The sequence below is a fragment of the Vanessa cardui genome, chromosome 28 (assembly GCF_905220365.1).
Source record: "Vanessa cardui chromosome 28, ilVanCard2.1, whole genome shotgun sequence".
Lineage (NCBI taxonomy): Eukaryota > Metazoa > Arthropoda > Insecta > Lepidoptera > Nymphalidae > Vanessa > Vanessa cardui.
The window spans coordinates 350,424-406,551 of record NC_061150.1 but is presented as its reverse complement, the minus strand read 5'-3'; the positions used below and the strand labels follow the sequence as shown (position 1 = coordinate 406,551).

The following is a 56,128-nucleotide window of genomic DNA, read 5'->3' as shown; positions in this document are numbered from 1 at the left end:
TGTTTTACTATAATGGTTGATGAAATTGGGACGTAGTAGGATAAAGAGGGTAGTACCCCCTTCTAAATAGTAATGCAAGGCAAAATATAAGAATTAAAATATAGTACGACACAACTTTGATGTATCATCGGCAAAATTCGTAAAACCGATCACATCCGAATTAAGTACGCCATCCCAAATTATCAATATTTATTTCTCATGCGAATATGATCTTTACACAAACGTAACAACTCGTAATATCATATGACCTAATATATTCGTCAATTTGTCACGTCGATTTACACGCACTCGCTGTCTCGGGTCGAACTGACGCGAGAATCTATAGCGACGAATAGCGTCGAGTGGCGCGATAGGGAGCTGTTTCTATTGGTTGTGTGAATCGGCAATGATCGGTTTTATTGAATTTGCCGATGCTACATCTAAGTTGTGTCGTGCTATGCTTATATAATATATTCTACAACCCGTGATGCATTATTTGATAACAAGTTTTATGTATATTGTTTTAGTATATTTTTTCGCTTGTTTCATTTATGTACATACGACCTTTTGTATTAACGGTTAATATATTATTAGTCAAATTATGTTTTAGTCAGTTTTGGTTAGGACGTGATCAGTGTTACACGTGTTTGAATATTTATGTTTAAGTAATATTTTGAAAATTATTCGCTAAACAGGCGTTGTTTATGGGTTCCGTTCGATGGTTGCCGTTTTGTTATAGATTGTCTATGGTGAATGTTTAATTTGATGTATAATAAAGTATAATTTATTCCCTGTTTTGTCTTGTTTTATTGTGTTAATTTCAAAATTAGTCCATTTAAGTGGATTTCAGTTACATATAAACATATAGAAGATTTATATATACTAGCTGTACCCTCGACTTTGTGCATTAGTTATTGTTGTAGAATAAGCTAGTGATAGTTCCCATCAAAATCGATCCAGCCATTCCAGAGATATAGTAACTATAATCTATCGATATACATCGATAACTAGTATCTATAAATACATTTTTAATAAATATTATAAAACTGGAGTGTCTGCTTGTAATTATAAAATAATCGCTTTTTACCAAATGTATACGTTACATACATATACATTTGGTAAAACTCGATTACACGGTACATATACCATAATAACATTTTTTACAATTTTTGTCCGTAAGTCTGTTTGTTCCGGCTAATCTCTGGAACGCCTGGTTCTTCCAATTTTGACGGGACTTTCACTGGCAGATAACTGATTATAATAAGGAGTAACTTAGGCTACAATACTTTCTTTTTGTTAAATTCAATCGCGTACAAAGTCGCGGGCACAGCTAGTTTTGCCATAAAGTTGACCCCTTGTCTCTAGTCGGAATTTATGGCTAAGTTAAAATAAAAAAATAATTTAAAAACCTCGAATATTAAATAAATAAAGGTAATTTTTTTTTATTAATGTATTCTATATTTATCTATAAATGTTTTAAACGAATACATTACTTAAATTGATTGTAATAAATAAATTAATTAATACTTTTTTTTACAATTATATTTATCGGTATATATTTATAAAGCTCAAATATAATTGTATATACAGTAATATATCACACATTTGAATATTTTCCTATTATTCCAAGTTGGACCTCTGCGAGCCGGATATTTTCCTCATATTCTTGTCTTAAAGCTTTTTATTGAGAAAGCTCAGAAATACTATCAAGCAAATCTTGTTAATAATGTTACCTCAACCCTTGGATAACTGTCGCGTGTAGCTTTAATATAATTGTTAAATGACGGTTCAAAAGTGCTTGTAAAAGCCTACTTGAATAAAGTATATTTTGATTTTGTCGCTGTGTTGGTTCTGGACCCTGAGGAATAGGTTATATGGGGTCATATTGGGCACCCTAAAACTCCCTCCCTTGTTTAGCACAAGATTTTATCATCAATATTGTCTTTACTCTCCAAATGACTCCAAGATCATAGCTCTTTATATATTAACCCCGAAAATCCCTAGAATTGATTGCTTTCTCAAAGTTCTGCTATCGACTTTTGAAACATCAATTTCAGCACATCATTTCGTCCGGGTAAATCTGTCTCATCACATAGCCCTTGGTGGTTCAGTGTACTTTCATCCGGTGTATCTGGTGGCCGGGTCATTCGGTCCGGGTAAATCTGTCTCATCACGTCGCCCTCGGTGGATCAGTGTATTTTCATCCGGTGTGTCTAGTGGTCGGGTCATTCCGTCCGGGTAAATCTGTCTCATCACGTGGCCCTTGGTGGTTCAGTGTATTTTTATCCGGTGTATCTGGTGGTCGGGTGGCAGGCCGTGTACCCTTTGGAGATGCCTCGCCACGTTGCGCCGCCTCGCGAAGCTGTTATCACAGACGCCGCACTTGAAGGTGTACTGCGAGGGCCGGTGGCGATTTTTATGTATTCGCATTAACGTCACAGATTTGAATTTTGCTGTACACTGATCGCACTGGAAGTAAAAATAAATAACATTCAACAACAACAACAACAGCCTGTAAATTCCCACTGCTGGGCTAAAGGCCTCCTCTCCCTTAGAGGAGAAGGTTTGGAACATATTCCACCACGCTGTTCCAATGCGGCTTGGTGGAATACACATGTGGCAGAATTTCGATGAAATTTGTCACATGCAGGTTTCCTCACGATGCTTTGCTTCACCGCTGAGCACGAGATGAATTATAAAGACAAATTAAGCGCATGAATCAGCGGTGTTTGCCTGGGTTTGAACCCGGAATCATCGGTTAAGATGCACGCGTGGCAGTGGGCCATCTCGACTCATTTAAAATAACATACTATTATTATAAATAAAAATATACTAATATTATAAATTTAAAAGTAACTGCCTGTTTGTCTGATTGTCGCTCTTATACAACCAAACCGCAAAACCGATTTTGATGAAATCGGTTCAGCGGTTTGGTCGTGAGACCCAGACCCGAGGCAACATAGAAAACTAATGAACTTTTTCTTCATCCGGGAATCGAACCCGGGCCTGAGTGGAGTACTCATGGGAACCTGTGTCCACTCTATTCGACCATGGAGATCATCAATTTATTAATTATATATGTTACAGGTAAGTAAGGAAACATGATATAGATTATTACAGTTATTAATTTAAATATCTTGATAGTTTATTAAAGAATAAGAATTAAAAAAAAAATGTTATTAATTACGGGATATTGACCATGTTTTTCATTTTTATTTGGTGGAGCTCAATATTTCAATAAAAATAAAAAACCTTGGTTAAGAAACTGCAATAATAAGATAACCATGTTAATTTAAAATCTTATATAATATAGATAGTATATAAATAATCAACAGTTGGTAAGTGTACCATCAGTAACCTGTGTAATATCAATATGAAAACATACTTGCACAGTTTTCTCCGGCAGATGTATAGCTATGTGCTGTAGGTAGCTACTCTTCCTGTGGAAGCCAGCGTTGCATTCCTTACATACAAATGGTTTCTCGCCTGTGTGGAGCCGTTCATGTATCTGAAAGGGTTGAAAAATAGGATATTAGTATCATTACACAGTATAAAACAAAGTCACTCACCGGTGTCTGTCCCTATGTATGCTTAGATCTATAAAATTACATTTACAGATTTTGATGCGGTTTTTTTAATAGATAGACTGATTAAAGAGGAAGGTTTTGTATATAATACATGGACAATATAGTAAAGAAACACTTATAATTTTAGAAGCTTCTACTGTGATGTGCATAGCATTGCACTCATGCGAAGCTGGGGCGAGTTGCTAGTTATTATATATTTATTTATATAGTTTTTTTTGAATTAAGTATATGTTACTCTTTGTGTCTTAATTGAAAACATTGATTTTAATAAATGTAGATGTTGAATGCTAAGAAGCCGAGTTGGTCCAGTGGTTAGAACACATGCATCTCAACCGATGATTGCAGGTTCAAACCCAGGTCATTGAATATTAATGAGCTTAATTTGTGTTTATCATTCATCTCAAGTTCAGCAATGAAGAAAAACATCGTGAGAGAAACCTGCATGCTTCTTTTTTCATAGAAATTCTGCCACATGTACATTCCACCAAACCGCAATGGAACAGCATGGTGGAATATGGTCCAAACCTTCTCCCCAAAGGCAGATGAGGCTTGAGATAGATTAATTCATAAGTAGTTGGTAGATGCCATTTGGAGTAAACGATTAGTCATTATTACCTTGACTTGCTCAGCATTAGATGCCTTATAGTCACAGTAGGAACACTTGTCTGTCTTTTCGTAGCCATGCTTCGCTCGACAGTGCATTAACAAGAGCCGTCGTGTTATGAACTTCTTGCCGCAGTGCTGGTGAAAATATTTAAATAAGTACATAAATGATGGTAGTAGTAAGGTACTGCCTACCCTTATGTATTCTACAATTAAGCAGCAACACTTACTTACTTAATATTTATTTATTGATTGTAAAATTGTCGAACTGATTACAATAATTGTTAGAAATAATTATTATCTGATATATTCACACATATTGATACTCAAAGATCTGAATTATCAGATCAAAAGTAATTGGTTTGATACAACAATTATGCTTTAGAACATCAGTATATACATTTCAGATATTCACAAGGTAAGCACTCATACTCAAATTACCATTAACCAGCAACCAAGTAAGATTTAACATACGAGTAACTTATGAATTTCCATCATAATCATTGACCATTATTCAGCTATCCATAAACAAGATTAACATGCATTTAATATAGTAATCCGGCAAATCTGATATCAATTTCAATGTAAGAAACAATGACTCACCTCACAAACAACATCGAAGCCTGTGTGAATTTTATAATGATTTCTCAACGATAACTTCGACGTCAATATCTTATGGCAGTATTCACATTCTATCTCCTCTCGAACTCTCTCGGTTTTCTCTGCCTCCTTACTCTCCTGTCTTTTAATTTTAACGGATCTCGTTTTCCGTTTGCTTTTGAACATTATGTCTAAGGGTTTCTCCTCAATTTCAATAACTCGAGTTTCGTAATCTATTTTATCTTTCATCTCGTTGATATTTTCTGAACATTCATTGTTATCTTTTAGGATTTTATTCATTTGTAATGTGTCCAATGTTATATTATCGTCGTAATCCTTAAAGTCTTCATCCAGAGCGTCTGTTATGTCTATCGATGCTGAAGTATCTTCTGTTTTTAATACATTATTAATGTTTTCAATTTTTATACCATTGATTTTTTTATCGTGCAATTGTTTTTGTACGTCCTCACATTTTCGTCTGAATTTTATTGATTCGTTGATGAAACTGATGCAAACGGAACAGATTTCTTGAGGTAGGGAGTCGTTCATTGTTACCTGTAAGGTGATTTGAATGATGGTGATTGATTTCAAGTCATAATTTTCAAAAACATCAACAATTTCGTGTGTAAATATAAATATTGTACGATGTTTTTAAAATCAATAAAAATGAGTTTATTTTGTCGGTAATGTTAAATTAGTGTCAAAGAACTGTCGTATCAATCGATGCCCATAATGAGACCATAATATAATCATCAAAAGCTATACCTTTATACCGGTAGTTAGAAAAACAGCGTTAGAATATTTTACACTGTGCTCTGGTGAAATGAATATTGGATGTAAACTGCGAGTACTGGCACACATCCTGCAGCAGTTCCATGGGTGCATTGCTGTGTCAATAGGATAATTTAATAACGAAATCTTTTAATAAAAAACAATACAAAATCTTTAATTGTTATTGTTTGTAAAACATTTATCACAAAACTACAGATTACAGATAATTAAAGTCCAAGTGTCAATTGTCAAAAAAGAAATCGCAGTTCTATATAAAAAAAGCTTTGTCCTTATTTATTTTCCTACCTATCTATTGTGTAGTTTAGAATCTAAACTATTATTTTAATTTATAAAATAGGTAGAATGATGATTCTAAAATATACAACTTAAAGATGATTAGTACAAACCAAAAATTTGTGTCTTAATAATGGCGCGGCAAAATTGAAATTTAGTGAGTCGGGATAATAGGTATTTTTTGTCCTAGAAGTCATGGATGACATTATTTATTTACAATATTCTATCTAGATAATTGAGGTTGAAACTGGGACATAATCAGCTTTAACACAAAATAATCATCTGTGATATTATTTTCGAGCGTTACACTAGTTTGATTAAAGTTTTATAAAACTTTTGAAACATGAACAATATATTTAAAACGGATAGTTTTTACCATTACTTTTAGAGGTTCCTTTTAACGTAACATTATGGGTCTCATGCCACTCTAGACATCTTACACCACCCTTTAAGTATGCGAATATCGTCTGGTAAGGTAAGTCTGGACATACGTTGGAAACTTAAGAATTTTGTCTCGCTTTTCGGCCGATTACGCTGTCGGAAGCAATAAGACCAAGGGGCATCGAAATATTTTATTTTATCGAAGCTATATTCGAAAAAAATAAAAACCAGTGAAGCTCAATTTTTTTATTCATATGGATTTATTGTAACAAAATTCGGTAAAAGTTTTACAGATAAGAAACAGTATCCATACTTTTTTTTTATAAGTGAATCTTAATAATGCTGAGTTATATGCATTAATAAAGTTCTGTAAAATGAAATTAACCCAAAATTCTTCTCAAAGTAAATTTATTTTCTTGGTGGTTTTGTACAGCTAGTGTTATAAAGTTTTAATTTATATATTTACTACACTTTATTAGTCTTTGATTTTTTTTAATGAGCACCAGGCTGTTTTAATGTAATTTTTGCGAGGCTTAGAAATGCAATCAAGCTCAAAATTGTATAAGTCCATAATTACGAACAAACCTAAAAACTTGAAAACTCCACCCTAGGGGTAAAACGAAGGTTATATACATTTTGTACAGATAAAGCCGCAGTTTCAAATGTTGTCAAAATAAAACAATAATTAAATAATAATATAATTTATTATACACATTTTTAATAATACTGAAAATAATACATCTGTTTATATATTCGATTTATCATAGTTTATACAAAAAACATTAGTTAGATTATTGTTGAACTTCCATATATGTGTCTGGCACGGTTGGCAGATTTCTCTGAAAAAAAAAACCAATTTCTGTATTTATACAACAGTAACAGCCTGTAAATATACCACTGCTGGGCTAAAGGCCTCCTCTCCCTTTGAGGAGAAGGTTTGGAACATATTTCGTTGAAATTACAAAAATGAAGGTTTCACGATGTTTTCCTTCACCGCCGAGCACGAGATGAATTATAAACACAAATTAAGCACATGAATATTCAATGGTCGATATCCAGCCTGGGTGCGAACCCGCAATCATCGGTTGAGATGCACGTGTTCTAACCACTGGGTCATCATGACTCTATAGAGATCAGCTCAGCAAGATCAGCAAATTGTTAATATAACCTTTTTGGAAGTCGGTTGCGAGTCTCACCTCGTACTTCTCGATGGCGCCCTGTCGCTCGCGCGGCACGGCGTGCGCGCGCGCGAGGTGGCGCCGCGCGGCGGCGGGGCGCGCGAACGAGTCCCGGCAGAGCGGGCACGCGTAGCGGTAGCGCTTCCCGCGGTGCCGCTTGTACTCGTGCACCTGGAGCCTCTTGCGGGACTTCTCGCGCTTATTACATATCTTACACTGAAAAATTTACCCCTTTAAAGAAGATATATTCATTTAATTTTACATAATTAATACATTTCTACTACCATTACTAATCTAGGGGTAGGCCTTTTTGCAAGACGGCCTGCGTAGGTACCACCCACTCAACAGATATTCTACAGCCAAACGACAATTTTGTTGTGTTCCGGTTTAAGGGTGAGTGAGCCAGTGTAACTACAGGCACAAGGAACATAACATCTCAATTCCCAAGGTTAGTGGCGCTTTGACGATTTAAGGAATAGTTTTAATTTTTTTGCAGCTTCATTGTCTATGGGTAATGGTGACCACTTACCATCAGGTGGCCCATATGTTCGTCCGCAAACCTGTACCATAAAAACAAATATATTGTCTACGGACGTTGGTAAAAAATACATCTTTATGAATTAATGGAAACAAAATCTCTTTATCAGTAATTAAATAGCATTTATAAGTTACTTAAATACAATTAAATTATAGTAGTTTTATCTTCTTTAAAACGACAAATACTAACTCTACGCTTTTATAACTTCGATATAATCATGTTGTAAGCAATATATTATACTAGCTGAGACGGCAGCACTACCCCCTTTTACAAAAACCGACACCAACCCTAATTTACCCCCTTGGAGAAATAAACTAAAAAAAAGTAACCTATAATCTTTCCCCGGGACTCAAACTATCTCCATATAAAATTTCATCAAAATCGGTTCATCAATTTAAGTGTCAAGCTTTAATAAGTTTATATTAATATTGTTGGCATAAACAAGCAACATCAGGGTCAAGTCACACAACCTCCGTTTAAAAAAAAAAAGGCGGGAGATTCGTAGTTGACACATTGAGAATTGCAATTATAATTATTACGAAGCAATGTGATTATTGATGGTTATTTGTGTTGTAGACTAAATGTTTTTCTTTTGTGGTAGATTGATTGTTAATATAAATTAAAGATAATTGTTTTAGAGGTTAACCTACTTCCTACTTCTGGTTCTTAAAAATATATATATTAGGAAGCCAATATAAAATCACTACAGAATACTAATTAAGACATTAAAAAATAAAGAATTAAAAGCATAGATAATCATTACAAAGTATAAAACAAAGTCGCTCACCGCTGTCTCTATGTACGCTTAGATCTTTGAAATTATGCAACGGACTTTGATGCGTTTTTTTACAATAGACAGAGTGATTCGAAAGGAAGGTTTTTGTATATAATACGTGGACCATATAGTAAAGAACACTGATAATTTTAGAAGTTTCTACTGTGATGTCGTAAATTAACAAATTCTGTAGTATATTTAGTGTCAGCAATGCACCTGTGCGAAGCCGGGGCTGGTCGCTAGTAAATAATAAGGCAAAGACACTAGTGTTTGTCACTGACGTATACAGATTATAAAAAAAAATATTATTCTAATTTCAAACAAGTAACAATCACTAGTGTTCCAATAATAAAAAAAAAATCATGCAACTATTAAGCTACTGTCATACATTCGATATACTTTATGGTTATAGAACAATTATACGTCAATAACTACTAGTGTCAACGCCTTACCTTGTTACACTGATGTACCAGCTTGGGACCGATTGCTTTATAAATACCAAAGATTTGTATTTTATTTTCTATACGACTCACTCAAAATTGATTTAAGATTTAAAAAAAATTACATTTCATATTTAAAATGATTCAATTATTATTAATATTTATCTATGGCAACATTCTAGTATATAAAATGTTATAATGATATTCTTATACGAACACTGTATTTTAAATAGTGTCATATACGTTTGTTATACTATATTATATCATCAAAAATCGTTTGGTAATAATAATAATAAAAATAAAACCGTTAAAATATAAAACTGTCACTGTCATAAACATATTTAAATTTAATATGATAAATCGTTAATTCAGAAATTAATTACATTATATTTATAAACAGAAGTCATATGAGTAAAATCAAATTAATCCATTATTTTTTTAATTTCAATTCTAAAGCTGCACCCTGACAATCGGTCCCTGCTGGTCGTCGGGCAGGCCGTGCACTCGCCTCGTGTGGGCGCGGACCTTATTCGGTTTCTCGAATCTGTGGTCGCAGACCGGACACAGGTAGCCGTAGCGCTTTCCGGTGTGCGCGTTGTGTTTGTGAATTTGGAGGAATTTGCGCGACTTTAAACGCTTCGGACACATGTCGCACTACGGCAAAGAATATTCATTAAAATATTTGATAGTGCGAAAAATAAAGTGTCAAAAGAAATAAAACTAGCTATAACGGATTTGAATCTAATATTAAATCTCTAAATATTAATTATTTTTAACATCCCGACGTTTCGAGCACTTTACAGCGTTCGTGGTCACGGCTAGACTGTAATAATTAATATACGCGATTCAAATCCGTTATAGCTAGTTTTATTTCAATGTGTAATCGCGAAATTTTAAGACAACATTATGTGAACCAGTACGGACTGGAAACATCAAATAAAATTCGCCGGTTGGAGTACCTAAAAGTGTCAAAAGGCTATTTAACGCGTTTTAAAATCCATTTTATTCTATTAAGTGAAAGTTAAGAGAACGTTTTTGGGCAATGGTAGACGCATATATAATAAGATACCGGGAAATATAATCAATTTACAATTTTCAAAATTTAAAAAGATTAAAATTTATGTTATTCATTAAAATAGTACTTTTTAGAAAGAAACGCCTGGAGTTAGGCTCGGGTTCCATCACAGGACACTAATAGGGAAGATGTGATATTTTTATTTTTGTGTTTATTTAAAGAACTCCATATATGATAGACCAAAACTATATTAAAAAACCAAAACATTCTAATTTATTGCAAAAATGCGGTTTCAAAATTACATTTCAAATTTTCGCGCGAAAACGGACCCATATTTCGTATGACGCCACTCCTGTCTGTCACTGGCCCATTTATCGTACTTGTCCTCACTGGGTTTCATACTTATGCATTTTTTCTCGACTTTTGAGATACTTTTTTGGAACAAATTGTTGTTTGTTGTATTCGATACTGCGAAAAAAGCCGTACTGATGTATGTTTTGTGCCAATTTGTTCTTCTACAGCTTTCAAATAAATGGTTTTTGAATGGACCTTCTGACGCAAAACTGATATAAAAGTGGTTTCAAGCTTAAAAGAGGAATCTGGAGTCAGACAAACCCCACTTCCATTTTTATTCGAACTACGCAGTTAATTTTCGTTTGTTGTTTACTTTTTTTACAACTATAACCTCAAATAAGTAATCGTAACAGGAGTGACGTTACTGAACGCTAATTAGTGTTAGGAAATACGTTTCGTTTCACGTTACTTTAATTCGTAATTATTGTCAAAAAACAACATTATATTAAATATAAACCTTGCAGGGGCCCTTTGTTTATAATTTCTTTTTTTTTCGTTTTTCATTTTAACGGCAAATTTTTCATAAATATATATTTGCATGTTCCCTACTTACTGTAAATAACAGCATTGTTTATCTGTTTATATGAAAAGCACCACTATATATATGTGCTTAATTTGTCTTTATAATTCATCTCGTGCTCGGTGAAGGAAAACATCGTGAGGAAACCTGCATGTGTCTAATTTCATTGAAATTCTGCCACACGTGCATTCCACCAACCCGCATTGGAACAGCGTTGTGTAATATGTTTCAAACTCTCTCTTCAATAGGAAAGGAGACCTTAGCCAAGCCGTGGGAAATTTACGGGCTGTTACTTTACTTTTACTTTTTACGAACATTTGCAAATTTCATTTTTAAAGTTAATAAAATAAATCGAAGTGAAGGACTAACCTTCTCCTCAAAGGGAGAGGAGGCCTTTAGCCCAGCAGTGGGAATTTACAGGTTGTTGTTGTTGTTTTGTTGTTGAAGCACTGACCTGGAAGTTCTTCTCGGGCAGGTGTATGGCGATGTGCTGCACGAGGTTGGAGCGCCGGTGGAAGGTGGCGCCGCAGTGGTCGCACACGTACGGCCGCTCGCCCGTGTGCCGGCGCTCGTGGATCTTCGGAGTCACGAATTAAGGCCATTACACATGCGGGCAGCTGGGTTATTGTTTTTATTTCATGATATAGAATGGGTAACCTGATGGTAAGTGGTCTCTTTAGGGGACCATACCATTATATTTAGTCCCTAATTTATTTCTTTATGAAGTGGAGGTTAAGCGGGAGACAAAATAATAGTCATTGTTTGTTTCGGTATTTTACTTGGCGTGTTCACGTTATGATTTTTTAATACTAACTGAATACAGACTGAATATTCAATGAATACTCCATGATACACTACACACACTACTACAATTATTGTGTCCCTACAGTCTCAATCCATAGACAATGGCGCTGTAAGATATATTAATCATTCCTTGCATCGATAATACGCCATGAATCCTGGTAACTATGACGTTATGTCCCTTGTGCCTGTAGTTACACTGGCTCATTAAAACTGGAAGAATATCTGATGAGTGGGTGGTACCTAGACAGGCTTGCACAAAGCCCCACCAAGTAACCTGTTTAGATTGATACCATCCATTCAAAAACATTTCACCAAAACCACCACACAAAAAAATAAATCTTGGACAACATCACATACCTTACTCTGATCCCAATGTAGGTTTGAATGTAGTGACAACCTCCGTAGTCGAGTGCCTACACCAGGTTTCATGGGTACGCCTCTCCGAGGTCCCGGGTTCGAGTTTTCTATGTTGTCTCGGGTTAGGGTGTTTGTTGTCATTACTTCTGATCTTCCATAAAAAAAGTGCTTCAGCAAATCACATTAGGATCAAAGTAGTGTATGTGATGTTGTCCAATATTTATTTCTTTAATGAAAATTTGCCGACTATACACTCCAAGACTAGCAAGAATGCTAGCAAGAATCTTGTTTCTGAGAGTACTTTACCCAGCTCTTGGGAATAGGCTATTTGACTGGTTTTTAAAATCCATTTAATATTATTTAGTAGAGGTTAAGGAACCCAGTAAAAGTTAATTTTTTTTATTTCTAGTACATATTTTCCGAAAAATATCATATTAAAAATTCCATATTTAAACAACGCGCGAAAACGCTACTTGGACAATATGGCGCTGCAATCGGGTCGGTGATGTCACTTTGCTGTATTTTAATCTGTGGTACATATAGTAGAAAAGCATGGTTTACAAGAAAATGACTTCATCATAGGCCCGGCCAATCAGGAGCGTTTTGTGTCACGTGACAAACGTTTGAAAAAATGCATTTTTATTTATGGACTTTCGTTAGTAAATAACCATTTTCAAACTCATAATATACACTGATTACAATAATTCACAATTTATTCTTCGCATTGTCAGATAGCCTATTTACAGGGTGATGAATGAGCACTTACGGTCAGGGCCTCCTTCGTGGCGGAGCTGTATTCGCAGTAGGCGCACTTGTGAATGCGGCCGAGGCCGTGACGCGCGCGCTTGTGTTCCTGAAGCTGATTGTTGTTGCGGCAGCGCTTGCCGCACGACTGATGACAATCGGCATTAAGTCATACCGAGATGATAGCTAGTCGAAATGGCCCAAACCCAGGCAAGCACCGCTGATTCATGTGCTTAATTTGTCTCTATAATTCATCTCGTGCTCAGCGGTGAAGGAAAACATCGCGAGGAAATTTGCACGTGACAAATTTTATCGAAATTCTGCCACATGTGTATTGCAACCCGCATTGGAACAGCGTGGTGGAATATGTTCCAAATCCTCTCCTCAAAGGGAGAGGAGGCCTTTAGCCCAGCAGTGGGAATTTACAGGCTGTTGTTGTTGTAAATGGTTTTTATTTTATTTTTCTTGGTATAGGTTAACGGACGAGCTTATGGGCCAACTGATGGTAAGTGATCACTACACATATGCAATGGCTGTAAGAAACATTAATAATTCCTTTCAACGCCAATGGTCACCAACCTTGGGAACTAAGATGCTATGTCCCTTGTGCCTGTAGTTACACTGGCTCACTCGCTTCAAACCGGAACACAACAATACTCAGTACTGTTATTTAGCGATGAAATATCTGATGAGTGGGTGATACTGACGGGCTTGTACAGTCGGGTTAAGAAAAGGTTTGTCACCTTAAGATCTATTTTCGTGTGCTCAGTATGAGTGATCTGCTTACCAATGCTTTACCAATCGAGAATGACATATTGCGTCGCAAAAACACTAAAAGTCCAGCAAAGAGTACTATGTAAGTTTAATATTATATGCAGTTGTCAGTGTAGTGCTTTAGTTAAAAAAGGTACTAAGAGTTGACGACTTGATAAAGGAATGAATTAGAAAACTGACGAAGGTTTTCTTACTCTGACTGTACTTAAAGTGTTACAACTCACCTCACACACACAGTAGTTGGTGTGGAACCTCATATGGGCTTTGTAAGTGGCCTTCATCCTGAAATCTTTGCTACAAATGGTGCACTTGTATGACGTTGCATTCGGTATGATCTCTCGTTTCCTCTTCTCTGCCGAGATGTTTATCTGAAAGATTACCACAATATACAATATTAAAATGAGCTCTGCGATGCGAACTTCTTGGTGGTAGGGCTTTGTGCCTGTCGGGAGGCTAAGAACAGTACTCAGTATTGTTGTATTTAAAGGGACACTGAATCAGCGCAGCAAATGGTAAATATGTCTTATAGCATCATTGTGTTAAGGAGGCGGTGATCAGTCACCATGAAATGGCCTATTGGCACCAACTTGTTTTTATTAATAACAACCATATAACACCATGCTACAGAATAGAAAATCATAAAATATCAATCTAAACATTTTCAAGGAGACCCATAAAGAAAGCATTAAAACTTCACATTTTAGTCTTAAATGTTGTGGGTAGCTGTGTACTGATTTGACAAAAGTTTAGCTTTGATTCTCAAATATGTTGTATCTTTTAGCTACCACTAGTTCAGAAAGAAGATTCTACCGTAAAAAACCAACAAACAACTCAGTTATTACATACTTCTGGTTCTTTTTTCGGTGTGACATCATCGTTGCTGTATGAAAAATCAAGTTCGTTCTGAAAATCATTTTCAAAAACATCCTCATAACTAAAATCTATTTCCTCCTTCTCCGTTTCTTCTTTGGGACATTTATTAATACTCTTACTAGCTTTAGGGGTAAACTTCTTCTTAGATTTACCAAAATACTTGTTAAGAAGCGTCTTCTCTGACTTTCTGCTTGTCCGTCTAAATTGTAACGCCACATGCACAACTTCGATGCATTTGTCACAGATCTTTTGCGGCAGTCCATCGTTAACTTTTATCTGTAATTAATTGAATTTTATTTTTATAACAGAAAAGCTATTGTTTATCCAACTACAAGAGTACAAGTCAAAGAAACAACATTTGTCAATTAATTAATGCAATTAAATAGGTTGAGACCTTACATGAACTTAATAATAAATAATTCAATTATTATATATCACTGTAAGTTGTCATAAACTGTTAGGATGTTAATCTAGGAGATCAAAAATAATTCAGCTGCTGGATTGACGCCTTCAAATGCTTGCTGATGCGAGGTAATGTTTATTTCAATCAATTCTTAACTTTCTACTGTAATAACATGACTGAAAAATCAAAACGTAAGGTTCAGATGGTCCCAACTTATTTACATAATCATAATTTTATTCACATATTATATTAAGAAAGTAAATTTAATACTATCTAGTACAGTGGGAGAAGAAATTATTCATAGTTTTTGTTGAATATTTCGCTAGACTTAAGAGTTAAAAAAAATAAAATAAACATACTTCCAAACCGGTGACTAGTCGTAAGTCCTCAGATCGCTTTTTCTCACATTCTTTATTATGAAATATGGCTACGAGATTCTCTGTACTCATACAAGTCCTACAATAATCTGCATCCAGCACTTTCTTCTCAGGTTTCACGGATTTGATTGTTTTACGAACATATTTACGTCGATTCGCCATCCGATTCATCAACAAGAATACAGGTAACATTTTCGCTTATTCTTCTATTATAAACACATAAAAATCGTGGAAATAGACATATTCATTAGTTATTTAAATATTTTATGCTAATTAACAACATATTTTCAATAAATATTATGCATTTTGTGATCAAAACAATCCAATTTTATTTATTTGACAACTTATATTTTTAATTACCGGACAATCGTTGAAAATTGTCAAGCAAGGGCATTATGTTATACAGCCTACCGGTTATTACAAGCAACTTTTAGAGTATCCACTATCCAGCGATCACAACTCGTTATTAAAAGTGCCTTATTATTAAATGTTGTTTGGATATCATATATGTTGTTATTGCACCTGCCAGTGGTTAAGTTTAATGCAAGAAAAAAATGTCTAAAATAATATTGTATCACTGTATTGTAACGTTTACTGATTTAAAGTTATTTAATAATTGGCCATGAATTATTTAGTTATAAAGTTAAGGAAATAACTTTGTTGAATTAAATTTGTTTTTGAGCAAAGGAATGTTAGTAAAGAGTTTCTGAACATAAAACTAAATTAGTACGAATTTCAAAACAAAAATGGTCATAAGTTTTAGCAAAATAATAATGTTTATAGCTTATTTCAGTGGAATGGACTAGATTTACGTGTCATGAGATTTGCTAATAACTCATCTATATTGTGGACTCCTAAGAGTCTATGATTAATGTATGTTTATTTATAGTACAACGCAATTATTCTTAACTGCTTATTAAAAATTTATATTCCACAAGCCTGCGTTCTATCACCCACTCTGTTTCTTCTGCATATCAATTATTTGTTGCAAATCGAGAAAATTCACCGCTATGCAGATACCGATAGCAGATAGTGTACCGTTGTCACCTCATACACCGTCCACGCTAATATTTCTCGTCGAAAACGTCGATAAAAACCGGAACAAACTTGTCTCTGAAACCGAGTCTTCGTTAAACGAAGTCTCGAACTGGGGCCGGGCTTAATCTAGTTCATTTCAACTCCAAAAATACGCAAGTTTGCGCGTTAACCGCAAAAAAATCACCATTTGTCGTATCTCCACGATTTGAGAACATCCCGATAGCCGCTACAGGTAGTATCGGAATACTTGGTGTTGATATTTCGAGCCTCGTTCATTTCCGCGGTCAATTGGAAGACAAAGCCAAATTGGCTTCCAAAAAGCTCGGTGTGCTCATTCCCTAAAACTTTACAAGGCGTAAATTCGGCCACACATGGAGTAGGTACTGCTCTCACCTCTGGGCGGGTGCTCCCCAGTACCAGCTCCTTCCATTTGACCGCATCCAACGTAGAGCGGCTCGAGTTATCGACGATCAAGCCATTTCCGATCTCCTTGATCCTTTGGCTTTGCGTAGAATGTTGGATCACTCTGCATCTTCTACCGAATTTTTAAGGGGGATTTTCCGAGGAATTGCTCGGATTAATCCCGGTTGCTGAATTTCCCCTTCGGACATCTCGTCAAAATTCTAAGTTTCACCCGCACCACCTTGGTGTCCAAAAATCCACAACAGCGCGATTTCTTAGACATTTTCAGCCTCGCACAACCACTTCGTGGAACCAGCTTTCACCGGCGGTTTTTCCGAACCGATACGACATGGGAATGCAAAATTTTGATAACATGCAAAATTTGAGTTCCGTCGAAGTTCTAAACTCCATTTTCTCTAACTTTATTTTTTTGTTTCCTTGATTTGTCGTATCTTCGTTTAATCGAGTACACGTTTTTCTTATGGCAAACAAGCAGCTTACTTGATGACGAATGACTACCGCCGCCCATGGACAACAAATCAAATCAAATCAATTTATTCAAGTAAACTTCACAAAGAAGCGTTTTTTAATCATCAACAATTAAATACTAACACTGCAACACCGGGGCTTCTTGAGGGTTCCCAAGTCGTATAGATTCTGAAAAACCACCAGGCAAGCTAGTTCCACAAAGTGGTAGTATATGTCTTAAAAATCGCGCTGTATGGATTTAAGAACATCGAGGTGTTACAGATGAACCTTCAAATTTTGACGAGAATTCCGCAGATGAAGTCAGCAACCGAGAATAATCCGAACAATTCCTGGGAACGTTCCCTTTGAAAAATTCGGTAGAGGCTGCAGATTAATTCAAAATCTCTACGCAAAGCCAAAGGATCAAGCAGATCGGAAAGCGCTTGATCGATAAAAAGCCGCTTTGCGTTGGATCCGTCAAATGAAAGGAGCAGAATGTAGGTACTGGGGAGCACCCGCCCAGATGTGAGAACTCCAGTACTCTATGAGAGCCCGACTTTGCGCCTTGTATAAATGCAAAAGGGTCACTTAAATATCATAATTGTTTCATATTTTCCCACACAAACCAAGCTGAATCAAATTGATATTCTTCCTATAAAAGTTGACTATATATTAAATAGCACTTGGGATTTACAGAATTAAAAAAAAGCATGCATCGTTATAATAATCTTTATTTGTAATTATTTACAATATTTTTTTTAGTATCTGTGTAAAGTAAACTTGAACAATTTCTTTTAAATTCTTAACGTCAATATAATATTCAATATGGAAACACTGAATTTCTGTTATTAATATTTGATTCAAATGTTTACGTCAAATCCAATACGTATAAGAACTAGCGCGCACTGGTGACTTTTGTCACGATGACTTTAAAGTGTTTGTCATTGTCACGTCACGTTTCCAAAGTGGAGTGCGCTCATTAATAGAGACAGTGACAAAACATTTTCGAAATCGAAGTGTCATTTACCACTATCGATTTCGAAGAAACGGTGGTTCTCTGTGAACTCATGAGACTCGGCAGAAAAAGAAAGCGAAGAGAATACTGGGTACTAATTTCTTCCCACTCTTTTATTCACCTGAATATCTGAATACTCTTTATTTTTTTATAATAAAGAGCTGGTCTCTTTTCCTCTTCTTCTATTAGGACATCATTATGAGTATTGTCTTGACGAATGTTTACGTTTTGAATAGATGGTGACGCCATTTTGCGCGCGCCAAAAGTCGGCAGTCAAAGTGCGGATAGCGAAACACTGACGAAGAGAGTGACAAATTTGTCACTAGTGCGCACATTGCTTTGAAAGAACGTAAAGACGCTGACAGTTTCAGCACGGGCTTGCTCGCCGGTCGGCGGACACAAATGTCACCCAATTGTCACGGCGTAACATACGCGCAACTCCATACATTTTCACGGACTTGACAAGAGTGACGAAACAGTCACCGTGACAAAAATCACCAGTGCGCGCTAGTTAGTAAAAAAGTTCTTAGTAAAAGATCATTTCGAGGCAACATATAAACCTATACTTAGTACAAAATCATTGATATCAAAATATAATTACTTATATAAATCTTTGGTGATAACGTACGAAATATTTTAATACAAATCCTAAAGAAACGTGTTAACAATGGCCTACAGATTAAAAATGTATAATTTCGTCCGAAAAGATTCCTCAAGCCCCCAATTCTTAAGAACACTTATTCCATGTGCAGAAATTTTTGAGAACATGCATCTTTAACAAATAATTTTTCAAACATCAGTAAGTTTATTGAGGTTATATTCCATAGACTCTATAAATATGAGACTAACTTTTGTACTGTTTTTTTTTTTTGTTTGAGTAATCTCATAATAATATCATAATCATAATAATAAGTATCATTTCGGAATTAAATGAATGAATTAAACTGAGAAATATAAATCTTCAACGCTGTTTAAAAAAAAATCATATGTTAAACTATATTATATAGTGAGATTCAAGGTCATATAAAAAAATTTAACAATATATTTGTAAAGAAAAGTCTGGCAACACTTTGTCTTGTGACAAATCCTATTAGAATCCTCACTGACGTCTTAACAAGGAACAAGATCGTATAACATCGGAAAGTAACATGCAAAAATGACTCTTATAATTATATGTCTAAAGGATACTCGTCATGTATAATAAATTACTAATAGTGAGTCTGAGGGAACTCTTAATCCGTTGCAATATATGAGTCTGCCCCTTATAGCTATTTAAGTATTCCTGTTTAGCAGTAGACTAACTACTACTACTACTTTTATTTGTTGTGTGTGAGTGTGTGTGTTTGTGTGCCTGTACGTCACAAAGACCACATACCAATTAAATTTACATTTGTTTTGTTATAAGAGTCACATGTCATTTGTTTTTTAATAAGTATAACTAATTTATTAATCTACTTATATAATAATTATTGCTTCAATTGTGACTGTAATTTTGTGCCTTTACATGATATAATATTAATCCTAATAGGAAAAAACGTACACAAAAACAATAAGACACATTAAAAACACTTATCAGTATTAAAAAATAAACACATACTATTTGTGGAACATTGAAACTAACAAATTTTATATCCTGATAAAGTCTTATAAAATAATTTTTTTATATAGCAACATTATTTTCAGTTTGTTTACAATTTTAAATTAACAACATAATCATATATAATAACTATCCTGTTGTCTAACGCTTAAGAATTTGATTTAATGCGTTCATATCAAGACTTACCAAATCATCAGTTATCCTATTTACTGGTAAGGTTTACATCAAGTTGTGACCGATGGAGGAAGCTATTACAAGTGACAGCCAGCTTGTTTTAGAACTGGCAACCCATTGACAAGATAGTCATGCATAGATAAGAAATATGGGCATATATTTTAGCTGTAAAGTGGGAAGATGTTTGGAAGAATTAATTATCTACAATATTGAAGTTGATACTACTGTGACATGAAACCCGGGACCAAATTCTTGAAACCTCTACTGTCTTCGAACAAACTCTTCAAGAAGTACACCTGAAATGAGCTCAAATATACAAGATATATATAAAAAAAGTCTGTGTATATGCAGACTTCTGCAGAGATATGCATTCGTGTAATTTATAGTCAAGGTGTAATTTATTATAACCTAATAAGTGTAATATATTAAAACCTTCTCCTCAAAGGGAGAGGAGGCCTTTAGTCCAGCAGTGGGAATTTACGGGCTGTTGTTGTTGTTGTGTAATATATATGAATTTAGTGTGTACGCATTTATTATGGGCATCATCATCATCATCCTGCCCTTATCCCAATTTTATTTGAGGTCGGCGCAGCATGTCTTCTCCTTCCATACTTCTCTGTCGGACATCATCTCGCAAGTAACATTCTTTCTAACCATATCGTCTTTCACGCAATCCATCCATCGTCTCCTTGGTCCTCTACCTCTATATCCATCCACATCCATGCTCAAGGCCTTCCTCACAATGTGTTCCTCATTCCTCTGCATTACATGCCCATACCATCATAGCCGTTTTCCACATAACTTCTCGGCTATCGGTGTCACTTTCAAACTTCCTCTTATGTACTCATTCTTTACTCTATCCATTCGCGTAACACCATACATTCCTCTCAGCATTCTCATCTCCGCAACATTAACTTTCAGCCATCCCTTTTGTATGTTTATTATGGGCAGCATATCAATATAAATTGGAAGATGAATTATTGTGATTTGTCTTTTTTTATCGACATAAGGTATTCTTTAACAATAGCCTATTTAATTATGATATATCTTTTTTTTATAGAATAGGTTGGTGGACGAGCATATGGGCATATGGCCATTACCTATAGACAATGACGCTATAAGTGATATTAAATATTCCTTACATCGTCAATGCGCCACTAACCTTGGGAACTAAGATGCTATGTCCCTTGTGCCTGTAGCTACACTGGCTCAGCCTTCAAACCGGAACACAACAATACTGCGTACTGTTGTTTAGCGGTATAATATCGGATGAGTGGGTGGTACCTACACAGGCTTGCACAAGGCCCTACCACGTATTTTTTTTTTATTTCATATACTTGCAGATGGGATCATTGTCTATTCATATTAAGGCTACAAGAAATACTAATAATTCATTGTATCAGCCACACCATCGACCTTGGAAAATAAGGTGATAGTAGCACACTGATCCTTGCACAAAGCCCTACCACCAAGTAAATATCTTTGATTGTGTGAGTTATTTTAAATGGAATTTCTGACATATATTACCTGTGTTACACCAACCACCATCATGAGCATGATCTGACCCAGAGACCAAGACATTACCCTGAAAATATACACAATATAATAGTGTCATCCTAATTGATTTTGATCATAGCAGCCAACTTCAGGGGCCTACCAGTTACGCAGGACATATGATAGTATAGTACGGCACAAGTTACATATACCATCGGCAAAATTCGTAAAACCGATCACATCCGAAGTACGCTATCCCAAATTATCAATATTTATTTCTCATGCGAATATGATCTTTACACAGACGTAATAACTTGTAATATCATACGACCTAATTTATTGTAAATTCGACGCGTCGATTTACATGCACTCGCTGTCTCGGGTCAAACTGACGCGTCAGTTCGACCCGAGACAGCGAGTCTGACGCGAGAATCTATAGCGACGAATAGCGTCGAACGGCGCGATAGGGAGCTGTTTCTATTGGTTGTGTGAATCGGCAGTAATCGGTTTTGTTGAATTTGCCGATGCTACATCTAAGTTGCGTCGTACTATACACGTCTGCGCTACACATAGACAATCTATAAACTCTCGTAAGAGAATGGCAAACTCCACGAATAGAAAGAGTTCAGACGCATTTATAGACCTGCTTTCAATATCTAAACTCTGGAGAATTTTTCAATAGAAAATAGTCAATAACATATTTTTTTATTTGACCTGGAGTTTTAAGTCTGGACCTCGAGACCTGTGGCGTTACATCTTAAGCTACCAACGAGGCAGTTAGGGTAATGTTATACTGCTTTGAAATTTCTAAAAGACCACTAATCGTTATAATATGATTTGATTACATCCTAATAACATACTTATGTCCTACGTTAAGGAAAACATCACATGACACAAGCCTTGACACTAACTGTGGTGCAATAGGCTTCATAAATGAAAATTCCTACGATATAATAAAAAAACTTAAATAATTGAGCATATTTAGTTGGATCCTTTCCCCCTCTAAATTATTAAAAAGCCCGTCATAGAATCGTATTAACTAGATGACTTTGGAAGAACAGGATTATTGGGCAGTTACTGGATATGGAATATGTTCTCACCGGGAGCACATGTCCTCAGCGAGGTTCCTGTCCCTGGCCTCGTGCGCTGAGAGCAGCTCCTGCAGCCGCCTCGCTGTGGAGACGTTGTCTTTCAACTTGCTCACCGACTCGGATATATCTCTGACGCGCATCATGTACGTTTCAGCTGCGTTGCCTTCGAAATTGTATATTACTAGTAGACGCCCACGTTTTCGTTCGAGTTTCAGGGCGTTAGCTGTCATATGTCAGGCAAAAAGAGTAGCCTTTTTCCTTGGAGTTCATGTTTGCTTCATACCAAATTACATGAAAATCGGTTCAGCGGTTTCATCGTGAAAGAGCGACAGGCAGACAGAGTTACTTTCACATATATAATATTTTTTTTAACTCTGATCCCAATGTAAGTAGCTAAAGCACTAAGCAAAGCTAAGTGTTATGGAAAATCAGAAGTAACGACATAGAAAACTAACGGTAATCTCGGCTCGAATCGGCCGGGAATCGAACCCGGGACCTCGGAGTGGCGTATCCGCATGAAAATCGGTGTACACACCACTCGACCACTGAGGTCGTCACAATATATATTAATGTATCCACATAGTACTAACCGATATTGCTTTCCGTCCGTACGCTTGGATCTTTTAAACTACGCAACGCGTTTTAATGCATTTTTTTTAATGAACACAATGACTCAAGAGGATGATTAAATTTTTACTGAAAAAACTTTTTTTTATGTTACTCTTCTAATCCAATCATAGGACACTATACAATTATGAGACACGAAACGGCAGGTCATGTATCTACATTCAGCTCCAAACTGAGAAATTTTCAATAGTAAATGTACACTTCAGTTCAGCTATGTGGATTGGCTGAGCCGAGATGGCCCAGTGGTTAGAACACGTGCATCTTAACCGATGATTTCGGGTTCAAACCCAGGCAGGCACCACTATATATATATGTGCTTAATTTGTCTTTATAATTCATCTCGTGCTCAGCGGTGAAGGAAAACATCGTGAGGAAACCTGCATGAGACAAATTTCATAGAAATTCTGCCACATGTGCATTCCACCAACCCGCATTTGAACAGCGTGGTGGAATATGTTCCAAACTCTCTCCTTAATGGGAGAGGAGGCCTTTAGCCCAGCAGTGGGAAATTTACTGGCTGTTACTTTACTTTACTTTACTTTATGTGGATTGGAGTTCAGAAAAACAACTTTTATTAATATTTTTTGGTCATGTTCCCTCCTTTTTACAACCGTGACGTCTCGTAAGACTAACATCAGACCGGCAAACTTATATTACGCGGTACGTAATAAATGTATTTCATACTCACCGAGCTCCATTTCCTTATCGTCCTCATAATCCTTCTCACTCGTGTCATCGTTCTCAATCATCAGGTCGAAGAAGACCTGAAAACCAAAAAATATATAAGATCCTTGGTGGTAGGGCTTTGTGCTAGCCCGTCTGGGTCGGTACCACCCAGTCATCAGTTATTCTACCGTCAAATAACAGTACTCGGTATTGTTGTGTTCCGGTTTGAAGGGTGAGCCAGTGTAACTACAGGCACAAGGGACATAACATCTTAGTTCCCAAGGTTATAGAGAAAGGTATAGAATGCGCTTTAGGGGTGTATCAATATCGATATTCGAGCTACAAATCTTTTGCTTCCAAAGAGGCGTTTATTACGTTAGACGATTTAGAGAGGGAGGGGGTCAACCATGTCTTATGTGGTCTGACAAGGGGGTGGGAAGGAGTTTCGACAATCCTTAAGTAAGAATGATGAATTCAAAAATGCGCAAAGTTGAAATTATTTGAAAAAGCGTGGGAAACCGCACGATTTCCGTGATCCACTCGGATGGGTGGGTACCTTTAGAATTATTGCAATTATAAATAAAAAAATTAAAAAGACAGTTTATTTTTAAAACAAACATTAAAATGAACTAAACGTGTATTCATTTTTTTCCTTTTCATTCTTACGTAATGAAAAGAAGACCCTCCCTTCTTTCTGTCGGTCGGCCAATGCTTATCTTTCTTATAAAAGGGGGGGGGAGTGGGTCAAAAACTACAGAAAATAGTCTTTCGTAATAAATGAAAGGTCCCGTGTCCCAGCTGTGGTTCTCACGCAGGGCCGTATTTAGGGGAGGGCAACCGGGGCAACTGCCCTGGGGCCTCCACGTGAGAGGGGGCCACAATTTTCAGCAAGTTAACAAATACTGATATATAGTCAAATTATAATGTTACTATTTAATATTTTAAAAGTTACCGATACGAAACAAATCATAGCTTACTGATTGAAATAAAAAAAAAAACTAATTAATTCATAATAATATAATTATTAGTGTGTTCAACCTTCTGTTTGTCTAGGGCCCTCACTGCTTTGCGGCCCCGGGGCCTCCAGACCTTTAAATCCGACTCTGTTCTCACGGTCTTTTTACTAATAACCATCAAAAATGCCAATACTACAATAAATATAAACTTTACTCACAGTCTTTTCACTGAACGTACTGAAACTGTTGTCAAAACAGAACCTATAGTCCCCTTCTAGCAGTGATTTGTGACGGTGTCCATTTTCCGGTTTCTTGTAATCAGCTACGATGACTCTACCAACTGGATCCGACATCTGGAACGATATGTCCAACTCACCGTGTGTAGCGTCTATCACCTGTTGAAAAATAAAAGTCAAAAGTCAAAAACCTTTATTCAAAATAGAAGTAAAACTAATAAAATTTTAAATTAAACTAACTAAATTATTTTATTTTTTTGACGTGCTCGAAACGTCGAGATGTTAAAAAAAAAAAAAAAAAATTAATATACGCGATTCAAATCCGTTATAGCTGGGATCTTGTTGTAAAAACGTATAAATTGCCCCAAAAAAGAGATACATTGCCCCAAATAATTAAGAATTTTAGATAAACTAATACTAATTGGCAGACCAGCGTCACACATGTATGTGGGTAGGTCCCTGTACGAGTGTGCTGCGTGGGGGCCCCAGAGGCACATCCTTGCGGCGACGATGGGCGGAGACCACTCGCAACCGAGCGTTATCAACACCATGCTCGGTAGCGAGGTGTGCTGGTCAGAGATGCGCTCCTTCTGCGAAAGTGTCATGTCGCAGAAGGAAGCAGCGGAGCGGGAGCGGGAAAAAAATGCCGCCGCTGACTCGCTCCGCAGAAGACGATCGGGGAGAAGGAAAAGGCGCTACGCGCATCTTCCGCCTCAATAGGCGCCGTAGGGACCAGGGGGGGTCCCAGTACCCTGGGAATCCTCCCTAGCTGTTGAAGGCCCGTATAAGCGGGCCGACCGTCAGGGCGTCACGGTAGCATGCGTAAGCGATCCCGTGGCGTCCGCCGAAAGACGGCGAGGGTACCGCTGGTTTTTTAGTGGGTAAACCCGGTGTGCTTGGGCGCACTCGGCGTTCAGGGCTCCGGAGAGTCCCACACCCCCCCCCCACTTTCCATCACGTGGGGGAAGCGCGCAAAGCGTTTTTCCAGCGTAATAAAAAAAAAAAAAAAAAATGTATGTGGGTAGGTGTTCTGACTTTCAGGACGTTTAATTATGGCAACTATGGACTGCAATAATTAAATAGGATCATGAGGTTCGCGCATTTCAATTATTTTCTAGCTTAAACTGTGACGGAAAACTTTGTGTACTAAAAATTGTGTAACATATGCAACAGCACTCCCACTTCACCCCAGTCTGATGAAGAGTTCATGGAATATTTATAACATACTTAGAGACACTTGCAGCAGCTTTAGACATGAAGAAGATTATATCATTTAAGTCCTGCTGGCTACAAAGAAAAACTTAATGTCAGTAAATGTATATCATATGTATATCTGATTTAATGTTTATAATTTTAATGTTTATTATCTTGATAATTGCTTATTGTTTTCATAGTTTATCTTATAGACAAACTCAGATTAGTTTAATTCTATTAATTATATAAATTATCCTTTAAATTAAAATAAAATTGTAATTGCTGCTATTGTATATGTGTAATATCCTCCTTTTTTTCTTGTTGCTCTAATATTGTATATTAATTTATGAGTGGAAACTTAATTGGCTTGTGATTTAATTTGTATTTGTTAATATTAAGACTTATTATACTGTTTGTTTCCCAAATAAAATAAAATAAAATAAAAAATAAATAAAATAAATATTTTAAGAGTTTTAGGTATTGAATGAAAAAATTATGTTAATTAGGGAAGGTATAATTAAAAAAATTCACTTGGTGGTAGGGCTTTGTGCAAGCCCGTCTGGGTAGGTACCACTCATCAGTTATTCTACTGCCAAACAACAGTACTCAGTATCGTTGTGTTTCGGTTTGAAGGGTTAGTGAGCCAGTGTAACTACAGGCACAAGGGACATAATATCTTAGTTTCTAAGGTTGGTGGCGCATTGACGATTTAAGGAAGAGTCAATATTTCTTACAGTATCATTGTCTATGGGTAATGGTGACCACTTACCATCAGGTGGCCCATATGCTCGTCCCACAACCTATACCATAAAAAAAAATGTACATATACAATATAAGAAATCAACTGAATATACAAAATATTGATACAATACTACAGATAGAAAAAAAATGGGTTAAGGACATATGATATTATCAGTGAGCTCTCAGTATTTAGATAATGTGTTCATATTTTACTCTTAATTAAATACTGACAAAAAATATATTCATTGATGTTATATGTATATTGTAAATGTCGTATTGTTGAAATTAAATAATATAAATAATAAATAAATATGAGACAACATCACATACATTACTCTGATCCCAATTTAAGTAGCTGAAGCACTTGTGTTATGGAAATCAGAAGTAATGACGGTACCACAAACACCCAGACCCAAGACAACATAGAAAACTAATGGTAATCTACATCGACTCGGCCGGGAATCGAACCCGGGACCTTAGAGTGGCGTACCCATGAAAACCGGTGTACACACCACTCGACCATGGAGGTCGTCAAATTAAAATTGTAATTACTGTAAAATTGTAACTTATGATAGTGAGACCAACTTATTAGCATGTATTATCTTAAATATATATACTATTAGTTACAGTAAGGATATAAAGGCATTTTTGTTTATTATTAAACATTTCAGATTCAGTAAAATTTTACAATAAGGATTATTTTATGGATTTCGAGTTCTGGTGTTATTTCGCAACGAGTATAATAGAACGATATTTAGTTAAAATGTTCGTGTCATTTCTATTAACTCGAATAAAAACAGTTTTGTAATAGGCATGTATCCACTAAGAACAAATGGAATGGATTAAATGGTCAAAAATTTTATTTTTGTGTTTAGTTTCAGAAATATAAATTAATTCAATGAAATATTATAAGATTGTTTATATTTTTACGAAACAAAATATGTAAATTTAGGCATTAAGTCACGTGACATTGAACACCAATCAGGAAGCGTTACGTCATCCCGTGCCAAACACCATTGTTGTTGTGAGCGTCAGAGTTATTGTTTCACGGTTTAATCTTTTGTCGTCAGTTTTATTTAATTAGCCAAACCATTATTTAGAAAAAGAACATGGAATCTGGATTCACGAAAGGAAACAGCAATAACTTGCCCAGGATTGACGTTGTTATGCTTGGCAAGTTTTTCGCATCAAACAGCGACTTCTGCTCATCGGAATTTCGCAATGTTAAAACTTCGATGTAAGTATACAATAGTGAAATATAATCATTATAAGATAAATCCTCAATTTTTCAATAATTTTATCTATAAAGCGTTATTTATTGATTGGTATAATAATTACAGTATTGACATATTTTAAGGTTAGAAATACAAAGCAACATATACAAAAATGATACTTTTACATGTTAACTACTACTTTAGTCTTTACTTTTACTTACTTCCAGCTTGTCTAGTTGTAAAACATAATAGAATAATAAATCAGCTGCTTCTCATAACGTATAGATCGTAAGATCCAACCCCAGGAATCCTATTATGGTTGGATGGATGTATGGATGTTTGCTACTCTTTCACGCAAAAACCACTGAAGGGATTTGGATGGAACTTGGTATACATATAGTATATATCCTGGAAGAACACATAGGATAGTTTTAATCCCGAAAAAGCAACGGGAACGGGAATTATCGCGGGTGAAACCGAGGGCGTCAGCTAGTTATAAAATATTTTGGAAACCATGTCAAAGGCAATAATACTAGCCAGCCACTCTCAAACTTTAGTCAAATATTACAACTGTTTTTCACTGTAAATGTTAAAAAATGGGATTATTGTACCTACATACTTATATTAATATATTTAATTTCAGGTCCTCACGAGATTCATATGGAGACGATGCTGTGAGCTATGTACAAGTGAAACGAGAGGGTAAACTGTGTACAGTGAAGTGCAAAATATGCCCGGAGCATAAAATTCATGCAAAATTATATAACTGTACACTTATTTTAGATGAAGAAGAAGAAAATGTTCTCTCTGTGAGGTGCGAAGACTGTGTAGCTTCCCAGGGGGGATGTAAACATGCAATTGCATTTCTTATGTGGATTCATCGCAGAAGTGAAGAACCTTCCTGCACTTCTATCGAGTGTTACTGGAAGAAGTCAAAACTTTCCAGGGTTGGTAGTAGCCTTAAATACATTACGGCCAAAGAACTTTCAAAGGGTAATCCTGTATTTCCAGGGAATTCATCTGCTCTCAAGAAGTTTTTACAAGAAGCTAAGAAGAGAAAAATTGCAGATTGTGAGCTTTTGAAATATCAACCCACACATTGTGTGAGTGATGTAGAAGCTATTTCAATGCACCAACTTGCATATAGTCACAAAGAGAAAGATGTGGAAGATTTTTTGGGAAAAATACAGATAGCAGAGTCTGTAATACAGAAAATAGAGGAATTAACTAGGGAGCAATCAAAAAGTGCACTTTGGTTCGAATTAAGATATGGTCGAATAACTGCTTCTAAAGCATTTGAAGTAAGCAGATGCAAAACAAGTGATGGAACACTTATAGCTGTCATACTTGGTGGCAAAATACCCGACACGCAATCTATGAAGCGTGGCCGCAGTTTAGAAGATGATGTGAGGAAAACTGTGATAGAGAAATTAAGAAAACCAATTTATAAATGTGGTCTCTTATTGAGCTCTAAATACCCAATGATTGCAGGTTCCCCAGATGGAATTTTTGAAGATGGCATTATAGAAATCAAATGTCCTCTTAATGAAAAGACTTACAAGAACTATGTTAAGAATGGACAAGCCACAGAAAAATACAACGCACAAATGCAAATTCAAATGTACCTATCACAAAAGAAATATTGTTATTATTGTATAGCTGACCCTGACTATCCAAATAATAAAAAAGTGAATATAATAAAGGTATCATTCAACCTTACTTATGTTGAAGATTTAATTAATAAGTTAATAAACTTTTGGAAAATAAACATATACCCTTTATTATATCAAAGTGTAGAGTAAGTAAATGTACTTATATGAAAAGGAGTGTTTATTTAAATAAAAAACTTTTTATTGAATTATAAACTAGTTTTATTTTATCAAAGAATCTTGCAAATTAACAAGCGCACATGCTATGATAATCATGTCATCTAGTAATTTAATAAATTTAAAATTAACACATGCATGTGGCTTAAGCATATAAAATTCACGTAAGCGCCTAATTACTCTTTCTACGTGAATTCTAAGGCTTGCAATCTGTTTTGTAACTCTTGCTTGGTTCTTTGTCATTTTTACCCCTGTTTCTACACTAGGAGGTCTTACCAGAGTTACATTAGCTTTCTGTAGAAATTTCTCTACATGTTTAAATCCCCTATCTGCCATTACTATCATGCCACTTTTTAATGTTTTTATAAAATCACACGATTCAACTATACATGTGTCAGTTGTTCTCCCTCCAAATCCAGGAGAAATATAATTTATGAGTCCATTTGGTGTGCATGATATCAAGTACTTAATGGTATTTGCCTTTTTATACTCTGACCATGTCATGGCCTGGTTTATGGCCTTCGACGGTTTTTGCACCTCTATCTCAAGGCAATCTATGATACAACTGACATTATTGTATCTGTGTCTAAAAGCCATTGGTAAAGTCCTTTTTATCAAATCTTTATCAAGTTCCACAATAAAAGGACGCATCAAACTAGCAATTAGAGGTATGTTTTTTAAAAATATCTTACTTAAATTTGCTGAAGTTGTTCCATATTCGTCTGCCAGCTGATTAAATGTAACATCTAATCTTATCTTGTTTAAACATAATAATAAATGATGTTTTGGAATTTTTAGCTCATCTTTTAAAATATCAATTAAGTAATAACAGTTACTGGGAATACCAAGATACAAGCGTGGCTTTTTTTCAATTTTTTTAATTGTGTACTCCAACATCATATCAGCTTGACTTTTTCTTTCTTCTGCAATCAATTCACTATCTGAAGATGACTTCACTTGCAAAGAATGTACGGATGATGAACAACTAGAAGATGGCTCGCATGGTGTATATAAGGAAACATCACTATCTGAGTGCACTTCCTCAATCAACCTTTTTTTTTTAATTTTGTTCAGGTTTGAGCCAGAAGGATATAATTTTTTAATGGTCTCATCTTTAAATGGGGATGTAAAACTCGATGTTACTGATGGCTTCAAGGGTGACAATGCCTGGCTTACTGTTTTTATTCGGGTCTGACTTGCTTTGCTCCTGAACTTGTGTGTGATATGTACTTGAACTGATTTGTCCACTTTCTGTTCACATAAAGGTTCAGGCTCATTCTGTCTGATTGTATGAAAATCTGAAAAATAAATGAAAGTAATTAGTTTCATAATCATTACTGAGAAATTATTGTAATGACAAATGAATGCAATATGTAATCTATTATACTTAAATCCTCACAGAGGGTGAATCAGACTATCAATATGAACAGCTCTTCCTATAGGACCAAAGCTGAAATTTGGCATTCCCATAAACCTTGCCGATGGAACTAGCTCTTGTATTAAAATGTAAAACAAATAATTGAGTTCTCAGCATTGGTCCCATAGGAAAAGTTGTTCATATTGATGGTCTGAGTCACCCTCTGAGAGTTTCTTAGCATAGTTGATTACACATTGCATATTTAAACATACCTGAGCTTGTATGTGGAATATCTTTGAGACTTTGCGAACAAGTTTGTTCTGGATTTTCCAGACGCTCCATATTTTTTTTTGTATTCTCTTCAAGACACTCTGCTATTATCTCCATTCTCTTTTTTTTTAACATAAATGGTCGTTCTGTGCTGCTACATGTCCGTTTCCTTCTGTCTTCCTGACATTCAAATTTACTTGGGGTACATCCTGGTTTCAATAGCACTTTTGATACTTTTCCCATGATATGATACTCAGTATAATTGAGCATATCATTAGGTAACTACAAAAAAACAAGAAATGGTGCTTATTGTGTACAATAAATAATGTGGGATAACAGAACTCCATGAAAAACCTTTACTAAGATCTAACCTTAAACCATATTTACAAAAATTATGTAAGAAAAATAAATATCTTTTTCTATAATTACGTGTTCGCTGGATTGCATTTTATTTAATACTTACATCGAAATGGTCTTCACAAAAGTACATTCTTGAAATTGATGATAAACAATTTGCATCATTTCGCCTTGCAAGATTTAGCCACTTTTTCCTTACTTCTGCGTTGCTTGGGACAAATATAAATAATTTGTTTGGCGTTTTAATGCTTGTGCTTTCACACTGGGGCACCATACAGTACTTATAATACGACACATCCATTTTTTATCATGAAATATCAACAATCACCATACACAAACAGCTGTGTTTTGCACGGGATGACGTCACACTGACGCCATGACAGTTTTGAGCATTTTCGGTGGAAAATAAATGTCATTTTTATAAATGCAAAATACAAATTGAAAATCGATATATTTTCAAAAAATCATATTTTTTCCATGTATAATGGATACTCAGGTATATTAATTAGCAATCAATCAAATTTAGGCAACTACCCTATTCTAAACACACACATTGTACACATTTAATGGCGTACTAAATTTTAATTACAAATTTAGTATGCCATTAAATGTGTACAAGCTTATCAAATGAAGGTATTTATAGAAAATTAATGCTGATTCGTCGTTTCGATAGTTATCAGTGTTTTTATGTTACAATTTAATTGTTTTATTACTGATAAGAAATATTTAAGGTTACCTAATGTCTAAATAAAATGTCACCTGATATTCGACATCAATTGCTTCATTCACGGTCACTTTTTGATAAAAACACTCCATTTTCCCGGCTTGGACACTGAAAGTCATGTCTTTTTCATATGCAAAAACAACACTGAAAATAGTTGTTAGAAATATATACCGCATTTCGTAGTTCACTTCTACCGAATCACGAAACGAATCTTATGATTTCCAAAAGTGACGAACAGAGTTATTTATAGTATCAGAGCGATGTTTATTATTGAAAAAAATATAAATAAGCAAAATATTTGTTATACAAACAGTATCCGCTGTCAAACTGAAAACGAATAATGGCGGGTGTAAGGCCGGTAAAGTGACGTCTAGTTGACAAGAATTCGTCCAGAAATATTCGGAGCTATTTAATTATTTTAAATCATTATAGAAGAGAAAAGTAATAGAATACTAATGTTATAATATTATTTATACTAATTATATAACAAATTATATTATTAGCAACGCGCTTTCTAAATTTTAATTGTTATTTTGGATTGGCGGCGTGGTCAGTAGCTAAAAAGCTCATGATAAGATTTTCAAATTTCAATAACTTTGACAGTCAATAATACCAACCATAAAAATTAAAACAAATGGTGGATGCGTAAACAACGTTGAATACCATTTTTAATTTTAAAATATTAATTCTAATTTTATTTATTTAAGTTAACCCTTAAAAATAATAAGTAATGTCGGGTACAAGTGGGTCAGGGGGCGGTGTCGTCCGTAATAGTGCGTTAGCGTTCGTTGCGCCTGCGCAAGCGACGATGAATCCTGAAGCTGCCACATTACAAGGGCAACAAACTGATGAGTTGAATCAAACAGGTGTTTAATGACATTGTTATTCTACTTACTAAGTCAAAAACATTATTTGTAATTTTACTGAATCAGTTGCGGTGGTATACATGTGTAATTTTTTTTTTTAATTTTTTAGAGCGCCTCATGCCTCCAGGATTAAAAGCACTGTATGATGTTTGCTCCAAAGTATATCCAGACCAGCCAAATCCACTTCAAGTTACCACAAGGCTTAAGTACTGGTAAATATAATTGTAATTTTTTTTTAATAGTATTGTAAATTGTTGATTATTTTACTCAGACAATTGAGGATATTTTATTTATATGCAATATTCTTAAGTCAAATATTTTTTTGTTTTACATACATACTTATATTATATAAAAAAAGCATTTTAATTATTAGAAATATTGCAGTATGATTAAGAAAAAATATTCCAAAAGAAGTTATTGTAATTAAATATAAATAAATGTCTTTTTTTCATCACTGACATAGTACTCTCTCAAAAATACACTCTCACACTCTCTTACAAAGCAAAACATTAACAATTAAAAGTTATATTACTATAAACTTTGTTCAAATCAGATAAGGATGTGAAGCTGTCTTTATCAATCAACTTGTCACTTATTTACTGAGTTTAATGAGTTGTCTTTATCATGTATTAAAAGTCATATACTGAGTTTCTTGCCGGTTCTTCTCGGTAGAATCTATTTTCCGAACCGGTGGTAGCTTCACTTAATTGTTAAATGATGCTTCAAAAGCGCTTGCAAAAGCCCACTTGAATAAAGTTTATTTTGATTTTATAACTTATTATGTAATAATAGTTGTTACATATATTGAGTTGTATGTATATTCTATTTTCAGGCTCGGAGGTCAAGATCCATTGGACTATATTAGTATGTACTGGAATGCAGGCAAGCCTGATGAGAACATACCGCCCCATTGGCATTATGTTAGGTGTGTATTCAAATAACATTAATTTCATAACGGCATATTAAAATTCTAGAGACCAGAAGATTAATAACAAAATTTGTGAAAATCATAAAGGTGTTGCAGATTTGAATCCACTCTCTTCAGTTCAGATTCTAGGTGTTCTAACCACTCATCTCTCTTGTCTTTCCTTTTTAAGCAATAATAAAAATCAATGTATGTGCAAAGATTGTCACTATCTTCTTCAGATCACCTTTGCCTATTGACTAGACATTATGAAAGTTAGAGAAAAAAAAATCAAATAACATATTTATAAGTTTCTTTATATCAACTATGTTAAAAACAGATTGAGAAAACATTAAAATATACTAAAAAAAGAAAGTGACCTAAGTTAGATCCTTGTGGAACACCCGTTTTTAAAACAAATCCAGCAGCCTGTTTTGATTAATATGAACTTGAATTAACTATTTAACTCTGCCTTAGATATGAGTAACAACAGTGATTATTAGGATTACCAAGAGCTGTACCTATTCCATTAATATTTTAACATATTATATAGAAGCATTTTGTGTTGTACACAATCAAATGCGTTAGATAAATCACAATTATCCTATAGCTACACTTTTCACTATAAATAGCTATAGTATAATATAATTGTTTAAGCAGTACTATTTCCACTTGGTTTAATCCATAGTAAAATAGTATTTGCTGGGAAAAGATGGATGTATGCCAAAATGAATGTACAGTTGATTGAAATTATTTCAACAAATATTAAGTAGATAAATCATCATTATCACTATGTATCAGTATGTATACTATGATACACGAAAGTCTTTTACCGTTTTCTGTCCCTATGTAAGCTTAGAACTACGCAACGGATTTTGATGCGGTTATTTTTATAGATTGAGTAATTCGAGAAAAAAGGTGTTTGTATATAATACATGGACAATATGGTAAAGAAACACAGATAATCTTAAAAGTTTCTATTGTGACGTCGTGAATAAACAAATTCTGCAGTATATTTAGCATCAGTATTGTTCCCCTGCGAAGCGTAGGCAGGTAGCTCGTAAGGTAGTTAAGGTACATTTCCCACTGCTGAGATAAGGCCTCCTCTTCCATTATGGGGAGGGTTTTGGAACATATTCAACCACGCTGTTGCAATGCGGGTTGGTGGAGTACACATATGGCAGAATTTCGATGAAATTAGACACATGCAGGTTTCCTCACGATGTTTTTCCTCCACCGCCGAGCACGAGATGACACAATTTAGGCACATATATATAGTGGTGCTTGCCTGGGTTTGAACTCGAAATCATCGGTTAGAATGCACGCGTTATAACCACTGGACCATCTCGTAGATCGCTCGTATACTATAAATACTTTGACCAATTTTAATTATCTGAATTATTTATATTGTTACAGTTTCGGATTATCAGACCTCCATGGAGACGGTCGGGTACACCCAGAGCCAGATCCCGTGGAACGCTGCTCAGGGTACGGTTTGGAGCTGACATTCAGACTCGAGTCCCAAGAGAGAGAACCTCCTCTTTGGCCGGCCACCTTACTGCAGGCGTTAGCGAGATATATATTCACAACTGGTGAGTGTTATTTAACCTGTTTCGATTTCTTGTTTGTGGGTGATATAGGGCGTTCCACTATAATTTCCTACTACAAAGCCAAAACAAAAAATATTTCAGCAAAGTAAAAAAGCTTGGAATTAATACTTGTTGACTTCCAGGCAGGATACATTACATACATATATTGTATTTAACTCATATGGTTGTATTTTTTAAATGTTGAAAAAGAGTAACTACTGAGTTTCTTGGCGGTTCTTCTCGGTAGAATCTACTCTCCGAACCGGTGGTAGCCCAATTGTAAAATGACGATTCAAAAGTGCTTGTAAAAACCTACTTCAATAAAGTTTATTTTGATTTTGATTCTATGCACCCAGGATACAAAGCCACCTTGTACTCTGCGTCAATGAGGCACACACATACATATGTGTACCAGTTCCAAGCAACGACACTTAGGAGTTAGCGTTTTGGATCCATCATTAAACGTAATGCAAAGGATTTAACTTGTAGGGGTACTGGTCCCTAGCTAACTTGCTGTACTACTTCTGGGTTTTCTTGAATAATTTTATTCGGCAAATGTGTCGATATATATACAAAATTTACAATTAGGAGTCATTCATCAGCCAATTAGAAGTTGTACATTACAATTCAAAATATTTTAGAAATTGAACGACGAATTAAAAGTTCGATTTTTCAACCAATCCCGACGCTGCAATTTCGTATGTTCATTTCGTGAGTTTCTAAGAAAATCCGTTGGAGTGCGCTAGGTGAGCGCCACACACGCTTGCCGCTTCTCGCGTCGTATAAATAAGGCGGGACTTGGATTTAGCTTCAGTGGGAGCGCGTCTGTGGACGCCTACGCAGTACGAATGAGAATATTGAAATGTAGTTCCTACAAACTTAATCAAAATCAAAATCAAAATCAAAATAAACTTTATTCAAGTAGGCTTTTATAAGCACTTTTGAATCGTCATTTTACAATTAAGTGAAGCTACCACCGGTTCGGAAAGTAGATTCTACCGAGAAGAACCGGCAAGAAACTCAGTAGTTACTCTTTTTTAACATTTAAAAAATACAACGTCATGTTAATTAAATACAATTATTTCAATTAATGTATCCTGCTTGGAAGTCAACAGGTATTAACTCCACGCTTTTTTATCATCTACAAAATCTGGTATCGAATAGTATGCTTTTTCTACCAATGTATTTTTAACAAACGATTTGAATTTACTAAACGGCAAAGTTAAAAATTTCTGCGGAATTTTATTATAGAAACGGATACCTTGCCCCAAGAAGGATCCATTGACTTTGCGGAGTCGGAAACTTGGCGTTATAAGTTTATCCTTACTTCTAGTGCATATACAATGATTATCACTGTTTTTATCAAAGTGATCAAAGTTACTGTGAATATACATGATATTGTTGTAAATATATTGCGACGCAACAGTAAGTATTCCTACTCTGTTAAAAACATCCCGAAGAGAGTCTCTAGCTCCAAGATTATAAATAAACCGAATTGCTCTCTTTTGTAAAATAAAGACAGATTCAATATCTGCAGCGTTACCCCAAAGTAATATGCCATATGACATAATACTGTGAAAATAACCAAAATAAACTAAACGAGCGGTATCAATATCAGTTAGTTGTCTAACTTTTCTAACCGCGTATGTTGCGGAGCTGAGTCTTCCTGTTAGGGATGATAAATGAGAAGTCCACTGAAGTCTGGAATCCAATTCTATTCCTAAAAACACCGTAGTATCAGCTACTTCAAGACGGTCACCATTTAAAGCTATATTATAATTTTGCTTGCTAACATTGGGTAGGGTAAAAACTACACATTTTGTTTTTTGAGCATTCAAAACTAAATTATTTACTGTAAACCAATTGTGTATCTGTGATAATGCACCGTTCACATCGTCATAGTCATTTTTTTTCCTGTCAACCTTAAAAATCAGCGAAGTATCGTCAGCAAACAACACTATATCACAAATACCCTTAACATAGAAAGGAAGATCATTTATATATACTAGGAATAGAAAGGGACCCAAAATTGAACCTTGTGGAACTCCCATTTTTAACGTAGATCCAGAAGACTTTATTCCATTAATGAAAACTTGCTGGATTCTTTGACTTAAATATGAAGCGATGAGATCAAGAGCTTTACCTTTAACACCGTAATATTTGAGCTTATAAAGAAGCGTTTCGTGTTCTACACAATCGAATGCTTTAGATAAATCACAGAATACTCCAATAGCGTTCTGTGATTTCTCCCAAGCATCGTAAATATGTTTGAGAAGCGCAATTCCCGCATCAGTTGTCGAGCGACCTCTTCTAAAACCGAATTGCTCACCATGAAAAATAGCATTTGTACCGAAATGGACGAGAAGTTGATTTAAAATATTTTTTTCAAAAATTTTACTTAAGGATGGGAGTATTGAAATAGGCCTGTAATTACTGGGATCGCTTCTGTTTCCAGTTTTAAAAAGTGGTAAAACTTGACTACATTTTAACAAGTTAGGAAATGAACCCGTGTCCAAACTCTTGTTAAAAATTACTGCTATATACGGAGCAATATCGTATATGATGTTATTCAAAAATTTTACCGAAATGCCCCATATGTCGTTAGTTTTTTTAATATTTATAGTTTTAAATACTTTTATGACATCTATTGCAGAAACCGTTTCAAATGAAAAATCAATAACGCATTTAGAAACACTATTATTTAATAACCTAGCTGCATTTGATGTAGATGATTTTAAATGAAATGTTATTTTATGGGGTACTTTGTCAAAAAATGATTCAAATAAATTAGCAACCTCTAATTCAGAACTCGTGTATCTACTACCTGTGTTCAATTCTATTGGTATCATTTCCTTTTTGGGTTTTCCACTAACACTACTAATAACATCCCATGTGGCTTTAATTCTATTATCAGAATTCAGGATTTTTTTCTTTAAATATAAGGACTTAGCAGAAATGCATACTGTTTTAAAAATTTTGGAATAATGATTGTGTTTATCTCTATTTATATAATTTCAGGTAACAAATTCATGGCCGGTGACCACGTATCGTGGCACGCGCCACTGGACGGCGGTCGCAGTCGGCTGCGACACTTGTTGGTGGCAGAGGATCCTCGCTTGCCACAAGCTCACACTCCCCATGGCACCGTTACTTTCCTTCAGGTATTAACTATTAGACTTTATTCAGAATGCCACAGCTATTATTGACTCTTTTAGACTAACGAGGGATAATATATGTCTTGTTGATGGCAGGCTCTAGATTTTTTTTTATGGTATGGGTTGGCGGACGAGCATATGGGCCACCTGATGGTAAGTGGTCACCATCACCCATAGATAATGACGCTGTAAGAAATAATAAGTATTTCTTACAATGTTAATGTGCCACCAACCTTGGGAACTAAGATGTTATGTCCCTTGTGCCTGTAGTTACACTGGCTCGCTCACCCTTCAAACCGGAACACGACTATACTGAGTACTGTTATTTGGCGGTAGAATAACTGATGAGTGGGTGGTACCTACCCAGACGGGCTTGCACAAAGACCTACCCCCAAATAAATATATGTCTTGTTGATGGCAGGCTCTAGTGAAGAAGATTTGTAGATCATTTAACCTCAGTTCCACCAACCCGCAACAGCGTTGTGGAATATGATCCAAACCCTCTCCTCAATCGAAGAGGAGGCCCTATCTCAGCAGTGGGAAATGTACAGGCTGTTACTTTTACCTTTTTTTTTAACCTCAGTGCACTATGGTGCTCCAATTTTCAAGAGTCGAGTTGGCCCATTGGTAACGAGAGATTCAATTATCGGTAAAGATGTACATCTTGATGATTGAATCTTCGAGTTCAAACCAGGGCATTTTCATGTGTTCGGCGATGAAGGAATACATCGTGAGGAAACCTGCATGTGTCTCCTCACTATAGAGAAAGGGAACCCAGCCCAGTAATGAAAATTTACAGGTCATAACTATGGCTCCGATTCCAATGGATGTCAGGTTTATGTCAGTGAAAAATTTCTAGGATTTACAAAGATTTCAATTGGTTTGCAGATGGTCGGCTGTACCAGCCGAGAGTTGCGAGCGGCGCAGCGAGGGTCGGGCTTCGAAGTTCTGAAAGTGATCAGTGAAGACCCAAAGTGAGTCGATGTAGTAATAAAATTCCGGCTCGACAAACAGCTAATTCAGCCACATTGAACATTTCGGTAGATAAGATATATGCAAAGCATAGAGTAGCTTCGACATGACATGCTTTCCTTATGATTTTTCCCTTTATGAATCACTTATAAGTAATTCTTTATTGTTGGGCATATCTCTGCTCAATAACTATGATATAAAAAAAAAAAAAACTTTTTCTTGAAAAACCCTCCTCAACAGAATTTGGCCAACCGGTGGAAGGTGATCACCACATAGTCCCATAGCATTGGGAAACATAATCATTTTGTCAATGGGTCTCCGACCAGTGCCTGTAGTTACACTTTACGTGTAGTGCACGTGGGTGGGAGTGTGCAGTGTGGGCTAAGTGTGCGCGTGCGCAGGTGCGGCGGCGCGTGGCTGGTGTCGCGCGCGGCGCGGCGCGTGTCGGCGCGCGGGGCGGGCGCGGGGCGCGCGCGCGCGGCGCACCTGGCCGGCGTGTCGGCGCGCGTGCGCTGGCTGCGGCGACACCAGGTGACCACGCAACCTCTACCACGGGACACTAGCCTTTTGAAATATTACCAATCTAATTTACATTCAGGAGGGTGACACGGCCTGATGACCTGAAGAAAGTGTGCTTTACGAGTGATAAGACCGTGTCATCCTAAATGTTAGTAGTAGCGTCAGCAGCGGAATGATTTACAGACAGCAGTGTAGTAAGGTCCAGGTTCGATACTGAACTAATCAAGCTCAACCAATAATATTGCTGCAATTTGCCGTCAAATGTTTATTTAGCTTTTTCCACTTATGGTTGGAATAGGATATAAATGTTCGTGTATCAGCTGAATAAATCTTATATTTTCTAGAGTCCAGAAGAACAGGCCAGTCCACTGTCTCCGATCTTGGAGCAACAGATCAAGGACACTCTGCAGAGGGGCCTGAGCTGCATGAGCGACAGGGGAGCGGAAGGCAAGGATTAAATTTTATTATGAACCAGCTGTGACCGCGAATACGTGCGCGTTTTAATTTAACAAACTTTTACTCATTATTATATCAGCTATCTACCAGTAAAATTCTCATCAAAATCGGTCCAGCCGTTCCAGAGATTAGTCGGAACAAATAAGACAAAAATTGAAAAAAAAATGTTCTTTTGTTATATGTACCATATATAATTCAATACAAGAAAAAAGCATATTATTCAATACAAGATTTAATAGATGATAAAAAAGCGTGGAGCTAATAATACTTGTTGACTTCCAAGCAGGATATATTAATTTAAATAATTGTATTTAACTAACATGACTTTGTATTTTTAAATGTTAAAAAAGAGTAACTACTGAGTTTCTTGCCGGTTCTTCTCGGTAGAATCTACTTTCCGAACCGGTGGTATCTTCACTTAATTGTAAAATGACGATTCAAAAGTGCTTGTAAAAGCCTACTTGAATAGAGTATATTTTGATTTGATTTGATATAAATATGTTTTAAAAAAGCGATTTATTTAATATTGCAAACAGATACTTTAATGTTATTATAAGTATAGATGATTACTGAGCCAATTTATTTTAATTGGGCCATTAGTTAGCACATAATAAATATTTAACCTTGTTTCAACAGGTCACAACATGTCAGTGGACAGCTTTGAAATGACCAGCATCGAACGAGCTCTACCTCAGTTACCAGAAATAATGCAGGTAATAATGCTTAAAGTTATTAAGATCATTTAATTTATTGCCACTAGTTTGGAAAGTTACTCGGACTTGAAATAAGCCAGCAAAAGAAACTGAAAATGTATGCTTAGATCTTTAAAACTATGCAACGGATTTTGATGCTGTTTTGTTTTATATATAGATTGATTCGAGAGGAGGGTTTTTGTATATAATAAATAGACACATAGAGTAAAGATAAAAGAAAAAATATTTAGTATATTTAGTATCAGCATTGCAGCAATATGTTCCAAACCCTCTCCTCAATGGAGGAGGACGCCTTATCCCAGCAGTGGGAAATTTACAGGCTCTTACTTTACTACTTTATCAATTTTAGAAGTCGATTAGAACCTGTATCTGTTCCAGGGTTCGTGGCGGAGTGACGATGAAGTGGAATACTTGGATGGAGTCCACGTTATGTTAAACGCTGAGGGCGCCAGCTTGCTGCCGCTGGCTATCGAGTGAGTACACTATGTTTATATGTTCTTATTCAGGGCCGGATTTAGGGAAGGGCACCCGGGGCAACTGCCCTGGAGCCTCCACATAAGTGGGGGCCACAAAAGTTTTCAGTAAGTTAACTAATGCCGAGATATAGTCAAATTATAATAATCTTACTACTTAATATTTTAAAAGTTACCGATACCAGTCAAGAAATACTTACTGATTCAAATTAATAAAACCTTAAGGTAATCCATTAATCCATGATATAATTATAAGGATCTCCACGCTCCTGTTGGTCTAGGGCCACACTGCTTTGTGGCCCCAGGGCCTTTAATTTACCTTTAAATCCGACTCTGTTCTTATTCATTACATAGTATAAAACAAAGTCGCTTACTGACCCTATGTACAGTGGCGGATTTACCAATAGGCTAAGGATGGAGCCTAGGGCGGCAAATTTAGGCCAAATTTGATATTATCTCACAGAAATAAAAAATAACTTATAATTATATGTATATATTACGTCCGTAATCCGTATACTCGTCACTACATAGCGGGCTGGAAAAGTAATCTAGTACTGACAGAAATATCACCTAGTTTATGATCATACTAATAACGGGAAGAAACCGATGTAATGAGGACGATATAACGTAAATCATAAATGTTGCAAAGAAATAGTAGGGGCGGCAAAAATTTAATAGCCTACTAGTGGCAGATTTTTTAATCTGCCACTGTCTACGTATGCATACATCTTTGAAATGTAGTAGTACTTTGTGGTTTTTTCTATATTTATATATAGAATGATTCGAGAGGAAGGTTTTTATATATATATATAGTATATATATAAAAACCTTATATATATATATATAAACCTTCCTCTCGAATATATAAATATATAAACTTGTTACTCCTGTTACTCGACAACATAGAGTCAGTAACTCCTTTGTGGGGCAATGTATACGGTTTTACAACAGGATCCCAGAAAGCGCTCAAAATGCCTCTGTTGCCAAATTTAAGAAAATTATTAAGGAACGCTTGTGTGCAAAAGGTTACTATACAATTAATGAGTTTATGATAGATACCACACCTTGGGAATGAAACGATCGCCTCCTGGCTATTTCATCTCATATTAAATTATTTAAATAATATATGAGACAAATAAAAAAAAAAAAAAAAACCCGCTGAGTTTCTTTCGCCGGTTCTTCTCCGATCAGGGTATTTTCTTTTCCGAACCGGTGGTAGTGTTTCAATTGACCATCAATAAGAAAGTGTAATGCTTCTATATTGAATAAAGTTGTTTGAGTTTGATATATAATACAAGAACAGTATAGTAAAGGAACACTGATAATTTTAGAAGTTTCCAATGTGATGTCGTAAATAAACAAATTCTGTACTATATTTAGTATCAGTATTGCACCCGTGCGAAGCTGTGGCAGGTCGCTAGTTTAACATATAGTACTTGTCCAAATATATAAGTGTATATATGCTCAATTATAAAGCAGACTTTAATTCTTTAGAACGGTATTTTTACTTTTATTACTATTTAGAGTAGGGGCGACTACCCGATATTGCACCCTAATTTCAACCATTATAGGAACATAAACTACCCTCAGATTATAAATGAAACTATATAGCAAATAAACACATTTTTTGCGTTTAAATTGCAAAGTATGTATTGTCTAATGGTAACATTCTGTAGTATATTAAGTAACAGCATTGCACCTGTGCGAAGTAGAGGGGGGGAGGGCGGATAGCTAGTGTAATATATTAAAGAAAGATGGATAATTAAACTAAGATATATATTTCATGATTATAATCAGCTATAAGCACAAATAACTTGATTAATATATCTTTATTTATAATACAATACTTTTCTACTTAACATACATTATAATATTAATAATAAATTTCCGATAGCTACATAGCCGAGATGGCCCAGTGGTTAGAACGCTTGAATTTTAACCGATGATTCCGGGTTCATTTTTCTTTCTCTTCACTTTCATGTACTAAATTTGTGTTTATAATTCATCTCGAGCTCGACGGTAAAGGCAAACATCATGAAGAAACCTGAACGTGTCAACCAAATTTTGTCACAAGTGATTAGAACCTGTTATATGTTCGAAACCTTCTCCTCAAAGGGAGGGTCTTATCAGCTGTGGGAAATTAAGACTTATATTACATTCATGTTTTTTGAACGTGATTTTTCATCTGTATACACTGGCTCACTCACCATTCTAACTGTTACATACAGCGATTGAATATTTGAGGAGGAGGTTACGGTTATGGGTTAGCACGAAGCCTTTACTTGAAGATGATAAACACCAGTCCTGTGGCACTACTGATTGTACTGAAAATCTCTCAATAGATAAATGCCAATAAGTTTAGAATGGCCTGAATTGATTTTCTAATAACTGCCACGCTTTCCAACGTCAATTTTGCTTAGGAAGACTTGGAAGGCGATTCATTCATCGTTATCTCTGAGCAACAGTGGGATATCTTCCATTTTTTTGTGTTTTATAACCCAGTCAATTTGGGACATCGCCTCGGAATGCAAGATAATAAGTTGCAAATTGGTCAGAACCTTTGCTTTGCCATTCTAGACGTTGTCTCAAAAGTCACAAGTGCTATCGTGCATCTTAATATATTGAAGGTCAAAGGTCATACAAATCGGGTCTTCATGAATAATACGATCAACCGTTTTGTCACCGCGAAGTGTCAGTTGTCTATCTGAGCAATGGGTTAACCAATAATTCGATACAAGATTTTGTAGATGATAAAAAGCGTGGAGTTAATACCTGTTGACTTCCAAGCACGATCCTATGACGACCTCCGCGGTGGAGTAGTTTGTATACCGGTTTTTATGGGCACGCCACTCCAAGGTTCCGGGTTCGATTCCCGGCCGAGTCAATGTAGAAAAATCCATTAGGTCTCTATGTTGTCGTGGGTCTGGTCACGTGCGTTAGCTGCTTACATTGGCGTCAGAGTAATGTATGTGATATTGTCCAATATTTATTTATTTGTAGATGTCCTACCATTGCTCTGAGGTAGCGATTTACAAAAGGAGTACAATGGCCAAGATTACCTTAGAACCGAAAACCACTCATTACATGGAACGCATGAATTTTAACTGAATTTCAGTCCAAACCGGGCATGTTCCAATCATATCCACTTACTAAATATTCTTTAACACAATTGTTGGTAAATTCCCGAGCTGATAGAATAACACTCTTCTACTTACGGATGTATAGTACGACACAACTTAGATGTAGCATCGGCAAAATTGTGATACGTATTTGATATTCACTTCTTATTTTGAGAGTTGAGACTTGAATCCGTTAACTGAGCTTACATTTTTTAAGTGCTCCATCACAACTATACATAACAAACTACCATCCGAAAGTACATACCGAAAGTAAAACTTTATTTTTCAAATTTTGGTCTAATTTTTGGGAGCACTAATAAGCTTGGTCGACGTGTGCTACGTTTATTGTTTTTTTTTTTTTTATTATTGTCAAATGTGAATGTATCGATTTATTAACATTTTTGCTAATAATAATACAAGAATTATATACATATAGTAAAACCGATCACATCCGAATGAAGTACGCTATCCTAAATTATCAATATTTATTTCTCATGCGAATATTATCTTTGCACAAACGTAATAACTTGTAATATCATATGACTCAATATATTCGTCAATTTGACACGTCGATTTACATGCACTTGCTTTCTCTGACATGAGAATCTATAGCGACGAATAGCGTCGAATGGCGCGATAGGGAGCTATTTCTATTGGTTGTGTAAATCGGCAATAATCGGTTTTATTTTCATTTCATTGCATTTTCCGATGCTACATCTAATTTGTGTCATACTATACACATATATGTATTATTTTTCTAGATGCCTCTTGATAAGATGCATCGCTTCCTTCATGAAATCCAACCATTTGTCTTGAAGCTGTAGTTCCACATCCCTCTGTCTGACCCTCTCCCTTAACTCGTAATCCCTCAGCCGTAACTCCTCATCTCTTTGCCTTATCCTCTCCCTCTCTAGATCAACGTCGATCCTGTCCCGTTGCCTCGCGTAATCCCTTCCATGCTTATCAGCTTCCAAGATCAGTTGAGCTACGGCATCTTTTATTGCTTGGCTGGAGTTGGGTTGTTGGGGTTTTGGAGTTTCATCGATTAATGGTGATTGTCTGCTCGTTTCTGGTGTTTCGGAAGCTGGAAATATATATTATACTAGTAGTCTCACGCGGCTACGCTGACGTTTGACGGTGTAGGTTGTCATGTGCAAAAAGATTAGCCTTCTTTGGAGTTAAAGTTTGATTTAAACCAAATTTCATTGAAATTGGTTCAGCGGTTTGGTCTTGAAAGAGAGACAGACAAACAGAGTTACTTTCACATTTATAATATTAATAAAGATTTATTACTTCCATAATGGTATTCAACTATGTTTGAAAAAGTACTTTAATTTGTTGATTTTCCCAATAAAAGGCTGCAAAAAATATATATTTCGACATAATAGACAAGTTTTCTCAAAAAACAATTTCTTTAAGAGATTAAATTTTAGTATTTGTTCTTACCACCCAAACGATAGCGATTGTAATTAATTAAAGTCCCAAAAAACACAAAATATTTACATCTGTTAAAGTCCAATGAGTGCCGGTCGTACAAAACTTATTCTCATCAATATGACGTTACCAAAATGACAGCGTTATTACGGGAATAGAAAAGGGTCCAAAATTTAATTTTTATGACAACAAAACATGTTTATTGTTCCGAATTATATTTTTGTTGGTTTTTATAAGAAGAATCGGCAAATTGAAGTAGTTCTTCAAACATATATATGCCACCGTATGCAATTGCGTAGCTAAGTGAGGAAGGGCCCCGGTGCATAGGAAAAAAATCGGGCCCTCACCCCTCTTTCCCATCCATATTTAACTAATAATTACCCTTTAAAATTATAGATACCAAATGAGAAATCTTGTGCTCAGGGTCGTGATTTTCTAGCTACAGAAGCTTCATGTTTGTTTAGAGGGCCCCTGAACTCCGGGGCCCTGGTGTACCACCTGGCCCTACGATAACTACGCCACTGACGGTTAGATTACAAACTGTCTCGTCAGATTGTAATCTATCGAAATATCGTGAACCGTGAAATATGATTTCAATTTAACGTATTATTTTTAGCTATATTGTAATCTATCTATATACCCTATTCCACAGTACGAAGTGTAGATTGGCAGCTGTATAATAAATTGCTTTAGCAACTTACATTGGGATCAGAGTAATGTATGTGATGTTATCCAATATTGGTTTATTCTTTTTTACTGTACACCACACAGTGAAATAAAAATAAATATAACAAAGATATGGCCCTGATATAACAGGCGTACAATTTTGTCGACCTTATCGCTACATAGCGATTTCTTCCAGGCAACCAACGGTAGGATAGGTCATAGAATCTAAGGTGGGTGGTGCTGTATTAGTACAGCACCACCCACCTTAGATATGAATAAAATGATATGAGTCTATTATTAAAATTATGAAATAAATATAAATATAGAATACACAAATTATATATTATAAATAGATAGTTATTATCGACAAATTTAAAAAAATTGTTAAGGAACGCTTGTGTGCAAAAGGCTACTATACAATTAGCGAGTTTATGTTTGATAGCACACCTTGGGAATGAAACGATCGCCTCCTGGCTATTTCTAATCATACACTACTATGTATCTTATTAATTTGACAAAAAAAATAACAAAAAAAAAAGACCCGCTGAGTTTCTTTCGCCGGTTCTTCTCAGGTCAGGGTGTTCCTTTTTCCGAACCGGTGGTAGCGTTTATTTGACAATCAATAAGTGTAATGCTTCTATATTGAATAAAGGAATTTGAGTTTGAGTTTGACATACCCACTGCACATTCCTCAGTCTTCACGACTGTATCCATGTAGTCTGGAACTGATACATTTGATAAACTTTTTCCTTCCTCGTTCTCTTGTACCTGCAAAAAAATCAAAATATACCTTATTCAAGTGGGCTTTTACGAGCACTTTTGAATCGACATTTGGAGTGCAAACTCATTTGAGATACCACCCACTCATCAGATATTTTACCACCAAACAACAGTAATCGGTATTATTGAGTTGTTTAAAGGTTGAGTGAGCCAGTGTTACTACAGGCTCATGGTATCTTAGTTCCCAAGATTAGTTGTGCATTGATGATGTAAGAAATTATTATTATATCTTACAACCCTGAAAGCTTATCCACAAACCTTTACCATAAAAAGGTCTGTTTTAGTGGGTAAAAGTCCTACTCAGTTCAGTCCTACCTTGTTCTCAGGATTCAACAACAACAAACAACAACAGCCTGTAAATTCCCACAGCTGGGCTAAAGGTCTCCTCTCCCTTTGAGGAGAAGGTTTGGAACATATTCCACTACACTGTTCCAATGCGGGTTGGTGGAATGCACATGTGGCAGAATTTCTATGAAATTTGTCACATGCAGGTTTCCTCACGATGTTTTCCTTCACCGCTGAGCACGAGATGAATTATAAAGACAAATTAAGCACATGAAAAAGCGTTGCCTGGGTTTGAACACGCAATCATCGGTTAAGATGCACGCGTTCTAACCACTGGGCCATCTCGACTCGTACTCGTTCTCAGGATTCTGATGAATGTTAAAGATCTCTGCTGTGTCAAACATATTACCTGTCCATCGACCGCGATTTCCACTACTTCATCTTTATTGGGGGACTTGTTTTGCATGATTTCAAGCGCCCGATGCTCCAAGTCTGTGATTATGAATTTAACCGCTGGCCCGCCCTTGGAAACGTTGACGATTTTACATAACTTTCTCCTGGCATTGTTCTTAAAATCGCTCCAAACCTATAAAATACTGTTAAGATTAAAAAATATATAATACTGATACTTTATACACTAAAGATTTTGTGTATTTACGACATCACATTACAAAATTATAAAATTATCAGTGTTTCTTTACTATATTGTCTATGTATTATATACAAAAACCTTCCTCTCGAATCACTATCTATTAAAAAAACCGCATCAAAATCCGTTGCGTAGTTACAAAGATTGAAGCGTACAAAGGGACATAGGGCAGAGAAAGCGACTTTATTTTGTACTATGTAGTGATATGCTATGTAGAGTGGGCTTTTGCTAAAATTAAAACAATATATTATACTTCATTCTTTACAAGTACTTTTGAATCGTCATACAAAACTATGTTAGACCAAACAGTGTATAGATCGAGTTGCACTTATATCTATTATTCATTGTAACAAAGTATGGTAACACAAATAAGAGTTCACTGTTCAAAACACTTTTCCCAAGTAATGAGATTCAGTCAACGAATCCTTGAAGTCGACTCTTATTTGAAATTGAACAGTGTTGCCATTATTGAGATGAAACTTTACCGGAATTCCAATGGCGATAACATCTATTAAAGCAAAAACTACCACCGGTTCAGAATGTAGATATATTAACACGATTTGACGATTTGAATCCGCGGTCGAAAAATTCTATAGTTTTCTATGTCGTCTCGGGTCTAGGTGTTTGTGGTGCCGTCGTTTCTTCTGATCTTCCATAACACAAGTGCTTTAGCTATTCACATTAGGATCAGAGTAATGTATGTGATGTTGTCCAATATTTATAAAAGAAAATTTATTTGCCCGACTGTAATTTTTATACAAACTTCCAACAAGAACTGAAGATGACATCTTAAAATAATCATTATAACTATCTGATGTTATAATTAACAAGCAACAAGAACATTAATTACTTTAAATTAATAACAAAAATAAATTAAAACATCAATATTTCAATACTCAGGAATAGTATGCCTTACTAACACTTTCAGTAAAGTCGTATTGTGGTTTAGACTTTTAAGACTTCAAACAACTTCAATTCAGTACATCTTACTGATTACAGACAAACCTCGACCTTATTTCTAAGAGATTAAGACTTATTCCTTCCAAGTAAATAGCAGAATAGGTTTTACATATACCGCTGATGCTGATGATGGTAAATCTTCTGTATATTATGAGCAATGTATGTAGACCACTAGGATGTGTTTTGTGTATTCGAATGGTTTCCGTGGATTGTGCTGTGAATTATGTAACTTCTCCGCTGCTAAAATCCCTAACTTAATCAAACATTAAAATAGAAATAATCATTGTGTAAAATAAGTTGGATTAGCGAGCAACTTTTTGTTGTTTTCACATCACACATAGAAATACACTCATGTCATTATGAATAACTTCCAAATATCTCAATTTATAAAACATGATAATCCAGATAGTGCAGCAAATGTAATGCATGTGATATGTAGTCCTAGACTGCAGGCTGGCGGTAGTGTTCGAGGTGAGTCAATCAGAGTAGGTACCATTCAATCATCAATTATTACTTTATCTAGAATAACCGATGAGTGGACGGCACTTACCTAGACTGCTTGGTTGAAACCTGTGAAACAACAGGCAAAAGATATGTGGCATCTCTGATACTGTGGTCCTCAATTACCATAGTTACTACTACTACTAACACAACAAAAACAACAACAGTCTGTAAATTGTCCCATAACTGAGCTAAGGCCTCATCTATCTTTGAGGAGAAGGTTCGCAAAACATTCCACCACCCTGTTCCACTGCGGGTTGGTGGAACACACATGGGCACAAGGGACATAACATCTTAGGATGGTGTCGCGTTGGCGATGTAAGGAATGTTCATTAACATCCAGGACTGGAGCTCTTCAAAATATGACCATAACGGTTTTTTTTAATGTGCAACTATAGCGAACATGCAAATATAACATTTATGAAAATTTTGCTATTAAAATGTTAAAAAAATATAAAAGCCACTGCGAGATTTATATTTGATATAAATTTGTTTTATAACAATGATTAAGAATTAAAGTAACGTGAAACGTAACGTATTTCAAAACACTGATATAGCGTTCAGTGACGTCACTCCTGTTATGACTACTTATTTGAGTTTAAAATTGAACATTAAAACGAAAATTAATTGCGTTTTTCGAATTAAAATGGAAGTTGGGTTTGTCAAAGCAGACGCCAGTCTCACTTTTCATCTTAAAACCACTTTTATCTCAATTTTCTGTCAGAAGAACCAGTCAAAAACCCTTTATTTGAACGAACAAGAAAGCTTTTTTTTGGATAGTCTGTCTTAATTTTTTTACAAAAAAAATATCTTAAAGGCTGAGAAATACATAAGTATGAAAGCCAGCGGAGATAAGTACGATCAGTGGGCCAGTGATAGACAGCAGTGACGTCATACGATACATAGATCCGTTTTCGCGCGAAAATTGAAATTGACATTTTGAAACCGCATTTTTTGCAGTAAAGTGTTTTAGATTTTTAACATACTTATGGTCTATCCTATATGGAGTTATTTAAAATAAACACAAAAATAAAAACATTGCATCTTCCCTATTGTTTGAAAATCACTGGGATAAAAGTTAGCTTACACTATTTATATATAAGATGCTACAACTCAAATTATGAATCTTAAGTGTTTACAAATTGGACCTATCCAAGGCTCAAAATTAACTTAAGTGTATTTTAGTACAGACCAAATGATATTTTTTATATAGTGAATGGTAAATATTGACTATAATCTTACTTTACCCCACCGAATTTCCGAACGATAGTGACCATCGCTTATACTGTTCAATTTTTTTATCAATTCCTTCCATTTCATTTTTATCATCTCCTGTGCTGGGTATTGTCTGGGTTTATGAATGTCGCCATATCTGTAATAAAGTAAAAAGTATAACAACAGACTGTAAATTTCCCACTGCTGGGATAAGGCCTCCTCTTCCATTATGGAGAGGGTTTGGAACATATTTAACGCTGATACAATGCGGGTTGGTGGAATGCACGTGTGGCAGAATTTCGATGAAATTAGACCATGCAGATTTCCTCACGATGTTTTCCTTCACCGCCGAGCACGAGATGAATTATAAACACGAATTAAGCACATATAGATGGCCCAGTGGTTAGAACGCGCGCATCTTAACCGATGATTGCGGGTTCAAACCCAGGCGGGCACCGCTGATTCATGTGCTTAATTTGTCTTTATAATTCATCTCGTGCTCAGCGGTGAAGGAAAACATCGTGAGGAAACCTGCATGTGACAAATTACATAGAAATTCTGCCACATGTGTATTCCACCAACCCGCATTGGAACAGCGTGGTGGAATATGTTCCAAAAACCTTCTCCTCAAAGGGAGAGGAGGCCTTTAGCCCAACAGTGGGAATTTACAGGCTGTTGTTGTTAAGCACATATATATAGCGGTGCTTGCCCGGGTTTGAACACGCAATCATCGGTTAAGATGCACGTGTTCTAACCACTAGGCCATCTCAGCTCTTCATATCTGTAATAAGATTATATAGTGAAAAGTAATGAAACAGTTTGTTGTAAAGCTGCCACACCACTTATGTGGGTAGTAGCTAATAATGGTGTTATTATGGTTATAGCATAGTAACTGATATCTTATATCTGTATGGGATTGATATCAAATTGAATAAAAACATCAGTATTATGGACCCAATAGCATAATCAATACATAGTAAAACAAAGCTTACCGCTGTCTTTCCCTATGTATGCGTACATCTTTGAAATTATGCAATGGATTTTGTTGGGTTTTTTTTAACAGTGATTCGAGAGAAAGTTTTTGGTATATAATATGTGGACAATAGTTAAGACACTCATAATTTAGACAGTCAGTACTATATTTAGTATCAGCGTTGCACCTGTGTGAAGCCGGGTCAGGTTGCTAGTACTACATAATACTGATTTATCAATCTGCAAGAAATATTTGATAGCAACAGTTGCTATGCTTCATAATGTATTTCAATGCCGAGCATGAGATAATCTAAACAAATTAAGCACTGTGACAATCTTTGTACAGACACTAGGAGAAAAGTAAAACTAATACTAAGATTCAAACATTGCAAAATAAATATCCTTCCCGGGGTACAGTATTTATTTCGATAATAGAAGTAGTTTATGAGACTCCAGTGTTATTTTACTTGACCTATTGGAAAGCTTGGTAACTTTAATTATACTTTATTAAGTTGTGAGTACTTTCTGCTTAGTTTCATCTACCGTGTAAATAAAATCAAAATAAACTTTATTCAAGCGGGCTTTTACAAGCTTTGAATTGTCATTTAAGAATTAAGTGAAGCTACCACTTCGGAAAGTAGATTCTATCGAGAAGAACCAGTAAGAAACTCAGCAGTTACTCTTTTTCAACATTAAAAATACAATCATATTAGTTAAAAACAATTATATATGTATGTAATGTATCCTGTCTAGAAGTCAACAGGTATTAATTCCACCCTTTTTTGTCATCTACAAAATCTTGTATAAAAGTCAGGGAATGTATTTTATTATTATTCTTGAAATATTAGTGTAACCATAAATCATTATTAATATTTTAAATGTTTAACACAGCAATCATAACATAGAATGTACTAGATCACTCTCATGAAACTTTATGTTTACACATTTACGATTATTCTGTCAGGAAATGATATTTTCCAAGGGAAATGAAGCTATCTATATTCCATAAGAGGACAAATGCCAAGTAAATAATATTCGGCATTGAATCGTCGCGAAATAATTGAGGTCGTGAGCTTAAATATCCACGATATTCAAAACGTTTTGGCGATCGAATGGCTTATTGAACGGAACCTGATATAAGAATTGAGAAAGAAGAATAAAGTCGATATAAGTAAAATTTAATAAAATCATTTTAGAAATTAAAATATATATTTATCAAGAACTGTCAGTAGCGTACAATATAGCTGAGTTATTAGCAAATTTAAAGGAATGCGTAAATTTAAAATTTGTTTTGAATATGCTGTACGTAAATTATAAAACTAAATAATTGTTATTGTATGCTTATTAACTCATTATTGTTGTTTAATTACTTACTTTTCCATAAAGTCTATTATCATCGACATTTGTTTTCGGCTAGTTCTTGCTTTATTCATGTTAAATGTTACTTCTGTTTAAAAACACGACTGTATATAAACATTAAGCAGTATTTTGTAACGCCGCGACGAGGCCGATGCTAATTGCAAACAATTGTCAAATGTCAAAATAAGTTTTTTGACTTTATCCACAGTGTTGTCAACATAAGAATTAATAACATTAAATGCTTAAATATATAAAAATATAAACTAAAACTAGTTAGTGTATAAATCTTGACCGCGTGAAATATTTTAATATATATATCTTTATAAATATTATAAATTATTTTATTATATATATGTATCTTTACATATGATTTATATTTAATAAAGTGTTGTCATGTCCCAAAATATTTTATGTTATGTATTGAAACAAAAAAATGCTGTAAGAATATGTCTATCTAATGTATTGTGTTTAAGTTGTAAGAAATGATGGTTTATTTTAAAATAATTACTTTCAGTGGCCGAGTGTTACACTCACATCACTTCACATGGAGACAAGGCCCTCGCGCTGTGACCGTTCTGCCACCTACTGTGGTAGGGGCCTTCGTCACGCCGGAGAAGCCTTACGCAACTAAAGGGGCCTGGCTTCAGGTAGTTATTAATAATATTTGTATTTTAACTATCACGTATATTATGTGTATTTTAGGATTAGAAATTCTTTTGCGGATCAATAACATAAATAATTTATAATGGTATGTACAAATACCTGTATTAATAAAAACCCGCTTTTTTCGCTGATTATTTTGAAGTATGAGGTTTTTATTTCCGAACCATTAATAGATTTTGAAAATTAATAAATAAAGTGTACAGATGTAATGTTGAATGAGGATGTTTGAATTAATGAGTTTTTTTTTTCATTGACAGATCTTAATTCCGCCGGATTTAGCGCAGGAGATGTCAAAACAAGTTTCCAATCTCTCTCGCCTTGCGGAGAGTGACTCAGAGGAAAGTGACTCGAGCACTGAGAAGCCTCCGAAGCCGAGTCTCCCAATCACATTGAACTGGCCGAGATACAGACTTAGCTTGTCCGTTTTAGATGACATGGAGATATTATAATTTTATTATATATAATTGTAAAATAAGGTTTTATGTACCCTAACTTTGTGTTTATAATTCATCTCATGCTCAGCGATGAAGGAAAACATCGTGAGGAAACCTGCATGTGTCTAATTTCATCGAAATTGTGCCACATGTGCATTCCACCAACCCGCATTGGAACAACGTAGTGGAATATGTTCTCTTTATATATTCTCTGCTTAATGTTAATAAATAAGAACGTTTAATTAACAAAACAACTTTAGCGTATATAAGAGTGTTGTGAATTATGAGACATTTTGAATTCAGAATGTATTGAGAATCTCGTTATATTTTTAGTCTGTGTCAATGTTACCACAAATAACGGTTATATGTAGAAATGTTCATTTTATAAATTTTTTTTTTTGTAAATAAGTCAATTGTAAACTAACAATAATTGTACCCGAATCTTTGGAGATTATATTATTATCATGTATTCACTTTTATAAATATTAATGTATATTAAAAGTATAAAACAATTACATACTTACTTGAGTTACTTTGTTTCATTTGAAGTTATTTTTTTCGCTTGTGATTTTATGCTATTTTGTGATTTATGTAGGGCTTTGTGCAAGCCCGTCTGGGTAGGTACCACCC

General features: G+C 35.4%; 6 protein-coding genes across 7 annotated transcripts; 2 read left to right on the top strand and 4 right to left on the bottom strand.

Annotated features, from left to right (window-relative positions):
• Positions 1 to 1,559: 1,559 nt before the first annotated feature.
• Positions 1,560 to 5,757, bottom strand: LOC124541584 (zinc finger protein 557-like). The gene is made up of 5 exons (XM_047119500.1): positions 5,535 to 5,757; positions 4,773 to 5,324; positions 4,182 to 4,307; positions 3,365 to 3,487; positions 1,560 to 2,448 (listed from the first exon to the last, which is right to left on the bottom strand). Exons 1-5 carry the CDS (start codon positions 5,652 to 5,654, stop codon positions 2,251 to 2,253), a joined length of 1,119 nt encoding a protein of 372 aa, XP_046975456.1. The 5' UTR covers positions 5,655 to 5,757; the 3' UTR covers positions 1,560 to 2,250.
• Positions 5,758 to 7,006: 1,249 nt separating this feature from the next.
• LOC124541552 (zinc finger protein 718-like) lies at positions 7,007 to 15,636 on the bottom strand. The gene is made up of 7 exons (XM_047119470.1): positions 15,350 to 15,636; positions 14,561 to 14,863; positions 13,939 to 14,082; positions 12,963 to 13,088; positions 11,490 to 11,612; positions 7,412 to 7,609; positions 7,007 to 7,054 (listed from the first exon to the last, which is right to left on the bottom strand). Exons 1-7 carry the CDS (start codon positions 15,557 to 15,559, stop codon positions 7,007 to 7,009), a joined length of 1,152 nt encoding a protein of 383 aa, XP_046975426.1. The 5' UTR covers positions 15,560 to 15,636.
• Positions 15,637 to 19,992: 4,356 nt separating this feature from the next.
• On the bottom strand, positions 19,993 to 33,154 carry LOC124541433 (transmembrane emp24 domain-containing protein 5). Its single transcript, XM_047119303.1, has 6 exons — positions 32,850 to 33,154; positions 25,114 to 25,290; positions 23,962 to 24,037; positions 22,656 to 22,809; positions 21,589 to 21,646; positions 19,993 to 20,357 (listed from the first exon to the last, which is right to left on the bottom strand). Exons 1-6 carry the CDS (start codon positions 32,988 to 32,990, stop codon positions 20,283 to 20,285), a joined length of 681 nt encoding a protein of 226 aa, XP_046975259.1. The 5' UTR covers positions 32,991 to 33,154; the 3' UTR covers positions 19,993 to 20,282.
• LOC124541432 lies at positions 27,917 to 30,138 on the top strand. Of its 2 annotated transcripts, XM_047119302.1 has the most exons (3): positions 27,917 to 28,303; positions 28,924 to 28,982; positions 29,064 to 30,138. In XM_047119302.1, exons 1-3 carry the CDS (start codon positions 28,176 to 28,178, stop codon positions 30,080 to 30,082), a joined length of 1,206 nt encoding a protein of 401 aa, XP_046975258.1. In that variant the 5' UTR covers positions 27,917 to 28,175; the 3' UTR covers positions 30,083 to 30,138. The 2 variants fall into 2 exon arrangements, with proteins under 2 accessions (XP_046975258.1, XP_046975257.1); XM_047119301.1 differs by having other exon boundaries at positions 28,924 to 30,138.
• Positions 30,152 to 32,615, bottom strand: LOC124541431. Its single transcript, XM_047119300.1, has 3 exons — positions 32,197 to 32,615; positions 31,736 to 32,015; positions 30,152 to 31,404 (listed from the first exon to the last, which is right to left on the bottom strand). The coding sequence occupies exons 1-3, from the start codon at positions 32,389 to 32,391 to the stop codon at positions 30,152 to 30,154; spliced, it is 1,728 nt and encodes a 575-aa protein (XP_046975256.1). The 5' UTR covers positions 32,392 to 32,615.
• Positions 33,155 to 33,433: 279 nt separating the features above from the next.
• On the top strand, positions 33,434 to 55,616 carry LOC124541713 (suppressor of fused homolog). The gene is made up of 12 exons (XM_047119649.1): positions 33,434 to 33,680; positions 33,790 to 33,892; positions 34,513 to 34,605; positions 36,001 to 36,176; positions 39,192 to 39,334; positions 40,217 to 40,302; positions 40,702 to 40,831; positions 41,164 to 41,266; positions 41,912 to 41,988; positions 42,367 to 42,461; positions 54,916 to 55,048; positions 55,322 to 55,616. Exons 1-12 carry the CDS (start codon positions 33,545 to 33,547, stop codon positions 55,511 to 55,513), a joined length of 1,467 nt encoding a protein of 488 aa, XP_046975605.1. The 5' UTR covers positions 33,434 to 33,544; the 3' UTR covers positions 55,514 to 55,616.
• The last annotated feature ends 512 nt before the right edge of the window (positions 55,617 to 56,128 follow it).

Bases quoted from the DNA above. Each gene is read 5' to 3' on its own strand.
- LOC124541584 (XM_047119500.1), bottom strand. From the start codon at position 5,654: ATGCACCCATGGAACTGCTGCAGGATGTGTGCCAGTACTCGCAGTTTA. The intron at 4,308-4,772 runs GTGAGTCATTGT...TATTTTCACCAG, and splicing joins GCTTCGATGTTGTTTGTGAG to CACTGCGGCAAGAAGTTCAT. The intron at 3,488-4,181 runs GTAATAATGACT...CAACCCTTTCAG, and splicing joins CTAATGCTGAGCAAGTCAAG to ATACATGAACGGCTCCACAC.
- LOC124541552 (XM_047119470.1), bottom strand. From the start codon at position 15,559: ATGTTACCTGTATTCTTGTTGATGAATCGGATGGCGAATCGACGTAAA. The intron at 14,083-14,560 runs GTATGTAATAAC...GTAATCTTTCAG, and splicing joins CACCGAAAAAAGAACCAGAA to ATAAACATCTCGGCAGAGAA. The intron at 11,613-12,962 runs GTAAGTGCTCAT...GTGACTCCGAAG, and splicing joins CCACGAAGGAGGCCCTGACC to ATCCACGAGCGCCGGCACAC.
- LOC124541432 (XM_047119301.1), top strand. From the start codon at position 28,176: ATGGAATCTGGATTCACGAAAGGAAACAGCAATAACTTGCCCAGGATT. The intron at 28,304-28,923 runs GTAAGTATACAA...ATTTAATTTCAG, and splicing joins CGCAATGTTAAAACTTCGAT to GTCCTCACGAGATTCATATG.
- LOC124541431 (XM_047119300.1), bottom strand. From the start codon at position 32,391: ATGGATGTGTCGTATTATAAGTACTGTATGGTGCCCCAGTGTGAAAGC. The intron at 32,016-32,196 runs GTAAGTATTAAA...GTTTTTTTGTAG, and splicing joins TTTGTGAAGACCATTTCGAT to TTACCTAATGATATGCTCAA. The intron at 31,405-31,735 runs GTATGTTTAAAT...TTTATTTTTCAG, and splicing joins TATTCCACATACAAGCTCAG to ATTTTCATACAATCAGACAG.
- LOC124541433 (XM_047119303.1), bottom strand. From the start codon at position 32,990: ATGCGGTATATATTTCTAACAACTATTTTCAGTGTTGTTTTTGCATAT. The intron at 22,810-23,961 runs GTGAGTATGAAA...ACAATTTCGAAG, and splicing joins CGATAAGGAAATGGAGCTCG to GCAACGCAGCTGAAACGTAC. The intron at 21,647-22,655 runs GTGAGAACATAT...GTATATTTTCAG, and splicing joins GCTGAGGACATGTGCTCCCG to GGTAATGTCTTGGTCTCTGG.
- LOC124541713 (XM_047119649.1), top strand. From the start codon at position 33,545: ATGTCGGGTACAAGTGGGTCAGGGGGCGGTGTCGTCCGTAATAGTGCG. The intron at 33,893-34,512 runs GTAAATATAATT...TTCTATTTTCAG, and splicing joins ACCACAAGGCTTAAGTACTG to GCTCGGAGGTCAAGATCCAT. The intron at 39,335-40,216 runs GTATTAACTATT...ATTGGTTTGCAG, and splicing joins GCACCGTTACTTTCCTTCAG to ATGGTCGGCTGTACCAGCCG.